Raw genomic sequence first — 71444 nt, 5'->3', positions numbered from 1 at the left:
CAAGTAGTTGCAGGGGCTGACAAACCCTAGACTGGCAGGTCAGACAGCAGGCTGTTCGCTCACAGGCCATGAAGCTGATGAAATCCAAGATCCACAGGCAATACAGCAGGCAACTGGCTGAAGTTCCAAGAACTGGAGGTCAGACGATGATGAGCCAGTTGTGGGATCCAGAGTGTCATGGATTGAATTGCATCCCCCAAAATTGTCTGTCAACTTTGCTAGGTCATGATTCCCAGTATTGTATGATTGCCTACCATTTGGTTATCTGATATGATTTCCCTGTGTGTTGTAAATCCTATCACTATGATGTAATGAGATGGATTAGTGGCACTTATATTGAGATCTACAAGATTAGGTAGTATCTTAAGCCGTTCTCTTTTGAGATATTAAAGAATCCAGCAGAGAGATGGGGGGGGAACTCATACCAGCAAGAAAGCAGCATCAGGAGCAAAGCGCATTCTTTGGACCTGAGGTTTCTATGCTAAGATGCTCCCAGACCAAGGGAAGACATGACAAAGACCTTCCTCCAGAGTCGACAGAGGGAGAAAGCCTTCCCTTGGAGCCTGAATTCAGACTCCTAGCTTGCTGGACTGCGAGAAAATAAACTTCTCTTTGTTAAAGCCATCCACTTCTGGTATTTCTGTTACAGCAGCACTACATGACTAAGACAGAATCTGGTACCGAGAGAGTAGGGTGCCGCTCTACAGATACCTAAAATGTGGAAGCAGTTTTGAAACTGTGAATGGATAGAGGACTTAGAAGGAAAGGAGGAAGAACTGGTACACTGCAGACAAAACATATGGCGAGAAGCAGCAGCAGAGGACCAGCAGCAGCAGAACCAGGAAACCAGCGCAAGACAGCGCTGGAGCCGACCCATGGAGCGAGAGAGGTGAGTGCCTGTGTACAGGAAGGAGGCTTCCTGGCAGAGTGGGGTGCCTCCAGGCACTTATCAGTGAAGCTACAGAGCTTTGGAACACTTGCATGAGTTGGGCAGGAACGGGTGGTGAGGCCCGAGGAGATGAGAGAGAAGGAGCATAGGAAGCCGAGCTGCCTCAGTCTCAAAAGGTATGGCCATGACCTCTGGTGTTTCTAATGGTGGAGTCACCACTCAGATGGACTAGGAGAATGGTGCACCTAAAGAAGAGGGTGCAGAGTTGCTGCCCCATTGGGCCTGGAAGGTAGAGCTGAAGCCCAGGGCCAAGGGGGCTCCACTCAGAATTCTGAGAATGTGGCCAATATCTAGAGTCTGGAAGGCAAGACTATTGTGTGAATGGTCTCAGAGAACAGATGACTATTTTCAAGCCTTGAGGGCTAATGTAATGTGTTCTGCTGAGTTGCTTGGTGCCTGTTACTCTTTCCTCACCAGTTTCTCCCTTTTGTAACAGAAATGTCTAGTTTGTGCCTGTTCCACCACTGTACTTTGGAAGCAGATGACTTGTATTCTAGATTTCACAGATGAAGAGGAATTTTTGGATTTTGGACTTGGAATTGATTTAATACTTTTGCTATGATATGATGGAGTGGGTGTGTCTTACATGTAGTAAGGACCTGAATTTGGGGGGGCCAAAGGTGGCATGTCATGGATTGAATTGTGTCCCCCCAAAATATCCATCTGTTTTGCTAGGTCGTGATTCCCAATATTGTATGATTGTCTACCATTTGGTTATCTGATGTGATTTCCCTGTGTGTGGTAAATCCTATCACCATGATGTAATGAGATGGACTAGTGGCAATTATTTTTATGAGATCTACAAGATAGATAGTGTCTTAAGCCAGTCTCTTTTGAGATATAAAAGAGAGAATCAAGCAGAGACACAGAGAGACCTCATACCACCAAGAAAGCAGTGCTGGGGGCAGAGTTCATCGTTTAGACCTGAGGTTCCTCTGCTGAGATGCTTCCAGACAAAGGGAAGACAAGACAAAGACCTTCCTCCAGAGCCAACAGAGAGAGAAAACCTTCCCCTGGAGCCAGCACCCTGAATTTGGACTTCTAGCTTACTGGACTGTGAGAGGATAAACTTTGTTAAAGGCATCCACTTGTGGTATTTCTATTCTAGCTGCACCAGATGACTAAGGCACAGAGCAAGCAAGTGAGCTTTGCCAGAACGTCCATATATATATTGGATGAAGGCCATGCAACTGAGGAAACTCTCCTTACAACTGATTGGCTGATCACATCAGATCACATCATGGAAGTGATTACATTATATCACAAAATGGAGGATAACTACATCGTTACTTAACTGCCAAACCAGTGAGAATCATGGTCCAGCCAAGTCGACATAACTTTAACCATCACAAAGAATTTTCACACAAATAAGTAGATGTTATAGCAATGTTGATAGGTCACTCAGTGGTGCAAACAGTTTGTGCTCAACTACTAGCCTAAATTTGACAGTTTAAACCTACCCAGTGGTGCCATGGGAGACAGGCTTGGCAATCTACTTCCATAAGGATTATAGCCAAGAAAACCCTAGGAGCAGTTCTACTCTCTAACATGCGGGGTTGCCATGAGTCCAAATCAACAGCAACAAGTTTGCTTTTTGGCTTTATAACAACATCACTCAGTTCTCTGAACTTCTGAGATGTATGCCAAAATTCGCACAGTGATCAGTCTTCAAATGATTTATCTGCTGGTCACTCAATTAAGTCTTGTTTAATTTTGGCTGAAAAAATGAATTTTGAAAACCATCAGATTTACAAAAGATTTTGCTACTGTGGTCCTTAGCTCATTCCCTTCCTTGCCACCTGGGTATTAGACTGTGCTGTGTTCGGCCAGGAGGATTTGAGTGCTGGGCAGTGCACCAGATAAGGTTGGGTTCAAGCCACACTTTTCTTCTGTCAAGTGGGAGGGGGTTGAGGCGCCCGGGCTTTGTGCTTTCTCAGGAGACAGAACTTGAGTGCATCTTGGAAAGTCTTCCTGTGCACCCAGAGCCATGATGGCCATGTCCATTAGCATCATCTAGGGGTTCTTGTACAGCAAGGAGCTGCAAATGGCTTGGTCCCAAGAGGCCACTTGGAGAGCCGCGCTCTCCAGGAGAGAGAGACTGCGTGCTCATCAGCACAGATATGCAGAACTCGGCCTCTCAAATCCCCTTGCCAGTCCTCGCCCCCATCATCACAGCTCCTCGTCTGCAGTCCTCAGCTCATTATCTCTCCACTCAGCTCCCTGGAGGGGCCAAGGGCCTATGCTCCCTGCTCAGAGGCCATGGCCGCCCAAAGTGCGCGAAGTGCTGCCAAAATGGCTAACCTTGTTCAGCAGGCAGAGTGGGGCCTGCTCTCTCTCCAATTCAGAGGAGGCAAGACTGATCTCCCCCACTTGAGACTCCTCATTGGTCTCACCCTGACCCTGTGACTCCTCATTACTCAGCCTCCTAGTTATGGCCCCTGCTGAGCTCCAGCCTTGAAATGCCACCAGAACTATTAGGCTATTTTCCTCAAATCCCCACTCGTTAACCTCCTTGGGCACCTATTCCTCAAAGCCAAGTCAGTCCTCATTAACCTCTGCTCCAGCGTTGGCAGACCCAAGCTGAGCTGGCCTCCCTGGAAAATAGCCTCATTAGCCGACTCTCCTCTTTAGCAGATAAAATCCCAGTACCAAACCTGGAAAGCCCTTAGGCTCTCCCTTTTAACCTTTTCACCCACCCTGATAAAGCTGGGGAGACTCAAGCCCATGAGGGCATTCCTCACACTAGCCTCCTGGCCCCACTCCTAGTGATAGGTCTCAGACACTCCTGACCCAGCACTGGTCTGAGCTCCTGGCCCATCATCCAAATGCCTGCCAGAGAGGGAGATGGCAAGTGACGTGGGAAGGGGTGGCATGGTGGCAGAAGTGGCAGAGGATGGAACACCTGGGGGTGGGAAGTGAACATGAGGATGGATGCCACTCTCCTCCCAGGGGCCCCTGTTGGGAGGCCCTATGGGGGAGGTGCTACCTGAAGGACTGAAGCCTCAAGACCCCTCTTTTCCTACAGCAGAAAAGAAGATGAACATAGGTGGACTTAGGACACAGAAACTGACCTCCAACACAGACTTCCGTGGAGGTGGAGAGGTTCACAGACACTCTTAGGTCACAGAGGTAGGCCCAGATGGACACAGACACATGTGCGAGAACATGGGTGGAGAGGCCCCTAGGAACACACAAAGGCCAACCCAGAGATGCAGACACACACATAGCCACCCTTCATTCATTCTGCACTTATTGAGCACCACTGAGTGCCAGGTACGGAGATAACAACAGGAAGAAGACAAGGTTCCTGTTTTAAGAAACTCCAAATCTAGTTGAGAAGCAGCAACTCCCCAAACAGTGTAATACCAGGTATGGGCAGAAACAAGGATATGGGCCTCCACGTGTCTCCCTGGGCGAGTCTCTGGGTATTCACATCTGTGTGTAATGGTAGGGAGAAGACTGCAGCTGGCATGTGTCCTCAGCCTCCCTGCTTTCTCCACATCTCCTAGCTCATGCCCATGCCCAAGCCTGGCTGTGTATTAGAATCAACTGGGAATTCTAAGTAGCACAGATTTCTGAGTCCTACCTCAGACCTCCTGAAACAATCTCTGGAGGTGGAAACTCGTACACTGAACAGGCTCCAGGAGTGGTGCTCATGCAGGAGGGCCCTTGGGAAACTCTGGGGTACCAGATCCTTTGGGCTGCATCCCTTACCACCATACCCGATGCCCCCTGCACTGGGCAACTTCACCTTTCCAGGCAGGGCCACGTGCTCCTCAGGATCACACTCACCTGCTATACATGAGATGAGGTCTGTCCTTCATCAGGCTGTGAGAGGTTGAGGGCAGGACTCAGAACTGCCAGCACCAGGACCTGGGAAATCAATTCCTTTCAGGGTCCCTCACCCAGACAAGGCTTATGGGACACAAGAACCTCAGCCGCCCTTCCCCACTTCTTTCCTGCTGCCCAACGCCCAGGCTGGAGCCTCCTGGATGGCTGCAGAGACAAACAGACCTGGGAAGACAGCAGGCTGTGGCTGCTCTGACCTTCCTGCACATCTCAGTGACCCATGGATAGACGGGAAGATGGGCAGTGAGGCAGCTGGGATGCGAAGGGGCCTGTCATAGGAGAAACAGGTAAAGAGACTGGGGCAGAGCAAACTGGAAAAGGGCAAACTCAAGGACAACTCATCCCCTTCACATGGCTAAGGCTGTCATGCTGTCATGGGCACAGACACATGGTGAGGGGGGCAGTCTATGAGGCCAGGCGAGTCCTTTTCTAGAGGGACTATCAGTTCAGAGGCAGAGAGCATAGAGGAGGTGTTTGAAGAAGCTGGACACTTCCAGCCAGAAGTACTGGCTGAGGACACGCTGTTCCCTGAGAACACATCTGAGTTTCTCATCAGAACCAACTGGGTCGCTTGTTGAAAGCTGACTTCCGAAGTCAGTATTTCCAGATTTGGGTGGGACCCAGGAATCTGCACTTTTAACCAGCTCCCCAGGTGATTCTGCCTGCAGTCAGGTGTGAAAGCCACATCTCTTGCCTTGCTCTCCACCATACACACACACACACACACACGCATGCACAAGTAATGTAGAAAGTGAGTGACCTGTCTTTCTGGAAATCTTTAAGGGAAGCAGCTGCAGCAGTAGAGGAGGCAGGTTTAAGATATGTAAATTTATTCATCAATATGCTCAGTATGGTTTCCTGCTCCACCCCTAAGCTGCCTCAAATTCTCCAGAGGAGGCTGCGCCATTTAGAGATGTTAATTAGCAGGAGAAATGGGCAGAGGGTGGGCTGAGATCACTGCCCTCTGTTGAAGAGTTTCATCTCCCGATTTTCGTTTTCTTGTTAGGGGATTCTTTGCTGAGGGCTGAAGCTCCCCCCAACCCCACCCCACTCCCCGCACAGAGCTGTGCCATGCCTTGCCCATGACAGAACCTCACAGTGGCTTAGCCTCCATCTAGCAATCTTGTCCATCCTGCAGGGCCGAGTTCAACCAGCCCCTCAGCCAGGAAGCCCTCCTGCCAGAGTCAGTCTGACGGGTCCCTTGCAGGAAGAAGGGGGTCTTAGGTAGTCTCCCCTAGGCTCTGCCAGACCACCAGTGCTGGGCTCCACACTCCACAGGCAAGTGCTATACTTAGCCCCGTGCAAAAGGCTGCATCCAGGAGGACCTCTAGAAACACTTATGAATAAACTGGCCTTTCCTGAGCTGACTAACCCACAGGCTAGAGTTCAGTGCTAGGAAGACAGACCAAAGGCCCAAAGAGAAATGCCAGTCATCTATTAGCTTTGTGAGAATAAATTCACTCTCTGTACCCACCACCAAGGGTGTCCAGATGCCAGTCCTGACTGAAGGCATTCCCTCTCCACCTCACAGGCATGGCAGAAAACAGGGGTAGGAGCGCCTGCCCCACATCCTTCCAGACCCTTCTGCAGGTGTCCACAGTTGAATCCCACCCAGAGGTGCCCGTGCCTCCAGGGACCCTTACTTCTCACTGGGTGGAGGATGCAGCACGTTCTTCACCAGTTCCTTAAAGCAGGGTGGCAGACATGGTTTGCCCTGGATAGTCTACGTTTGTACCTGCTGTCCTGGTGCCATTAACAGCATCCCTGTTTGGATGATAAATTATGTGATCAACCGACTTAAACGCCACATGGGTCTGAGCCCACAGTAGGGGCCACTAACGCTGCTTGAATAAATGATAAAAACCAGATCCACAGAAAATTCTGAGTTAGCTCCTGCAGCTTGGAAAGAGAACCTGAGAAGGGACGCCCTGAGGGAGGCTAAGCTGGAGTTCCGTCTCAATATCTGCTCGGTGGACAAATGAGTGAGCAGTGGCAGGTAGGAGCTAATCATTCTAACTCCAGAAGAAAACTGTACCTCAGGCTCTGCTGTGAATATTACGAAGTCATTAATTGTGCTTCTTAATTAGCTCTGTAGGGCACCAAGTGAGGCCCTCTCTGGCTACCTGACGCCCAACCGTGGTAAACAATCCAGCATCATGGATCCCCACGGAGGCCCCTCTGCCCAGAAAGGGGGAGAAATGCAAGGACTCCTCATTTTTTCCTTCCTCCCCAGTTCCATCTCCATGGCCTCTGGGGAAGGACTGTGAGGGCCCATGAGCAACCCCGCAGGTGCCTCCTTTCCTTCTTATTCTTCCTGCCCACAGCCACTGACCTCCAAGAAAAATCCATAGTCCCACTTGCCCATTCAGAGATTTCCAAGTTGTACGCTGTGGAGTCAGTGCCTCCTGTTCCTAAGCTCAGGAACACCGCCAGGCCCTCTGCTTGCAAGTCCATCTCATTCCTTGGTGAAAACACATTCTGGGCAACCCTCCAGATCGAATGTTAAGATCTTTACATATAAATGAACAAGGAGCCAATGTTGGGGGGATCCTCCATAAAGAATCTCCTTCTGGAGAAAGCTCTGGCTCTGTGACCTGCAACCAGAGATGTTAACTTTATCTGGGTAGCTGACCCCTTGGAAAATGTGATAGATCCTTCCCCCTAGAAGACAGATTTATATAAAATAGTGCATGTAATTTCTTCAGGAATCCTTGAAGACTCAATTTCAAGAGCCACAGACCTCCAAATAAAATTAAAATGCTCTAATTTAGCTAATAAGTACTTCCTAACTTGGTGGTGGAGCCCTGGTGGTGCAGTGGTTAAGCACTGGGCTGCTAACCAAAAGGTCGGCAGTTAGAATCCACCAGCCACCCCTTGAAACACTATGGGACAGTTCTACTCTGTCCTATAGGGTCGCTGAGTTGGAACCACCTCAACAGCAACAGGTTTGGTTGGTTTTTAACTTGGTGGTCCTCAAGCCTGACTAGGTATTAGAATCAACTGGAAATTCTAAGCAGCACAGATTTCTGAGTTCCAGCTCAGATCTCCTGAAACAATCTCTGGAGGTAGGAACTCGTACACTGAATACGCTCCAGGAGTGGTGATCATGCAGAAGAGCTCTTGGGAAGCTGTGGGGTACCCGACCCTTTGGGATGCATCCCTTACCACCATACCCGATGCCCCCTGCACTGGGCAACTCCACCTTTCCAGGCAGGGCCATGTGCTCCTCAGGATCACACCCACCTGCTACGTGTAAGGCTGAGGTGCCTCCTTCACCAGGCTGTGTGGGGTTGATGGCAGGGCCCTTGTCTGGTTCAGCTTAGAACTGCTAGGACCAGGACCCGGGCTATCAGTTCCTTTCAGGGTGCCTCATCCAGCCCTGGGAGCTCTTGTCCCTAAAAGGTCTTGAAGTCTTAGAGTAGCGTTTCTCTGCCTGGAAACTCTCCTCAGAATCCACAAGTTTTATAAGAGTTTTTAAATTTACTGCTTTCATTTTAGTGATAATCTTAAAAAATATTTTACCAGTCATATAATATCTTTTTCATAGTCTCAATTCAAAGACAGTTTTATAATATAAAACATTAGGTGAAATTTCTCAAACTGGGGAGTCCTGATGTATTCCAGAAGTTTCTGAGAATATAAAAAGGGCACTACAATACTAAGTTTGAGAACCTGCCTTGGTACCTAATCACCCAGTGGCGGCCAGGATCCTGCAGAGTAGAGGCAGTGTGGCTTGAGGCAAGAGTTGGGTTACGTAGGCATATAAGGAGGTAGTCATTTTGAGGTAAGCCAGTTTTTTAATAGCAAAATACAAAATGTGGGAGCTACCCTGGAGCAGAAGATTCATTCATTAAGTCATGCAAATATTTCCTGAGTACTTACTAAGTGCTAGGCACTCCACTGGCAACGAAGATATAAAAAAAAAAAAAAAAACTCCACTGGCAACGAAGATATAGGTGTGAACAAAACAGTCCCAAATCTCTGTCCTTGTGATCTTACATTCTAGTGGGGAGATTGAAAATAAACAAATAAGTAAAACATGCTAGAGCGTTTAAGTGCTAAGGCGGAAAAAGAAAGCCGAGAAGGGAATATGAAGTGCGTGCACGCACGTACGCGCGCGAGTGGAGCTGGGGTGCAACGTCGAAACTGGATAAAACATCTGGGGAAGGCCCCACTGAGGCAACTGCTGAATAATGTGGTGAAGGGACTGAGGGAGCAGAGGTGAGCACACTTGTGGGGAGCATTCCAGGTGGATGGGATAGCAAGTGCCAAGGTCCTACCTCTGAGCAGGCTAGAGCAACAGAAGAGGACAGTGTGTGCTGAGGGAGGCAGGCTGGGGCAGATCGTGCAGTGTTATTCTTGAGAAGTCACTGAGTTTTGAGGACAAATGGGACTACTTTGGTGATAAATTGACTGTAAGGGCACAAGCTGGGACCTAAGAGGCTCTTACAATTAACCAGGTGGGAGACCGTGGTGGCCTGGCCAGGGTAGTGGCCATGAAGGTGGTGAGAAGTGGTCCAATTCTGCATATCTAGTGAAGGTGAGCTGATGGCCTGAAGGTGGCTTGTGAGAGAAAGCAGAGCCAAGATTGGCATCGAAGAGTTGTCACCAAGAGGCCTGCAAGCCTGCTTCAGAATTCCTTTCAAAAAAACTGAAAATCTGGTCTCGATATTTTCCAAAAATGTTAAAAGATTTTGTTAAGCTTGTCAGTGGGTTTTTTCTTTCCCACAATTTCACTGTTTTTTTTTAAAATCTCAGTGAAATTAACTCACACTCAGATGCAGAACAGTGGGTACTGATGAGCTAAAAAAGGTTTTAATTAGCCTAAATTGTTTTAGTTAGCATAACTGCTTTTGTACTAATTGTTGGTGATTGAGCTTTAAGACCTATCAAAGGCAGATGCTGGCTGGAAAATTCTACGGATCACTTCAGCACTAAGTCCTGAACATTAAAGAGGAGCGCAAGGTACTTCTCCCAAAGAGAGAAGAGCTTTCTCTTCCCTGCCTCAAGCTTATGAAACTCCCGTTGGGATCGGGATCATGCTGTGGCTTGGGATGAAGTCTTGGAAGGTTAGAGAGGGCTGACAGAGGTAGTTTCTAGAAGACAGGACTAGAATCCAGCGTAGCCTATTTCCAGCTCAGAGGTCATCGCACCCCTCTGCTCTTCAGCAGCAAGACTGTAGCACCAGATATGATTACTCAGGGAGGCTGAAATTCCCGCCACTCACTTCCCTCACCCCACATCTGCTTTTCTAATTGTTTCACCGGGTACGTGGACAAGTCACAGGTTCTTACAAATTCATATTCTTAAAGGGAAACCCTTTTCGAGAGAGCAATGGGTTCAGCATTTCACATTGCGAGAAAGTCCACAATGGTAGGGGAAACATGAAAAGGAACAACTATCCCTCTGAAGGCCCTCCTACAGCTCAGCCTGACTGCATCATCCCCACCCACAACATGCACACCGGGCTCCTGTGGACTAGGTATCCAGTAAATATTTGCTAATTCACACGTCCCCCTTTCCCTTTGAAATCCAGTTGTACATGACCCAGGAGAGGCCTCTCCATCAAGTGTCCAGGGCTGTGGTTTTTCACTCTCCCCTCTGGCCAGTTCAGCATAAGCTTTACTTAACACAATAGCTCACTGGGCCCCAGCACAAAACTCTACTGATGGAGAGCACCTCTCCCTCAACCCCACTCCCTCCCTCCCTTCCTCCGCCCCTCTCTTTCTTTAAATGAGGAGATAAAGTCCCTTTAATGGGAAAGGACTGTCAGTTTTAGGTTAAACAAACTGCTTGTGGTGATACTGCCCGAGTCACATTTGGACACTGCCTCCAAAGTCTGTCCTTTAGTTAATGCTTCACACAGGCAGGAAATGGCATTGGACAGGAAAACAAAAATGTTTATAGACTGTGAACTCGACCATCAACAAGTACAGCAAGGTCAGAGGCCAGGCCAAGGACAGGAGCTTCCTTCTCAACTAGATCTGATGGCAGATCCAAGGGATAAGAGGAAAAGACCTTATGCAGCTGATTCATGGATGGATACCCTGGAATCATTCAGCTCAACTACCTTTCAGAAAAGGAAACATACCCTTGAGGAAAGCAGCATAAAGATTGAGTGACTCAAGTGACAACTCAGCTCTCTGTTCTTCAGGCAGCGGCCCTACCTTACAGCCTTCTTTATGATTCCCTTAGTATTCACCACAGCACTAGATAGAGCTATCATGGGTTTATGTCCAACTGCCTGGACTCAATTCTGTCACACTTTAGAAGGGCCATGCCTTCAATTCACAATCTGGGTGTGATCAATTCTGACACATTTTAGAAGAACTATGCCTTCAATTCATAATCTGGTCAAAAGAATATTGAATGGTTTCACAAATGTTGCATAAGTAGTTTGGTAAGTCTAGGTAGCAAAGCAAACAAGACATTAAGCCAAATTAGTGGTTGAGGACAGAAACAAGAATGCATGGAGATAGAGCTATCTTTCATGTTCTCCTACTGTTCTCTCCAGTGTTAGCAACACCTTCTGAAGGAGGAGTCTCCAAACGCAGCTTCTCTTGAAGTAAATCATGGCTGACAAATTAAAAAAAAACTAACAGTGGCTGCAACAATGGGCTCAAACATAGCAATGATTTTGAGGATGGTGCACGACTGGGCAGGACTTCTTTCTGTTATACATAAGGTTGCTATGGGTCTGAGACGATTTGATGGCATCTACCAACAGCAGACTTCCTAACCTGGTTGAGAATCTGCTTTACCAACTCCAAAGTGTGAAACACGAAGGAAAGGGCTTGAGTTATAGGACAAGGGATTTAAGTTATACGTAAGTAAGCATTTCCCAATAGCGACAATTTTTAAAAATCTTTTAATAAGTGAATGGATATGGCTGAGGTGCAGTTCTGATACTGCCAAAGACAGGGGGAGCAAGTCAGTAGGCTTCTCCATCCCCTACAGACTTAGGGGCCTGTCCAGTTAGCCACAAAGTCAACTCCAACATAGGGATGAAGCTGGCCCTCAGTTGAAAATAGCCAATTTGATTTCAAGAACTCAAGCTTCTCCTACATTTCGTAAGGGAGTTATCACTGCTCCCAGAGAACATGTGAATTTCCTCATTCAAGAGGGTTGAGTACTCGGGAGCACTTCTCTTTCTGAAGGAAAGACTTTCTTAGATCCTTCAAGATACTTCTTCCTGTAGTCATTTTCATTCCTATTCACAAAAAGTAGAAACTAGCAAAACACAGATGACTGCTGTAATGATCAATCAAATCGATCTCAAATCAATGTAACCTATTCCACTTTTCTGACACCAACTTAGTAAATCAGCACTATCTTATGCTGGGTTCTCTAGAGAAGCAAAACCAGTGAAGTGTATACATACACACATATACGTAGAGAAAGAGATTTATCTCAAGGAAATGGCTCACACAGTTGTAGAGGCTGGCAAGTCCCAAGTCCATGGGTCAGATATCAGCCCGGAGACATCTGACTTATGTAGCCACAGGGGCTGGTGAACCCAAGACTGGCAGGCAATATGGCAGGCAGCTGGCTCAAGTCTCAAGAACCAGAGGTCAGATGATGACAAGCCAGATATAAGATCCAGAACAAGCAAGTGAGCTTTGCCAGAGCATCCATATACACATTGGATATAGGCCACACCCCTGAGGAAACTTCCCTTACAACTGATTGGCTGATCAAATCAGACTACATCATTGAGAATGACTACATCATTGCATAACTGCCAAACTACATCTTTACACCACTAACAAGCCACTGAGAATCATGGGCTAGCCGAGCAATTCTTCCTCGGACCCAGACCACCTGGAGCTAGGTAAGACCTCACAAGTTAAAGGGCAGTCTTTCAGATTGCTGAGTGCTCAAGACCTCAGATGCCAGCCATAAGCTCAGGAGTCCCCATGGCACCTTCACTTCTGACCTGCACTACAAATTCAGGTTTTCCCACTATCCCCTCAGAATGCAGCTGTAAGCTCAGGAGTCCCCAGGCCCCTCTCACTTCTGACCTACTGGCTCCCACTACTTCCTCACGGAACTTACAGACAGTGCTATACTTGAAATTAGTTTTATTAAAGCAAAAAGGATACAAATGAAGAGATGCATATGGTGAGGTCTGGGAGGATTCCTTACCTGGAGCTTCCATGTCCCAAAAAGTGATATGCTACCCTCTCATGTGCATTGATGTCTTTCATCAACCAGGAAGCCCTGGGAGCTTCCATGCCCAGGCCCTTTACTGCAGCCTCATTATGTATGCATGGTGGTTGATTGGATCATTGCCTCAGCCCCCCTAAGGTCAGCTGATATCATGGCTATCATGTGTCTTTCTGGCCTACCTAGGTCCCAACTGAGGCATCATTAACATAACCTGTTAGGTACGTTTGGACTGGAGCCCTCATCAAAAACACATATGAAAACACGGGAAATTCCAAGGTTTAATGGTTATCTCTCAGGAACCAAGCAAGGACAAAGGCCAATTTTTTGGGTAAGTTAAATCCCACAGCTACACAGTAGGATATGATCTGATATGATCATGTAGTCTGAACTTGGTTCAAAACTGGTTATGCCCTTACTGGCTGAGTGAACTTGAAAAGGCTCAGCTTACTTTTCCTTTTATGTAAAAGGACAATGATACTTGCATTATTGTTTAAAGGTTAAAATGAACCCAGACTGGCACATGGTAGGCACTCAACAAATGTGCCTTTCTCCCTATAAATACTGTGCTAGAGCCTCCATTGAAGTCTCTGGGGAAACGGAGCAGGTTGGGGTTATGGGGCAGAGGAGAGGAATCCACTCCCAAATACCATGCAAGGGAGGAAGGACACAGGCTGTAGAGATGCTTGAGGCTTGAGAGCACATTTATAGTCATCTCCTTGGAGCAGCACAAAAGCAATGCCAGACAAATTCGCCTTTCCTGGACACTTTGGTGCATTGACTAGGCACCTATCATCAGAAGAAACACCTCTCCATCTAGCAGATCCTACCCCACCTCCTGAGGGGTCAAGGCTCTCCACGGCTTGAGCTGAGAGGCATCTCTTATAGCAGTGGTTCTCCAAAGGGACTTTCCAAAACATACTGACACTCAGGCTCCACCCAGGGCCCTGGTGGTACAGTGGTTAAGAGCTCAGGCTGCTAACCGTAAGGTCGGCAGTTCGAATCTACCAGCTGCTCCTTGGAAACCCTACAGGGCAGTTCTACTCTGTGCCTATAGGGTTGCTATGAGTCAGAAGTGACTTGATGACAACAGGTAGGCTCCACCCTAGAGGAATTCATTAAATTGGTTTGAGGTGGTGGGCCCAAACATGAGTATTTTTTAAAGCTCAAATGATTCTAATGTGCACCCAGGGTTGAGAATGCAGTCCTAGCACTTTTACTGCTGCAGAGGTTAAAGGTAACCTGCAAGGAAGACACTTGATAAGCTGAGAGAAGAGTATATCCATCCTGGCATAAAGGAAAAAGCTCTTAGGCAGCAGGGCGGGCCCCAAGCTGCTCCTCTCAGGCAATCCTGGGTGATGCTCCCAAATGACACTCATTTCCGGAGAAAACGTTAATTCCACCCACATGGTCTTAACACAATTACTGCCCAGAGGCAGCCCAATAACTAAGAATTATTGAAGAGGCAACTAGAGGTGAATTTTGAGGCGCAGCAAAATTACTCATCCATTCACTTACTGAATCTTCAACTAAATTTCATTCTGGTGGAGAAGCCTGTCTGCTGGCCAAATGCCAAAAAGTCTTCCTTAAACACAGTGCTGGTGCAAGGCTCTGGAATATGAGCTATGTTATCAAAGCCTCTCCATCCTACCCCTGACCAAGAGGCAGAGACAAAAAAAAGTTCTTCTGACAATCCAGACCCAGTGCCATCGATTCCGACTCATAACGACCCTATAGGACAGAGTAGAACCGCCCCATAGTTTTCAAGGAGTGCCTGGCGGATTCAAACTGCCGACCCTTTGGTTAGCAGCCATAGCACTTAACCACTACGCCACCAGGGTTTCCTTGGGACAAGTTAACTCAAATGCAGTTATACCTAGAGGTAATTTGCATTCATTTCCAGGGTATCTGATATTCTCATGAATAGATTCCACTGGCTAAGACACTGCCATTACACTGACTTTATGCTAGTTAAGGGAACAGTAATGGTCGAGAATGAATCTATTTCAAGCGATTTACTAAACAAAATAATTCTGCAAGTTCTTATCACTAAGAACTTTGGATATCTGACATTCTAATACCACTCCATGCAATTAGATTTCTGTATTTATATAATTACTTGGCAAAATTCCTTTTCTATATTCAGTATTTTGCTATTATATTTGGCAATATTAAGATTCTGGACTTGTGCAGAAGCTGGGCACAGACCAGGTCTTTAGACATCATAAACCCCACCTTATATTTGACTGGTTTTCACTGGCTAATTCTTTTCAGAAGTAGACTCCCGGTCCTTCTTCCTCATCTGTCTTAGTCTGGAAGTTCAGTAGAAACCTGTCCGCCATGGGTGACCCTGCTGGTATCTGAATACTGGTGGCATAGCTTCCAGCATCACAGCAAGACAAAAGCCCCCACAGTACGACAAACTTAGTTGTACTCATGAGGAACCTGTACACAGATCAAGAGGCAGTTGTTGTGGCAAAACAAGGGGATACTACATAGTTTAAAGTCATGAAAGGTGTGCATCAGGGTTGTATCCTTTCACCATACCTATTCAATCTGTATGCTGAGCAAATAGTTCGAGAAGCTGGACTATATGAAGAGCAGGGCATCAGGATTGGTGGAAAACTCATTAACAACCTGCGTTATACCTTGCTTGCTGAAAGTGAAGAGGACTTGAAACACTTACTGATGAAGATCAAAGGCCACAGCCTTCAGTACGGATTGCACCTCAACATGAACAAAAATCCTCACAACTGGACCAACAAGCAACATCATGATAAATGGAGAAAAGACTGAAGTTGTCAAAGATTTCATTTTACTTGGATCCACAATCAACACCCATGGAAGCAGCAGTCAAGAAATCAAAAGATGCAGTGCATTGGGCAAATCTGCCGCAAAGGACCTCTTTAAAGTGTTGAAAAGCAAAGACATCACCTTGAATACCAAGCCCTGATATTTTCAATTGCATTGTATGCATGCGAAAGCTGGACAATGAATAAGGGAGACAGAAGAATTGATGCCTTTGAATTGTGATGTTGGCAAAGAATATTGACCTCCATGAACTGGCAAAAGAACAAACAAATCTGTCTCAGAAGTACAACCAGGGTGCTCCTTAGAAGGATGGTGAGGCTATGTCTTACATACTTTGGACATGTTGTCAGGAGAGATCAGTCCCTGGGAAAGGACATCATGCTTGGTAAAACACAGGGTCAACGAAAAAGAGGAAGACCCTCAACAAGATGGACTGACACAGTGGCTGCCACAATGGGCTCAAGCATAACAACCACCGTGGGCATGGAACAAGACCGGGCGGTGTTTCATTCTGTTGTACACAGGGTCTCTATGAGTTGGAACCAACTCAAGGGCACCTAACAACAACATATTTGAATGACTGCCCAGAATTCCAAACTACGGTAAGTTTTAAAGAACATACCTGCCGTGTTCTATGTACATTCTGGGGAAACCCATTAGAATCTGACCCTCCCTGACCACTATTTTTGAAAAGTGATGAGTAGGAATAATTTCCCTAAGAGGCAATGCATTTCTCTAGCTCAATGTTTGAGGCAGGGCTTCCAGCTGATTTGGTTGGTTTGAGCCCCTGCTGAGAATTTGAATTTCTCTAAGTTCCTTGCTGAGAATCTGCATTTCTACCCCAGATGGACTGCATCAGAATCTATAGTTTAACAAGATCCCCAGTTGATTCTTAGGTATAACTTCCTGGGAACTTGTTAGAAATGCAAATTCTCAGCAGGTAACTTGTTAGAAATGGAAATTCTCAGCAGGAGTTCCTTTGGAGGAAGGAACTGATTTTTTTTTTTTTTTTAAAAACCTATGGAGGCATTAACAGTAAAAGGAAATAAATAAACAGGAAGAAGTAAAGACGCCCCTCAGTGTGAGAATACTAGAATACACTCCCAGTTAAGAGCTATATGATAAGGATTTTGAGGTGAGAGGAATTCCTAGAAAATGAAAACCTGGTTTATTTAAAATCTAGTTCTTCTAATTGAATGTTTTCAAAAGCACTAGGCAGAAAAGCTCCACTATAACTTTCTACCCCAAGAGGTTTGTTCAAACATTCAAGACTATTATCCAAAGACTATTCATTGAATACTATGCACAGCACTGTGGTAGGCGTCATAGGAAATGAGATAAAAATTAGACCATCCCTGGGGGATTTTTAATTCTGCAGTCTAGAAATCACAACTTTAATGGCTCTTGATTCCAAAAACAAAGGAAAACATTGTGGAGACCACACCTCCTCAACTCCACTTTGTTTGGGAAGAAGCTGGAATAGATACTAGACCAGGTCCGAACTCTACAAATAATAGGTGCTCGAATTTGCACATCCCTGAATTTCATTCTTAGAAATAAACACACATGTTCTCAGTATTCTATACACAAATACAATTGAAGTTCCTCAAACGCTGAGCCAAAAATTACTGACACTGTAACAGTTGAGAAGAACTGCAAAGTCCAAAAAGGCAGATGGGGTTCCTCTCACATCGTGATTTCCAGAGCTAGCTGTCTGTGAAGCCAAGTATAAACTGTAAAGCATATCCTACCACAGAGGGCTTCTTTCTGTCAGAGCACCACCTCTTGGAGGCTATAAAGAGCAAAGACATCCAGGAGGCAGACATCAGGATTAGCAGCCCTAAATCCCCACCCCCACCTTTCCCAGAAGCCATCCACCTGCTCAGAGGGGCTGTCTCTTAAGCACAATGTATCTTTTTCTCAGAGAGTCGGAACAGTTGATTTTTTCTGAAAAAAAAAACAAAAAAACCATTTTTCTGAGAGGAGGGCGTGTACAGATGGAGAGACTGCACCTGTGCCATCAGTTACAGGTCTAGAAACACACTGGCTGCTATAGTATTCACAGGTCTTGCCGGAGAGACACAATTTTTCTAGAATTTTTATTAAAATGTATTAAATGAGAAAAAGAGAAATGCTCTCACATTGTGTTAAAAACAAACATATTAACTATGTTTACATATTGTATGATTTCACATAGGAGCCCCGGCGGCACAGTGGTTAAAGAGCTCAGCTACTAACTGAAAGCTCGGCGGTTCCACCCACAGCTGCTGTACACGAAAAAGATGTAGCAGTCTGCTTCCATAAAGATTACAGCCTTGGAAATCCTATGGGGCAGTTCTACTCTGTCCTATAGGGTCACTATGAGTCAGAATCAACTCAACGGCAGAGGGTTTATGATTCCATTTATACGAAATGCCCAGAAAAGGAAAAACTATACTGACAGAAAGTAGGTTAATAGTTGTTTGGGGCTGGTGTGGGAATGGGGAATTATGGTAGATAGGCATGAGATTTCTTCTTGGGAAGATGGCAATGTTCTAACATTAGACATTGAAGATGGTTGCACAACTCTAAATATACTAAACATCAATGAATGGTACACTTAAAATTGGTGAATTTTATGGTATATAAATTATATCTCAGTAAAGCTGTTAATAAAGCATATATATATGTGTGTGTATGTGTGTGCGTGTATATATATGTATATATATATAAACAGTGTTTAACATTAAGTGCTGAGCATGTCTACCCAAACATCAGAGAAAAAGCTTTGCTGAAAATGCAGAAACACAAGCAGATGGATTACAAGTTTTGTTCAGAATTTCTTCAATTTTAATGGTGGGTTTTACATCAGACGGTACGATCAGGCAGCCACCGAGGATAAAATACAGTCCCTGGGTGCAGTCACAATGCTGTTTTTTTGTAAAGTAGGCATGGTAAGAGTTATTTTTTTTTTATTAGCACAAGTGGTCAGATGTCCCGAAACCTGTCCTCATTCCTCCATTGTCTCTCTTTTACCAGTCTCTTGCCCTTCAAACAGAGGATACCTGGCCTCCACATCGGCCCACGTGATGCTGCCATTGGCCAGATTGCAGATGACCCTGGGCAGTTCAGAGACCTGGGGTAAAAGGAAAGAGAAGTCCAAGAATCAACCAACTTATTTAGGTTTAAAAGGGTATTTACCCTAAGCTCAAGAAACCTTACATGGAATCAAAATAACATTTAAATAATGACAGGTGTCCTGCACAGACTGGTCCCCACATAAGGATCCAACCTTGTTCCTCATCATTCCCACTGAAGCCTCCTTCCTTAGTTATACTCAACCCCCTCCCAGGTCTTTGCTCAAGCTCTTCTTCCTCCCCAGAACGCCTTCCAGCTCCACTGGATAACTCCATTCTTCTACAAAGCATTTCCCAACTATTCTAAATCTTCCTGTCATTGTCACTGGAAGTGATTTCATGTGTGCCAAATTTAACTCTTACAACAGGGGCCAGTCAACAAAATATGAGTGAAGGGGGCCAGCAGTTTCTCAGCCATAGCCAAATGCTGGTTGCCACACAGGAGCGGTTCTTAAACTTGAATGGGCATCACAATCATGTGGAGGCCTCACTGAAATACACTGGTACCCCCACCTCCACTTGGCTCCCCCCAGTTTCTGATTCAGAGGTCCAAGGTGGAGCCCAAGCTTTTGTTCATCTAACCAGTTCCCAGGGGATGCTGACCCCGCCGGTGTGGGGGCTGCAGTTTGAGAACTACAGCCAGATGGGCACGCAGGTCCAGAGTAGCCAGATCTGATTTTGTAAAAAAAAAAAAAAAAAAAAAGCCAGAAACCTGTGACTTCTTAATTAGACCATGAACTCCTTTTACTTGTGTTTTCCCTATTATTTACTCTCTGTATCAAGCTGAGCACTTAATAGGCACTCTAAATAACTACTTGCTCAAAGTTAATAAATTAGGCAGTTGCCAATTAGTGGCTATTACCACCCTGTCTTCCCCATCTGTACTTATCTCCATTATTGGCTTCCCATGGATTAACACGGAAAAGTTTATACATACACATGTATGAACTTACATAGAAATATAAATAGACAAATGTCTAAGCCCTCAGAAGCCTGCCAATAAAATTATGGCAACGACCTCTTGGGATTATATTTCTCTTGCCCAAATAAACAAATAACTACAAAAGCAAACTGCTGGAGGATGAGCCCACAGCTATCCAAATGGCTCTACAATATTAGAGAAGACATAATAGATATTTTCAAAATTAAACCAAGGGGATTTGAAGATCAGGCTGTGCTGATACAAGCCTATCACAAAAATTAAAAAATAAAAATAAAAAGAAGGTAGGAAGCAGGGCATAAAAACATCAAAATCCAACTCCAGTCAGTAAGGAACCATTACACATTTCCAAGATTTAAAAAATGTCACCAAGAAGGCAGAGACCTCTGCTCTGATCTGCCGCATGGAGTCTCGGTCTCTCAGAGTTGCCGTGTGAGGGGTCTTGTTCACTGTATCAAAGTCAATGGTGATGCCGAAAGCCACACCAATCTCATCAGTCCTGGCATAACGTCTTCCGATAGACCCAGAGGAATCGTCTACTTTGTGAGAGACACCGTTCCTGGTCAGGGCTTCCGCTATGCAAAATAAATTAATTAATTAAAAATAAAATAATGGAGAAAGTCCTAATGTCATCTAACAAGCTCCGGAAACTTATAAAAGGAACTAAGACAGCAATACGCTATTGCTACAGGAGAGAAGAATCCCGAAAGTTTAATTAAGTTCCTCGCTAGAGCCCAAATCCTCGTTCACAGCTACATCTGACACAGCTGTCCCAAGTACTGATGAAGAGCCAACGCCAGGAGACCTATTCTGACTCTGCCACCTCGAGACTCATGACCCTGAGCAGCTCCATGAGCTCTTCCCATTTCCCGACTCTGAAATAAGTGGGCTGCACCAGATGACCACTAGGATCCCTTTTCAGTGCTGTGGAGTCAGTGGTTGTAGATCTACTACAGAGCTACAGTTGTCCGATTCCACGAGGGTTGCTCTGATGAGGTGGGCAGGAGGGGCAACATGAGAAGTAAGTAAGTTTTAAATCTGATACTTGGGTCCTACTTTGACTCATCCAAATACATAATGCATCCTGGTCAAATATACTCTTTCTTAGAAATAGGAGCAGAGACTAAAATAAATTATTTATTAAATATGTATTATTTTTATCAAAATAAACAATACCCAAAAACCCACTGCTGTTGAGTTGATTCCAACTCATAGTGACCCTATAGGACAGAGTAGAGCTGCCCCATCAGGTTTTCAAGGCTGCAAATCTTTACGGAAGCGGATTGCCATATCTTTCTCCCGAGGAGTGGCTGGTGGGTTCAAACCGCTGACCTTCTGGTTCGCAGCCAAGCACTTTAACCACTGCGCCACCAGGGCTCCTTGAAATAAACATTTCCTAAAATTCCATGTACTTGAGGGTGTTCACATAGAGGTTACCCAATTGGATTTGCTTACATAATTCCTTGACAAACGGCATGAACTCCTGGTTTTGGCTCAACGGAAGGACGGAACATTTGAATGGAGCTACTATAGCAGGGAAACTGAAGAACTAGATGGTTTAAAGAGAAAAAAGTCCAAATATGTTAGTTTATAAATATCTAAATTGTGACTTGTTCTGGTAATGTTCAAAACGAAAAGAGGTTAACATTCAATGGGCATCCAACCATAACTCCATAAACTTGTATCTCTCTGAACTTTAGTTCCTGCATCTATATAAGGTTGGTCTCCACCACCTGCTCTGCTTACTTCACAGGTCTGTTGATAAACGCGAATGATGTGAAAGCGTTCTGAAAGCTAATATATATACGATGGTAATTTCTTGGTATCACAAAAAGCCTTACTTCTTTCTGTAAAGACCACATGAAGAACCTCCCTACAAATCTCAAATAAAAAGTGGTACAGTCAGAAAGCAAATCCCACTCAATCTTTTAGGATATTCAACATAGAATAAAAATCTATGACCTGCAGTGACTAAGTAAAATGGACAAATTTAATTAGCTCTCAAATGTATGTCCAAAAGAAATAGCGCAGAGCAAAAAAAAAGTTCTATATACCTATACTGAAAAGTATAACCTTCTAGAACTGCTCTTCAAATAGGTTTTGGTGTTACTCATAAATAAAAGGCAAAAGATGTTCTGTGAAAGATCAGAAACCTTCTAACATCTGGGATTAGAGGTGAGAGCTGGAAGCAGTTTTTAAATAATATTTGTACAAAAAGTTTACCTGGAGGCATGAATATGGAACTCAGAATGAATTTTTCCTATAAAAATAATGAGTGACACAGGTACCAGTTTATCCTTCCAAAAGCTTAGTAAACCTTTAATGCCAAGTGATAGTGAATATTCCACAGTAAGTAAACCCCGGACTAATATAGCTACCTGCATCTCAGAAAGTTCAAAATTCTATGCCTCACCAACATCCTGAAATAATTCTATTTAATGTGAGAGAGAAGTGGAGACCTGCCTTTACAGAAAAATTAATTTATTCATTTCACCTGCAATGTTCATATACCAAATTTATAGGAAAATGGATTGAAAGACTATGCGCTAATAATTTTAAAACATTTTTGGCTTTCCACAGCCTAATCAAATTTTTCTTCATGATGGCAATCTCACGCAATTCATAAAAACACTGTCACTAATTTATTCTTGCTTATTGTTGTTGTCAGGTGCTGTCGAGTCAGTTCCGACTCATAGTGACTCCATGCACAACAGAACAAAACACTGCCCAGGCCTGCACCATCCTTAAAATCGTTGTTACGCTTGAGCTCATTGTTGCAGCCACTGTGTCAGTCCACTTTGTTGAAGGTCTTCCTCTTTTCCGCTGACCCTGTACTTTGCCAAGCATGATGTCCTCCAGGGACTGATCCCTCCTGACAACATGTCCAAAGTATGTAACACACAGTCTCGCCATCCTTGCTTCCAAGGAGCATTCTGGTTGTACTTCTTCCAAGACAGATTTGTTCGTCTTTTGGCAGTCCATGGTATATTCAATATCCTTTGCCAACACCACAATTCAAAAGGGTCAATTCTGCTTCGGTCTTCCTTATTCACTGTCCGGCTTTCATATGCATACGATGCAATTGAAAATACCATGGCTTGGGTCAGATGCATCTTAGTCTTCAAGGTGACAGCTTTGCTTTTCAACACTTTAAAGAGGTCGTTTCCAGCAGATTTACCCAATGCAACGCGCCGTTTGATTTCTTGACTGCTGCTTGCTTCCATGGCTGTTGATTGTGGATCCAAGTAAAATGAAATCCTTGACAACTTCAATCTTTTCTCTGCTTATCGTGATGTTGCTCATTGGTCCGGCTATGAGGATTTTTGTTTTCTTTATGTTGAGATGCAATCCATACTGAAGGTTGTGGTCTTTGATCTTCATTAGTAAGTGCTTCAAGTGCTTTTCACTTTCAGCAAGCAAGGTTGTATCATCTGCATAATGGAGGTTGTTAATGAGTCTTCCTCCAATCCTGATGCCCTGTTCTTCTTCATATAGTCCAGCTTCTCAGATTATTTGCTCTGCATACAGATTGAATAGGTATGATGAAAGGATACAACCCTGACGCACACCTTGCCTGACTTTAAACCAATCAGTATCCCCTTGTTCTGTTCGAACAACTGCCTCCTGATCTATGTAAAGGTTCCTCATGAGCACAATTAGGTGTTCTGGAATTCCCATTCTTTGCAATGTTATCCATAATTTGTTATGATCCACACAGTCGAATGCCTTTGCATAGTCAATAAAACATTCTTCTGGTATCTTCTGCCTTTAGCCAGGATCCATCTGACATCAGCAATGATATCCCCAGTTCCATGTCTTCTTCTGAAACCAGCCTGAATTTCTGGAAGTTCCCTGTCGATATACTGCTGCAGCCGTTTCTGAATAATCTTCAGCAAAATTTTGCTTGAGGGTGATGTTAATGATATTGTTCTGTAAATTCCACATTCGGTTGGATCACCTTCCTTAGCCCTTATGAAATTTCTATTAAAACTCTAGTTACAGCAATATTGTTAGATTCAAAGAAACAGCTGGAAAGGTTTTTTTTTTTTTTTTTTAAAAACTTCCTATGAGAAAAATAAGGAGGAAAAGCTTAAAGCAAGCTTGACATCTAACAAGAATACATTCAACTATATAATATCACTCCCCAAGGAGAACCACGCCTTATGTTTGTAAACCTGGTACCAAGCCCAGGTTCTTCCTATCTGCTGAATGAATGAAGAGCTGCCCCTTAAATGCCAGAAAATGACGAAGCAACTTTAGTGCCGAGATTAAAATAACAGCTTTATTAAGGTACATATTACCAACAGTGTGTCAGACTTTATAAATAGTAGTGTCAAGAACTCATCAGTCTATTCTTTAAGGTTAGAGATCCTAAAAAGAACTACAGAACTCATGGCCAACACAATGAACACACTCATGCTTTAGAATGGCCATGCAGACGTGACTATTTCTTTCAATTACTCTTACATATACAACCTCTCCTTCCTGGCCATTCTTCTTCTGATTGGTTTTCCTGGAAATCTGTGCCTAGGCGTTAAATGAGTACAATTTCTGCAGGCAGAGGAGAAGTAAGTCAGAATGAGGAGATAAAGTGGAAGCCAGGGAGGAGTGAGTCAGAAGTATCACAGCCAAACGAAAAACTGTGGGAGTTGATGAAGACGTCTATCTTCAGCAATGCTTAAATGCTAGAAAAGGCTGTACCCCAAACACTATTGATCAGTATATCATTTGTCAATCTCTCACATCAGAACCACCCGGGTTCTTATTTGAAAATGCAGCTCCCTGGGTCTCAGGCATAATGAATCAGTATTTCTAGGCTAGAACCTAGGAATTTACATCTTTAACAAGCACTTCGAGTCCCTGGGTGGTGCAAATGGTTGGAAGCTGAGTCCACCCAGAGGTGCCTTGGAAGAAAGGCCTGGCAATTTACCTCCAAAAACTCAGGCAAGGAAAACCCTGTGGAACACAGTTCTACTGACACACACGAGGTTGCCATGAATCAGTCAACTTGATAGCAACTTTTTTTTTATTGGTTAACAAATAATTCAGGTACTGTTATGCGTTTGGGAAGATTCCTTTTAATTCTTTACCAATACATACATACAGTTTTTTGTTTGACCAAATTCTATGAGTTATCTCATCTTTCCCAACTTTCTGAAGACACAAGTACATCCAGAAAGTACCATTTCTCTCCCACTGATGCAATACAGATAGACAGATCCCTAAAGCAATATGTTTTATCTCAGAATAAAAAGCATCAGGCAACAATGATTTTACCTTAAAAATAATGGCTTCTAGAATAACATACACATCATAAGCTCAAACGAGTAATGTCAGAGAGTGCTTTACTTTTGTAAACAGTTAAGCAAAGATAAGGAACGCAAATATCATTAGTGAATTATAATAAATAACACCTAATTGATCATTCCAGAGCCTTGTAAATGTACTTCAGTGAATTTTATCCTCCGACACTGTAAGAGAACAAATAACACACTGTACAGGAGAGCTCACCGTTCTCTGCTCATCTCCCTCGCGTACTTGGAATGTATGTTCAAATACCGTATACATGATCCTACCCAGGCCAAAGGAGGGCTCAATTACACTCGGAACAACTTCTTCCACTGCAAAAGAGAGAGAAATTCAGTAACCTTCTCTCAAAGCCCATATAATGCACCTCAGATCCTCTCTAAACAATTGTTAGTGCTAAAAATATTTCCATTCTAGAAGGATTTTGATCTCTGTACATCAGGACAAAGAAATCAGAACTAAGCTATTTGCTGATAAGAAACATGATCCCACTGAAGAGAAAGTTGGAGTGGAAACAATTTTTCATTGAGTTAGATAATTCTTTGTTTATACAGAGTGGAAATAAACACTTGAAGTACCAGAGATCCCTCCCCCAGTCAGTAAGCTACGAATAACAGCAATACTCTTATCTGTTTTGCATCATATCCTCTAGAGTTTTTATAAGATTTTGTTAGAATTAAAAATCTACTACCATAGTTGGTAAGACACAAAAACAATTCCTACATGCAACTAGCATCACATAATTTGTATTTGTTTTACTTTTTTTTTTTGCCATCTTGATAAGAACTCTTTGAGTCAAGTTATGCCACCGTATGTCAAAGGCTCTGGGGTCAAGAGGCCCTTATAGAAGTTTGTTCAGGAGTCAGCACTCAAAGACATTTCTACTGTGGCTCAGAGCTCTTTCTACAGGTAAGACTGTACCTGTGGTATACACAGAAAATGTATTAATAACTATACTTACTATTCAGAAAGGAGCTAAACACTGTCTAGGTCTAAGAACTGACTTTGACCTTGGGGAGTTTATGTTCTTTGAGAAATGAGACAATTGAAACCAAAAATCACAAACAGGGGCGTGGGGAGAGAAAACTGTTTCTTTTTTCTGTAATAAAGAGTAACATTCTAGAAATATGATCAAGGTGCTTTCTGTCCATACTTCTGTGGCAATCCGAGTAATGGTGAAGCACAGCTCTTAACTAGCTGCCACTATAGCTAAAAAGCCCCCAACACAGGGAGCGTTCCCTTCTGGCTCGCATCACTGCTCAGACTGTTGATGGCTCAGCGAAGCCTGGCCACAACACAGCAGGCCAAAGACAAAGGCAGGCCACCCTCTCCACAACTGCCACTTCACACACATGCGTTATTCTGCTTCCAGGACTTCAAGTCAGCCACAGTTAACCATCAGCAGCCTTCATGTATGCTCCAAAACACTCATTTCCCAATTCATAGAATTTCTTCTACAAAAATAATCCCTGGCTTTTCAAAGAGCAAGAAAGATCACTGATCTAAATGACATTCCAATAAAAATTTGCCAAAAATGACAGGGGGTGACTTCCCTCTTTTGTTTAGGAAGTAAAAGGATTTTCCTAAAAATTTTTTGAAAGTTTCTAATCACATATATTTTTCACAGTACCTCAGGCCATAGGAAATACAAAGTTGGTAGTACAATTTATTCACCAGTATGGGTACAATTAAGCCCTGGTGGCACAACAGTAAAACACTCGGCTGCTACCTGAAGGGCTGGCAATTCTCCCTGCAGGAGAGAAGACCTGGCGATCTGCTCCTATAAAGATAGGGTCTAGAAACCCTCCAGGGCAGTTCTACCCTGTCATATACGGTTGCTATGAGTTGGAATTGACTAGAAGGCACTTAGCAACAGTAATAACGAGTACGATTATGTTACAAAAAAAAAAAAAAAAAGCCCAAGAAAATGTCTTGAACATATTCTCCAAATTCAGTATTATGACCGTAAGAATTTTTTTTTCTTTTCTCTTTATATTTTCTGCAAAAGAAAAGAAACGAAAAGAAAAACTTCAAGGAGTAAAAATTTTCTTTTTTACTTCTAGAAAATTACCATGTAGTGTTTTCTGGAATCTCTTCACACTGATCATGTCTTTTGTTAACTGAAATGTTTTCCCTTCAGTTTCAACAGTAAACTCCCTAGAAAGAAACAAGACACATTAGTCAAAACATGCATCTCTATACCTTAAAGGAATTTTACTGATTGCTAAATTGTTTTTAATTTTAAAGTATAATATAACTTGGCCAACTCTCCAGATATAATAACTGAAGTCATATATAAATTATTTAAAAAGAAATATCAAATTAAGTATGGTAAAACCTGTGAGAGTTGGAACCTGTATAAGGAAGAAACCTATCGGAGAAGGAAAACTCCAATATTTTCCATTAAAATGAGCAAAAGAAAAGTGGTAAGACAGAACCCTGTCAAAGGCAGAAAACTTTCGAGACCTGGAAAAACAAGCCAGTCCCATCAAGTTCTGGCTCTCACAGGTTTCACTGTATTATTCCAACAATGGCAGATAACAGTATTCTGGCTAGTTTTATAAAATTCAGCAAATGACTCAATGACATTAACTCTTCTGGTTTTGAGATCAAAAGATAAGAACATCCAAAATTTGTTTAATTCCTGCTGGTAAAAAGATTTCTATTTTCATTACTGTCCCAACAAACGTAAAAATGAATCAGTTATCTTATTTCAAAATAAACTTTGACACGTATGTTGATTAAGTATCAATGAAATAGAAAGTTTACTGATTCTGTTTGATATGTGAATATTGTTCCCAAAAAGTCATATCCTGTGATATGTCACACCCAGTTTCAGGTTATAAGAATTCACTTCTCTAAGTGCTTCATCTAATACCCACACTTCAGCTTAAAAGTTATTTCCTCACATCGTGAATATCAACCTGGATTTTTCTTGCCTCATGAGCAGCTCAGCGCTGGGAAGAGAGAGCCCTCATGTGGTTGTCACTGAAGCTGCAGAGGTGGCACTAGTTTCTAGCAGTGATAATCTCATGCATCATCTGGATGGTTCCACTGATTTCTTCTGTCTGAAGTGTGTGTGTGTGTGTGTGTGTGTGTGTGTGTGTGTGTTTAGGATTCCATTACGTAAACAGTGAGTGTCCTATGTATGCTCTCTGTGAGCTGTCTAAGCATACAGTTACAAAAGAGCTGAAATTAGCAAGAGCACCACCATTATTATAGGATACATAAAAGAAAACTGTCTTGTTTGTTGTATGATCTCTAACTAGTGAATGTGTCCAATTTAACAGGATTTCATTTTTTTTTTAGCATAGATGTTACTTCTTAGAAATTAGAAATGTTTTAAAAATTTTCCTACTAAAATGGATAATTGTATCCTCAGCTTATAAGAGCTCATGATAGGTTTTTTGACAAACGTATATACACATACAACCACCACTGCCCCAAAGGTTCCCTTGCGTCCCTTCCCTTTCAGTCCTCCCCACCTCAGGCGACCGCTGATTTGCTTCAGTCACGACAGACTACATCTGTCTTTCTTACAGTGTTTTATGTATTTACTTTGTTGTTATTGATGTCTTCCCTAAAGTTTCATATAGTATGCAATCTTTTGGTTAAAGCTTCTTTCATGCAGTTTAATGTCTATGATAAACCCACTACCCGTGGGTTGATTCCAGCTCATAGGGGCCCTATGGGACAGAGTAGAAAGCCCCATAGGGTTTCCTAGGCTGTAATCTTTACGGAAGCTGACCACCAGACCTTTCTCTTGGTGAGTGGATGGTGGACTTGAACCACTGACCTTTTGGTCAGCAGCCAAATGCTTAAGCACTGTACCACCAGGGCTCCTTAATGTATATAGTAGGGTCAGCAAACTTTTTCTGTAAAAGGCTAGATATTAGGTTGTGCATTCTCTATGCACAATTAGGTTGAGTTGGTTAACAGTGCTGTTTTATGTCTTCTAGATTCCTACTGGTTTTTTTTTTTTTGTCTAGTTGCTTTACCAATTACCAAGGGAGAGACATAGAAATCTCCAACTATAACTGTAGACTTGTCTACAGTTCTCCTTTCAGTTCTGTCAGTTTTGTTTCATACATTTTGAAGTTACACTTTTAGCTGCGTACACATTTAGGGATGATATCTTCTTAATGAACTCACCCCTTTATTCTTATGAAATACTCCTCTTTGTCCCTGGTAGTCTTCCTTGTTCTGAAGTTTACTTTGACTGATGTTATTTTCATTAGTGTTTGTATGGTAAATTCTTTTTGATCCTCTTACTTTTAAACCTATTTGTGTCATCACAATTACATCTAAATTTGATGAAGATTAAACCCACAGATTAAAGAAGCTCAACCACAAGCTGGTTAAACATGAGCACACTGAAGCACATTAGAGTCAAATCGCTGAAAATCAGTGATAAAGAGAAAAATCTTAAAAGTAGCCAGAGGGATAGAAGACTTCTTACATAAAAAAGAACAAGGTAATGATTAGAGAGTTCTCATCAGAAACTATACAGGCTACAGTACAATGGAATGAAATCTTTAAAGTGCTGAAAGACCAAAAAAAAAAAAAAGAGTCAACCTAGAATCCTATCCCCAGCAAAAATGTGTTTCAAATATGAAGGGGAATAACATTCAGTCAAACAAAAGCTCAGAGAAGGCAATACCAGGAAACCTGCACTGCAAGAAATGTTAAGGGAAGTTCTTCAGGGAGAAATATAGAAATTGAGATCTACCCAAAGACCTCTGGAAGTGATAAATTTGTGGGTGAATATAAACTTTTTTCCCCCTCTTAATTTCTTTAAGAGATAATGGACCGTTTTAAGCAAAAGCAGTAACGAAGCATTATGGAATTTATAAAGAGGAAGTAAAATGTGTACCATCAATGACACAAAAAATAAGAGGAAAGGATTGGGAATATATTGTTGTAAGGTGCATATATTTATATATGAAATGGTACCAGTGTGTCATTTGAAGGTAGACTATGATCAATAAAAAATACATAGCGTAAACCCTGGAGCAATCACCTGGGAAAAAAACACACAAAGGGGCATATAATTAATAAACCAATAGTGGAGATAAAACAGAAGTACTAAATACTGAATTTAGAAGAAGGCAGGCACAGAAGCAAAACGAACAAAGAACAGATGGGACAAATAGAAAATAGTGAGATGGTAGATTGAAGTTCAACATATGGATAATTACATTAAATATAATGATCTAAACACTCAAAGTAATAGGCATTGATTGTCAAACTGGTTTAAAAATTCAGGACCCAATTAATTGCTGTTTCTAGGTAACATTTTTTTTTTTTTTTTTGTCTTTCAGCACTTTAAAGATTTCATTCCATTGTACTGTAGCCTGCATAGTTTCTGATGAGAACTCTCTAACCATTACCTTGTTCCTTTTTATGTAAGGAGTCTTCTATCTCCCTGTCTACTTTTAAGATTTTTCTCTTTATCACTGATTTTCAGCGATTTGACTCTAGTGTGCTTCAGTGTGCTCATGTTTAACCAGCTTGTGGTTGAGCTTCTTTAATCTGTGGGTTTCATCTTCATCAAATTTAGAAAACTTTTAGCCACTGTATCTTCAGATACACCCCCAATCTCTGGGACTTCCAATTACGTACATGCTAGATTGCCTGATATTGTCCCACATGCCAAGGCAGATCTGTTTATTTTTCCTGTGCTTCATTTTGGACCGTTTCTGTTGCATGTCTTTGAGTCTAACGGTCTTTCTTCTGCAATGTTTACATCTGCTGTTTATCCTATACAGTGAAATTTCATTTGATAGTACCTCTAAAAATATTCCATTTGGCTTTTCTTTTATATATTTACATTTGTTATTTTATATGTTCATGTTTTTCTGTATCTCTTTGAGCATATGAAGCTTACTTAAAATAACTGTTTTAACATCCTTATCTGTGTATTCTATCATGTCTGTCATTTCCGAGTCTGCAACTTCTAACTTTTCTCCTCATTATGGGTCACATTCTCTTGCTTTTTCATGTGTCTAGTGGTTTTTTCTTGTTTGCCAGATACTGCGAATTTCATATTGTTTAGTGATGGATTTGCTGTATTCTTTTAAAGAACTCCTCCATTGTTTTTGTATTAAAAAACTGCAGAGTCCACAAAAATGAACAATGGCTTAAGAGACAGGAGCTATGGTTCCTGCTCCTTCTTTGGCCACTATCTTGGACAAGTCTCTTCCTCTAAGAAAGTTTTTAGAAAAAAATTGTTCTTTAGAGTCTACTTCAAATCTATTTCCAGGCTATAGAATGAGCAGCTACCCAAAATCCCAGCAGAGACAGTACTCTAAATGTAGTCAAGAGGCAGTACTTACCCACGAAAAATTTTTACAGAAGTGCATCTCCCCTAACTTTCAGAACCTGGCAGACATATCTGACTAAAGCCCATGTAATAAAAGTACACATCTTAAATCTTACCCTTTCTCATTCAGTAGCTTCTCCATTTCTGTAATGTAGCACTCATCACAAATGGCAAGGTACTCTATCACCAGCTTTGCATCCTTCTTATATGCCTTACCAATTGCTCCCTTATTGGGTTCAAACTGGACAACACTGACTGTTCTGTATGAAGTAGTCAAGGAATAAAACAAAACAAAACAGCACTGCTTGAGTATTTGGGGAAATGATCTTGAAAACAATCAACCAACTTAATACAGCTACCAGTTCTCTATTAGAACCCCAGATCCTGTCTACGCTGACTTCAAGCACAAGGGAAAACAAATATCTAAAAAGAAAATATAATCTAATTAGCCACATAAACAAATCCACTGAATAATAACCTCAAATAACAATTTATTCATTTCTAAAATGCCCCAACAGAACAGGATCTATTTCCTATCACTGGCTTTGCTCCAAGAAATCAGCTCACAAGCTCAGTGCCTGGTAAAAAGAGGGAACTTCTGCTTTGCTGATTTACAAATCAAGGGAGCTAAGTTTTTATTTCATCTACCATAAAATGCCACTCATTTTTCAACAGAAAAAGTATTCATCAGGTACCCTTTACTGAAGGAGCATGTAGGCAGGTGAAGTATAGAGAAATGCATTTTGGAAACACCTGAGGAAAACCGGCCAATATCCTGAAATACCTCAGAACATTTTTCTGAATGCTTCTTTTGAGAACCAGCCGCTGACTTGGTACACATCAAATTACAAGTAAAGAGAACAGGAAAGAAGCAATGAGATGTGCAAAATTAGAAGTTTAAATGTCACCACAATATGCAAAACATCTCAGTTTATCCATAGAACAATGTGTAGACTCGGACTTACACATAACCAGTGTTTAAACTTTAATTCTGAGTAACAGGACCTGAGTTTTAAGAATAATTAAGAAAGGATATGGGTTCTTTTAGAGGTTTCTCTGCTACAAGTGGAACTTTGGTGGCTCTTGCATGACAGGAAAGGTCGTAACAGGAACGATCAGCACATCCAACAATCTCAATCCAGCCCTAAAAGGACACAACCGATAAAAGCATTTATACCTGACATTTGGTTCGTTAACAAACGCATGCAGGCTGTAACCAAGCCTTTCACATATTCAAGGAAATCCAGTCACAGAATCTCCACTTCAATTTTGTTTGAAACAGGAATAGTTTTGTATGTCAGGCAGCTAAGACGTCTATAAAAGGATAAATTTACACATGTACACAAAGCAGTCTTCTTACTTTCTAGACATTTATTTTATCATATTGTGGATGCTGGGTAAACTAATACATTCTAGGATTTAATTATAGAAATAAAATATGAACCTAGATAAAACCTGTAGATTTGGTTCAAACTTGAATGTGGCAGAAGCCAGCCCTCTGGATGAAATACCTACCATTCTCATAACCCGGCATCAGACAGCTGTCCTAAACACAAATCTCAGTTGCTCATGAACGTAGGCATCTGTGCTCAATTCAGCTTCATTACCGAACAAAGAAAAATTCAGTAAAGAGCAGGTAAGGTGTAGGTCACAGAATAAAACTAAACAACAGGGTTACGATTTTAGTGGTGCCAGGTTCCATCTCTTGTAAAATCTAAGATACGTTTCAAAAGCAAAATCTAAATTGTTTTTTAAAAACCCTTAAGAACCTCTTATTTGAATAAGAACAAAAGAGGTAAAAGGCTTAATTTAGTAATATCTAGTTAGACTTTCTCATTAATATTTATTTTTTGCCCTTGATCCACAAGTTTGGGAAAATCCAATCATCACAATTACTAAGGTTCCCAGAAGCATGGTGCCACGTGGGCCACTTGGAATAAATGGGCAAATATAAAACTCATATGATCTCAGAAATCCAAATGCATAACAACAACAAAAGGAATTAAAGAACAAAGCTTGAAAACACATAACCTGATAATCTGGCATTCACTAAAGACACCAACTAGTTTATACACTGAAACATATCACCAGTAGTTATTAAAGACATCAGCTAACATATTTGTGTACTAAAAAGTAAAATTACAAAAACATGCCTGAGAACGATAAGCTGTAACTCTGGGATAATGGTTACCTCTCAGGAGGGAGTGGGAAAGGGTGTGGCCTTATCTCTATCAGTAATTTTTCTAAATTAAAAAAATAAAATATAAAGCACACAAAAAGGAAGTATTCAAGTCTTTAAAAGAATTTCTCCCCTCTCCTTAAAAAGTTTCTGTTTTTTTGGAGCTGCTTTTTTTTTTTAGTCCTGTCTCCCAGTGGCCTTACAACTACACAAAACGTAGCCTAATTTCAATGCTAGACTCACATTTTCTGAACCCCAAGCCTTCAGGGTTCGGCCATAGCTTGGTGCCACTCAGATAAGGCTTGGCAGGCATGTGTAGTGGGGTTTATTAAAGCAGAATAGTATAATGGTTAAAATCATAAACCCTGGAGTCAGACAAGCTGGGCTCATCTCTCAGCTCTACCACTTACTAGCTGTGAGACTTGAACAAATTACTTAACTGCCCAGTGCCTCAGTTTCCTCATTTGTAAAAACAGGGATAACAGGACCTATAAAATAGAGTTATTGTGAGAATAACCTAAGATAATACATGTAAGGCATTCAGACTAGTACCTAGCCCTTAACAATTACAAATGCTGAATGAAGAAATAAGTGAAATGTGAAAGCTGATCTAGGCCAGATTTAGAATCTAAACTGAGAAAGCAAGAATCTGCACCTGATTTAACCTGGAAAAAAGGTCAGAGCAAACTAATAGAGGGGAACTGATGTGGAACAAAGAAAAAAGAAGTAATCTTTTCTCACACAAAATGAAAAGTGTTTTACCTGAGTATCAAAAAAAAAAAAAAAAAAAATACAGAAAATCTCAAAAGTGTAGCAAAATTAACAATCACCCATAATCCAAAAATAATTACTATTATCACTCTGGCATATGTCAAGCAAGCATGCTAATAAATAAAACAGTAAGAAAAGTCTAGCAGATTACTGCCATTCTTTCCTAATCCCACAAAGGAAAAAGGACACATTAAAAGCAACATTAATAACACAACACCACCACCACAATAACAACCTCTATAGACATATGCACAGTATCATGCATTTGTGTGTATGTTTAAAATGCATAGAAAAATCATCTAGAACAGGGTTTGGCAAATCAAGGCCCATGGGCCTGTTTCTCTACACTTGGTCAGCTGTGAATGGTTTTTACATTTTTTAATGGTTGTTTGAAAAAAGAGATGAGCAACAGAGAAGATATGTAGCCTGCAAAGCCTAAATTATACTAATTAGGCCCTTTACAGAAAATGTTTGCTGATCTCTGATCTAGAAGAAGAGACATGAAACACTTCCGGGAAGAGGCATTAGATTGAAAGTTTCACTTTCTACATAAACTTCAGCATTGTTTTTTTCTTTTTTAAAATGACTAACTTTTATTTTCAATATTTAAAAATTGAAGTCATTAAAAGTTAAAAGTCTCAGTGGTACCAAAGGCATATGGCAACCAGTGGTCTCTGGACTAGAATCTTTTAATATGGAAGAGGTGGCCTCTCTAGTACCCAAATGCCAGAAGGTTCTCCGCCTCCTTGTTTTGGATGCCCTCTTGTCCCCACTGCCACCCATGCAGAACCCAAACCAAACCAAATCCACTGTCATCAAGTCGATTCTGACTCACAGCAACCCTGTAGGACAGAGTAGAACCTCTGCCACAGGGTTTCCAAGGCTGTAAATCTTTACAGGAGCAGACTGTCACATCCTTCTCTCATGGAGCAGCTAGTGGGTTCAATCCATTGATCTTTTGGTTAGCAGCCATGTGCTTAACTACTGCACCACCAGGGCTCCTACCAATGCAGAAAACACCTCCTAAGTCAAAATGTCTTTCAATCCTAAGCGTCAGTACTGATGTTCATGTTTGGGGGGTGGGAGGGTGACCTGGGATTTATTAAATATATAGAATTTGAGAAAAGGTAATTCCTAGCCAAGATATAAGGAGCCCTGGTGGCACAGTGGTTAAGCGCTCCACTAACCATAAGGTCGATGGTTTAAACCTACTAGCTGCTCCACAGGAGAAAGATATGGCAATATGCTTCCATTAAGGTTTACAGCCTGCTTCCTACACATATCCAAACAATTCGTGGGATTGGTTTACTAGGTCAAAAGCCTTGGGACCATATACTGGGCAGACAATTTGGTTACCTGGCATAACATAGTTCTCAAAGATAATGTTCTACATCCAAGTTTGGTTTGAGTGGCATCTAGGGGTCTTAAAAGCTTGTGAGCAGACATCTAAGATACAACTATTGGTCTCTATTTACATGGAGCAAAAGAGAATGAAAGAAATCAAAGGCTCGGAGATGGGGGTAAGCGTTGCCTAGGCCCTCCTCATCTCTGCTTACAAGCCTCTTTAATAAAGCTTTGCTCATGTGGAAAAAAAAAAGGAAATCAAAGGCTCAAAGAAGAAACCAGTCCACAGGACTGAAAGTCCACAGAAACTACAACCTCTTCAAACCTGAGACCAGAAGAACTAGGTGGTACTCAGCTACCACTACCAACTGTTCTGATCAGGACACAATAGAAGGTCCCTGATAGAACGGAAAAAAAAAAAGGTAGAACAAAACTCAAATTCCTAAAAAAACGTCAGACCTACTGGACTAACAGAGACTAGAGGAACCCCCGAAACTATTGCCCTAAGATACCCTTTGAACTTGGAATCAAATCTATTTCTGCAAGTCACTTTTCAGCCAAAAATAGACTGGCTTATAAAATAAACAGTATCACCTGTGGGTAAGGTGCTCCCTTAAACAATTAACTGTATGAGACCAAATGGTCAACAGTTACCCAAAAGCAAAGATGAGACGGCAGAAGGGGAAGGGAAGCTAGATCAAAAGAAACAGAACAAACAGAATGGAAATAATGAGAAGGCTGACACATCGTAAAAGTTGTAACCAATGGCATGGAACAATCTGTATAAAAATTGTTAAAGGGAAACCTAACATGCTGTGTAAACTTTCACCTAAAATACAATAAAATATTATTTAAAATAATAAATAAATCAAGTAGGAAAAAAAAGATTTATAGTTTTAGAAACCCTGTGGGGCAGTTACACTCTGTCCTATAGGGTCACTATGAGTTGGAATCAATTTGACAGCAATGGGTTTGTGGTTTTTTTTTTTAAAACCAAGATGACAGAATTTACTAGAAGTTATCCCCCAAACCTATCAAACAGCTAAGAGTACTCTGACATTCTTTACTCAGCCACACCACTATTTTCAACATTTGCTGGGATCCTTGTCAGGAGGAGGCCACCCTGGCTAGCTCCATGCAGAGACAGTACCAACAATACTGCCCATCCCAGGAACCTACTTATAAGCACTGACCCATCATTTACCTTCTCTCTCTCTCTCTCTCTCTGAAAAAGCCACATAAGTCTACAAAAGGCTCCTGGGACACAAATAGCCCCCTCCTTATACAAAGGCAGGGGGCAACTGCTTTTTTTATTTTGCTCAGGCAAAGATCACTTTTTTCCTTGTTCCACTAATGTGAAGTGCACAAAAGGCAATTTTGGTATTCACACTTCTAAGTTAACACGTGAAAACCACACAGTAAAAACCATGCCACTCTACTTACGTAGGACGTTTTAGATTCGGCATCCCAGCAGTCACAGGCATAATGGGCCATCTCGTTCTCCATGTGCTGTCGGAAGCGGAGTTTATCTGGAGATACTCCAACCTTGGTGAGGTAGAGGTAGATACGGCCAATGAAATAGCCTAACACTGAGTTGTTAATCACACCCTGAATAAATAAACACGCACAGGGAAAGGAGAAAAAACACACATTAAGAGTTTTGAAGGCCAAAGCACCATTTTATGCAGTTACTCATAATCCGTTGAAAAATCACTGAACACAAGGTAAACTCACCTATCCACCCTTCAGGACAATTTCAAATACCCATAATGTGATCTTGGCTATTTTTAAAAGGGCCAATGCCAAGTTAACAAGCTGATGATAATGGAGCTATTAAAAATCTTTCTCCTGTACTTCACAGGGTCAGAAAAAATTCAGCCCAACACTTAACAACTAAATCTACAGTACTAAAAATGATATATTTTTTTCCAAATTGTGAACCACGTGCTACTACTTATTCTTCTAAAATGTGGAGCCAGTACTCACATTTCACAGGGCTATTGTGATTGCTAATTAAAAACAGGCAAAATTAAAAACACATACATACATATTTAGCCTAAATATAGTTTTTTAAAAAAAATAGTAATTACATTTTTGGGCAGCGTTTTCAAAGGTGGGTTGCGAACAAAAAAAATTTTTTTTAATGAAACAGAATAGAAACTATCATATGGAAACCCCAGTGGCACAGCGGTTAAGTGCTACGGCTGCTAACCAAGAGGTTGGCAGTTTGAATCCACAAGGAGTTCCTTGGAAACTCTATGGGGCAGTTCTACTCTGTCGGTCGCTATGAGTTGGAATCGACTTGATGGCAGTGGGTTTTTTTTTCTGCCATATGGAGTAAAGACATGTACAAGGTCACATTGTCAAATATATATAATGTGGGCGATGGTTAAAAAATAAGACAAACACTGCTGTGGGTAAGTAACACTACACTTAGAACCACAAAACCAAGGGCACATTCTACTGACAGCCTCGTGACTTGTTTTGAACTTGTCCTGAACCTTGGTTTCAGCTAGTGTAAGTGAAAGAAGCTATTATCATATACAGGTAATTCTCACCTGGGCAAAGTTCTTCTGAATTAACAAAAGTAACCAGACTGAAAATCTGTGAACCTCATACAGTATCAGTAATCATACAATCTAGTACTGGAAAAATCTTAGAACGCATTGAGCCCTATCTCCTACCCGCTGCAGGGGTCTTCTGTGCAACACGGCTGACAAGTTATCGCTCAGCCTCTCCCTAAAAATCCTTAGGAGCAGGGAGCTCACTGCTTCCCAGGGCAACCCTTTCTACTACTGGGCAGCAGCTAGTGCCAGAAAGTTTTCACTCACTCATTTCTCCAGGTAAAAATTGGGAGGAATTCTACCATATGCAAGGTCTTATTCCAATTGCTATGGAAAATACAGAAGAGAGCTTGCATTCTAAGAGTCAAATTCTATCTTCCCAAAAGTACTATGTATTGTTAAAATTTGGGTTAGTGAGGCGCAGTGCCAACTGAGATCTTTTTTCTTGGTGCTGTGCTAAACATTTTCTTCATGTTAGCCCCAATGGCCCACAAAGTGGGATGGCCAGGTATTTCCTCACTTGTTAATTGCCACCGAGTCAATTCCGACTGATGGCAACCCCACATATGCAAAATAAAACTGCTCCACAGGGCTTTCAAGGCTATGATCTTTTGGAAGCAGACTGCCAGGCACCTTTGGGTGTGTTCGAACTGCTAACCTCTAGGCTAGTAGCTGAGTGCTTGATTGTTTGTACCACCCAGGGACTCCTTTTCCTCCCACTAAAAAAAAAAAACAACTTTAAAAGGTAATAATAATGTATGTAAAATAAAAAGACTGCTAAAATAAAGGGTTTTATCATCCAGAACTCAGAATCTGCTAAGTACTGCAATCACCAAATTGGTAAATTGTAAATTAAATTACCTAAGGAACCTTACCTGTTCAACAGCATCTCCTAGGCGCATTTTACGAGCAGACTGTCCGCTGACCTGGGCTTTCGCTGAATACAAATAAAGGTGGAGATCTGCCACGCTTGGGAACTTGGGATGGTCTTTCTCACTGGGATCTACAAAGTGCTCAATTTCTGCCATTGTGAATTCTCTGGGAAAGCAAAAAAAAAGACATATGGGATAAAATTTGCATTCTTAACTATAAAAAAGAAGAAGCATAACTTTTTTCATCTGTAAGCTATACTACATTGATAAAGACCCCACACTACAGGAATCTTTTATCACTAAGCAGAATACTGGTTTCCTAAGGAAACAGCAAAAATTATTTGGATTAGGTTTGGACAGTTGTTCTTTTTAAACACATTAATGAAAATGTTATTACTCCTTATTTAAAATAAACAAACTTTTCTCAAATATTAATTCCTTATCTCTAGCAACACCCACAAAAGATTATTACTTTTGATGGAAAATAATTTTTAACATATTAGTACAGTTTTAGAAATCAAGAAAATGTAAGCAAATAAACATCACACACACAAAAGAAATGAGATACTGAAGAGTGACTTCCCAATAAAATGGTTTTCCTTAAAACATTAGCGAGTCTTTATAAATACACACAAAATGAACTTCCTAACATTTACTTTTCACAGAACAGGAAATTAAAAGGGAATTGTTCTTTAGCTTTTATAAGTTTGATTTTCTCTATTTTATTGCTCTGAACAATAAACGAGTAAATGGCTGATAATGGCACCACACAGCTGGTTTCTTTAGGATAAGAGCTTTTAAATAAAGTGTTATTCAAGACACAGGACATGAGGCATGAATTGAACAAGCTAACATCAAGCTAACTGCAGGATGATGAAATAAACATGCGCGCAATAATGGTTTCCAAAGAGATTTCTCTGAATGGCAATTTAGTACCCACTGGTGGGGAAAATGTTTTAAGTTAATTTTATGGGTCAAAATCAAATCTCTCTTCTTTAAAGGAAAAAAAAGCACACATTTACAGTGCACTTTTAAGATTATCTCAGATGTTCTATACATAATATAAAATTGCTTAAATGGACTCTAAAAATGCAGGAAATGTGTTGCAAAAGAGCTTTGATTTGTAAACTTTATTTTTTAATAGGATCTCTCATTTGGTCCCACAGCTCCTATGTTTTAATCATCATTCAGCAAAAATCACACATCTTCTAAGTGCACAGAAATTGTGACAGAGACAAATAAGCATGGTGTTTGCCCTCACATGAATGTCTACGATTCAGGGCTCAGATAAATAAAGGCCCTGCCCAGAATCTCAAAAGAAGCTGCTGCCAAAGTCTTTCTATCTGTTCTGTCAAGTAATCCCAGGCCACAGACAGGAACCAACACTAACACTGATCTGACCAGCTTCACCTCTTGTCTTTGAGTTCAGAGAACATATCAGGAACTGTGGAGAACTACAATAAAAAACAAGTAAAGACAACAGAGTCAGCCAATCAAAATAAAATAAAAATCTTCAAATGAATAATACTCCCAATCTAAACAAAGGAATTACAGCTATACGAAGACTATCTGATAATGCTGTCAACAAGAAGAAATTGTAGTCCTACCATGGAACAAAGACCATGGGGATGCTGGCTCATGCAGTAATGAGTAGACTTCTGGTCAGGAACCTGGAGAGGCATGTAACAAAACCAGCCAAAATCCAGAGGGGGACATTTTGAAGAGAAAATGACCAAGGAACGACACATCAGTAAGTACCAAAGGCCTCTTAGGCTGTTACCTGCTAGGCTCATTCCTCAGTTCTGAGCTGGCTTTCCCACTTACCACTTTTTCCCCCTTACCACCTTTTATTTCACAGGGCTCAGGCTTTGCCTTACATCTTGTTAAATCTACCAATAGCTACTTTACTTTGTGTAAATCTTCTCCCAAAACACTTGCTTTAGACTATGCCAATCTCATACAGCTCCCTCGGTATTTTGAAAGTCTGCTTGCTAGACACTATCAGAACATGGCGGAAGTCAAAAAAAAAAAAAAAAAAAAAAGGCGCAAATGGTGGGAAATAAAAGAGATTCAAATCTAATAACTTTTTCACTGTCATACTACCCAGTTAAAGTTTCTGATTACCTCTTCTTTCTACATGGAAGTCCAGGGAGGTCCTTCCTACCTCCTTGCTAAGCTGTCCAAGCTCTTTCCTCTATGAAGTCTCTCCCTTCTAGACCACAGGCCTGAAGATACAGTTTGGCTAGAACACAGAGGTAACTCCTAACAGAATACATCATGGGGACTTACAAGATTAGGCCAGTGCTTTGGGTGCTGATCCAGAGTCAGTGGCTGGGATAAGCTATGACTGAAGACTGTCATTACAGAAGCAAGGAAATAGGTAGGCGAAGGAGAGGCAGACTGGGGAAAACACTTCGGAGTCTAAGAAAGCTAAGTTTAGCTACACATTCTATTTCTTGTGTGGAATTTATTGCTCTAAGAGATGATATAGGAAGAAAATTCAAAGAATTCACAAAAAGCCTAAAGTCATAATAAGTTTCTTAAGAAAATAGAACCAAATAGTACCAGTACGCCTTTTACACATTCCTGAGTACATCTGACAAAGGCAGGTTATTAGAGTACGGGGAAGTGGGTGCCTGAGTTAGAGCAGACAGGGGTAAGCTTGCTAACTTGTCTGTCATATAACCCATTGCTGTCGATTCCAACTCATAGCAACCCTATAGGACAAAGCAGAACTGCCCCATAGGGTTTCCAAGGCAGTAATCTTTTCAGAAACAGACTGCTACATCTTCCTCCCGAGGAGCGGCTGGTGGGTTCAAACTGCCAACCTTTCGGTTAACAGCCAAGTGCTTAACCATTGTGCCACCTCAAATACCTGGAGCACTCCCTCCCACACACCAAATATTGGTACAGAGCACCAATCAATTACTAAAACACTCCTGCCCCAACCCCAGTGATGCTGTCTGCCCTGGAGACACCTAGTGATTCATCATAACCATTCCCTATCCCCACCCCACCTTACTCTTACACACATCACCACTGCCAGAAACTACTTTAATTTAGACAACCAACATCTCACCAGCCTCAAAATATATGATGAACAATGAAAAAAGAAAATTCGGGGCAGATGGTAAACTATTCTTAACCTTCCTTTCCCTTCAAATTCATTTTTATTGCTCAAAACTGCCTGTCATCCCAGAGATTACATTTACAAGACAAAAGCATGCTGTTTTGGAGAAGACAAATACAAATCCATAATCATGTTAGGATGAAGTAGAATTGTTTCAAATTAGTAAGCTTTTACTTTCAACTCAATGTCAAGGTCGTTCACTAATCTGACCAAGAGAATACTACAGGTGGTACCTGACTCTGATCAGTCCAGATCGAGGAGAGATTTCATTTCTAAACGAATTTCCAATCTGGGCAGCAGCAAAAGGCAACTTTCCTTGGTTGAACTCCAAAAGTCGTTTGAAATTCAGGAAAATCCCCTGTGCAGTTTCTGGTCTCAAATACCTATAAATTAAAGTAAACCAGCCTGTTACAAAGAAAGAAATCATGTTTCCTAATATATCTGAAATTCTAGATACAAGTTCTCAAAGTCCTGAATATGACCATTTTTACAACAAAGTTGCCTAGGCCCTAAAACAAACTTTTAGCAACACACAATTTACTCAGTAGCCAACGTTCTTATAACAATACATATATGTAAAAGTGGTAGAGTGTCTTAGGTAATTGGTGTGGCAATTCTACTGTTAGAAATGTCATCTTACCACTCCAGTGGGTCAAAACATCACCTCTTTCACTGCGTCCCTAAAACCTCTGACATCCTCCTACCTGATCATTGACATGGTGGTAGCCATTGAACACTGGAGTCAGTGTGTTAGTTCAGCACAAACAATCGTCCCAGCAAGGCAGGCAATTATCAAGGTATTTTCAGGTTATTTCCTTCTTTGTGGTATTTTACATTTTAGCCAAAGGATTCTTCTGCATGTCTCCATATTTGAAAGACATATTCAAGCAAACACACCATTACAGTCATTGTCCTTGCCTAAATTTATAATTACTCCTCAAATTACTGGACAAGCAGCCTAGTTCTACTTTTAACTTATATGTTTTACATAAATATAGCTTCCTTTCCTTTTGAATTATTTCCTTAGATAAACTCCAGAACAGGATGACTGGGTCAGATGGTATGGCTCTTTTTATGACTCTGTCTTAGTTATCTAGTGCTGCTATAACAGAAATACAACAAATGGGTGGCTTTAACAAACAGAAGTTTATTTTCTCACAGTTTAGGAGACTGGAAGTTCAAATTCAGGGTGAGACTCTAGGGGAAAGCTCTCCCTGTTCACTCTGGGGGAAACTCCATGTCTCAGCTTCTCTAGCATTCCACTCAGTGGTCCCGACCTTCACGTGGCATCTATCTTTTACCCGTTTGTCCTTGCTTCTCTGGGTCTAATATGTTCTTTTTACATCTCAAAAGTGATTGATTTAAGACACACCCTATATTCATATGGCCCTATTAACATAACAAAGAAAATCCTATTCCCAAATAGTATTCCAGCCACAGGTATAAAGTTTAGGATTTGTAAGACATATTTTAGGGGTACACAATTCAATCCATAACACTCTGTATGTGTTACCAAAATGAAAGGCTTACCTTTGGACTCCTTTCACAAAATAACCCAAATCAACCTGGTGTTTTAGAAAATAACTCCAGTAATGCATTCTGTCACAGTTTTTATTACTCCTTAGTTTCTACTTTAGGAAACACAATCAGGCATCATCTAGCAAAAGTGTACTCTTATCCTAAAACAAGACCGTAAGAAAAATATCCGAAGCTTCAGCTAAGTTTGTTAACAGTGGATAAGAAATCTGGAGATGTAGGTTACAGCTCTGGATCACCTTGTAAACTCTCCAGGTTTCTTCACTCCATCTATGAAAACTACATCTTTCAAATCGACAGGCTAGACCTACGCTGTATCGTATCACAGGCCACTAGCCACATGTCTATACAAATTTAAATTAATTAAAATTAATACATTTAAAATTCAGTTCCCAGAAGCACTAGCCCCATTTCAATCAAGCACTCAACAGCCACATGTGGTTCAGGCTGCCATATGGGCAGTGCAGATTATAGAACATTTTCATCACTGCAGACAAGTTCTATTTGACAGTGCTGTGCTAGACTAAATGGTTTCTAATACCTCCTTCAGCAGTAAGTTCAATGACTTCAAAATCATTCAATTACCCTTCCTGCCCTATGCAGCTATAACAGAAGATATAACGATCACACACTTTTATAATACATTTTATTATGGCAAAAACAATCATCATATACACTTTAAAAAAAAACACTCTATTTAGAAAGAATTAGAGGAAATAAAATTCAAGAAAATGCATTTTTATTTCTTCTTAATATATTTATCTGGACTTTCTATGTATTTTCTATGTATCAGAGCTCAATGTTTTTTCTTTATAGCATTGATATTTACCTTTTACTAGAAACAATTTTAACAACTTCATTACATAAATAGATTAATAACAAGTGACACCTACCCTGGCATGTTCCCTCCAGGCCCAATGAAGGTCTTGAACATTAAGTTAAAAGGTACTGGAGGGGATAGATCATTTCCAGTAAGAGGGGATTTTACATTGTAGTTCACAAAAAGGTCCCCAAGTTCTTCCTGTCCATAATTATCGAGCTAAAGGATACGTCAAGAAAATAATTAGTGTAAAAGATTGAGAGAAAACAAGGCATAAGATAAAGTATTATACATAACCCCATCCACCCATTATTGAAACTATCACAAAATAAGAACATCAGAATTAATCTAATCTTCAAAATATCCACATTAAAACCATAACCAACTTACATTCTTTCAACAGAGAAGTAGAGTGCTATTCTGGGATTGACTAAAAGCTCACACACATACCCTCCCACCATGAAAGATAAGGCAAAATTCCCATTGTTTAATTATATTTATTGGTTGGCAAGAATCTGAAATCATGTAAGTTTTCTAAGTTGAGGTTTACCTCCATGTGTAAACTGAAGAGTCAGGTGCCTTTCCTTGTCTAGTAATTAAATGTGCATGTAACTCTCCTTTCCCACTAGTCAGCTGATGGCCAGTGACTAGGAATCGAGAATTTGGGGTCAGAAGACTTGGGTGTATGTCCCAACCCTACCATTTATGGGTTGTGTAACTTGAGATTAAGTTGTTGCCAAACTCTGAGACTCAGTCTGCCTGTCTGTAAAAAATGAGGGAGAATAGGCTCTACCTCGCCAGGCTAAGATGAAAACTAAATGAGATAATACATGTAAAACACTAAGCACAGCACCTACTCAATAAGGATGACTATTACAATTTATAGGTAACCGTGCCCTGGTGGCACAGTGGTTAAATGCTACAGCTACTAACCAAAAGGTCAGCAGTTCGAATCTACCAAGCACTCCTTGGAAACTATGGGGCAGTTCTACTCTGTCCTGTAGGGTCGCTGTGAGTAAGAATTGACTCAATGGCAGCAAGGTTTTTTTTCAGTTATTACAATTTTACCCTACAAAGAGATAACCCATGCACGCTAACTACATGTTCCAAATATGAATGAAAAATTTTTAAAAATTAAGACTTCTGGGCTCCAGCTCAATTCACAAAATTCAACAAAACAAATATATGCTAGTTCCTAGCTATTTTGCTATAGCAATTTCTACAGAGTTTCTAGGGAGAATTTAACAAGTGCTGTACTTCATACCAGTACCCAAGATGTTAGATCAAAAAGGAAACTGTTGTAGTGACTTCTAAGATATAAATACCACAAATATAAAACAGCCTCCCTTCTTGAGAAGAAAGTCAAAGAGCCTGATGAATATCTGTTTTCCAGGTAACTGAAGTATAGTGTTTTCATGATGAAAAACGAAATCAGGAAGAAAAAGATTTAGAGGATGCAGAGAGAAATAAAAAACTCTACAGCGAGGAATTAGGCAATATCTAGCAAAATGGCATCTGTGTTTACCTTTTGACTCAGCAATCACACTTCTAGGAATCTACCCAAAGATACAAGAGCAAAAATATGAAAAGAACACAATACTGGGGAAATCAGCACAACTTGAACAAGACCAAGTCACAGAAGCTTCACAGACACATCAAAACTCCCTGAGGGACCAAATTACTGGGCTGAGGGCTGGGGACCACTGTCTTGGGGGACCATCTAGCTCAAATGGCATAACAGTTTATTAAGAAAAGGTTTGCATTCCACTGTGGTGAGTGTGTCTGGGGTCTTAAAAGCCTGCGAGCTGTCATCTGAGATACTCTACTGGTCCCATGCAAGCTGGCGCAAAGGAGAACAAAGAATACCAAAGACACAAGGGAAAGATTACTCCAAAAGACTAATGGACCACAACTAGCACAGCCTCCACCAGGCTGAGTCCAGCACAGTTAGACGGTGCCTGACTACCACCACCGACTGCTCTGACAGAGGGATAACAGCAGAGGGTCCTGGACAGACTGGGAGAAAAATGTGGAACAAAATTCAAATACACACACACATACAAAAGACCAGACTTGCTGGTCTGACAGAGTGGAGAAACCCCAAGAGTATGGCCCCTGGACACCCTTTTAACTCAGTACTGAAGTCACTCTTGAGGTTCACCCTTCAGCCAAAGATTACAAAGGTCTAAAGTGCAAACAATAACACAATTAGGAATGTACTTCATAGCTCAACCATGTATATGAAACTAAATGGGCAAACCAGCCCAAAAGCAAAGATGAGAAGGCAGGAAAACTGGATGAATGGAGACAGGGAACCCGGGGCGGAGAAGGGGGGAGCGCTGACACATCGCAGGGTTGGCAACCAATGTCACAGAACAATTTGTGTATTAATTGTTTAATGAGAAACTAATTTGCTCTGTAAACTTTCCCCTAAAGCACAACTAAAAAAAAAAAAAAAGTATGAGGCGACGCCAAGCACAGGCTAATCGCAGCAGCACTACACTAATGGCAAAGACGGAAAATAAGCCTACTGTCCATCAATAGGGGACTGTTATATAAACTGGTACATCCCACAATGGAGAATTATGCAGCTATAAATGGAATGAAGTTATCTCTATATAATTGTATGGAGCAATCTCTAGGATATTCTGATATGTGAAAAAAGCACAGTTGAAAAAGAAGTGTGCATATCAATAATTACGACGGTGTTGCTGAGAACTGGGGTTTTTGGTCTAGAAAAAGGATACAAATTTAAGATTAATAAAGTAACAACCCCACACAGTAAAAGCATCAATACGAACTCATGATGATCTCCTAGCTCTGTACACTGAAAGCAGGAGAAAGATATGGCAGTCTGCTTCCGTAGATTTACAACCTTGGAAACCCTATAGGGTCACTATGAGTGAGAACTGACTCGACGACAGTGGGTCTGGGGATACACTAAAAAGGCCCAGAACTGACGATCAATACCATTCCCACTGAAAGGCAACAAAACTCCTTGGAAAAATGGCTGATTCCAGGTCTGAGGAAATATATAAGCTGAGCCTGAAATATTTTGTCTTATCAAAAGCAAGGAAGTTATCAAGGACTACTAAGGTTGTGTCAAAATGACTCAATAGCCAATTCCTGGTAGCCAAAGAGTGGAGAATATGACCATCAAAAAGGATAATAACTGCAATTCACTATAAAGTATCAAATATTTCAACCCATGAGTTCATAATGGTAGAAGGAGAGCAGGGAAGAAAAGGCAGCCAGAATTTACTGCACACTTCTGAAGGATACCAGAAACCCAGAGACCCAGCTGATTGAACACATGTTTAAAAGGGGGGGGGAGGGGGAGCCAAGGATTTAGCCTCAGTTTTCTTTACAAACAATGCCTCATAGAAATCAAATAGTTGATAAAGAGAGCTTTTTCTTTATAGAAATACTCTAGCTAATAAACAAAGAAAACAGAAGGAGAAAACCACTAATCAATTAATGGACCTAGAAAACGATCATCAACGGCTCTCACTCACACGAGGTAAGCAGGCATTCTGTACCGCCCGACAGTACACAACACCACTTAAGGAATGTCTTGCCAGGGATCACAATTAGGGGGTCCTGGACAGAGCTGGAAAAAAATGTAGAACAAAATTCTAACTCAAAAAGACCAGACTTGCTGGCCTGAAGGAGACTGAAAAAACCCTCAGAATAGGGCCCCCTGACACCCCTTCAGCTCGGCAATGAAGTCACTCCTGAGGTTCACCCTTCAGTCAAGAACTGGACAGGCCCATGGAACAAAACACGACTGAAGGGGCATACCAGCCCCAGGGGCAGGGACTGGAAGCCAGGAGGGAATAGGAAAGCTGGTAACAGGGAACCAAAGGTCAAGAAGGGAGAATGGTCACATGTCGTGGGGTTGGTAACCAACGTCATAAAACAACACTGTGTACTGTTTAATGACAAACTAGTTTGTTCTATAAACCTTCATCTAAAGTACAATAAAAATATAAAAAAAAAAAGTGTCTTGCCAAAAACATCTGATCAAGTTTTTAGGAATTTTGCAGGAAATACAGAAACAGAGGAAAGTGTTAAACATAACTACTTCCCAATTGTGATAATTTAGTTGAAAATGAATGAGACTGTCAGATCAAAGACACTCAAAGAAACACACACATAAAATCTTAGAATGTGTCTCTAGTAAATCTGAAATCCTGAATGGGAAACAGAAAAATTAAGGAGTAACTAGAGGCATTTTTCATTTCTCCTTTCTAGTAAAGGTCATGCCTTTGGAAAAGGAAAGAAGTGCGAAACAAATGTGTGGCTGTAACAGTGTCAAAATACAAAGGTAACAATGCTAAAACAATGAGCTTTAGGCAAGGGATAAAATACATACTTCATAAGGACCGAAATAAATTGGCAGATGATGCAGCAGCCAGATCAAGGTTTTCAATTTAAATGAGGAAAGAGAAAAATTAACATTTAAAAAAAATTAGGACAATAGTGGAAAACCAAAAACCAAAACCAAACCCAGTGCCGTCGAGTCGATTCCGACTCATAGTGACCCTACAGGACAGAGTAGAGCTGCCCCAGAGTTTCCGAGGAGCGCCTGGTGGATTTGAGCTACCGACCCTCTGGTTAGCAGCTGTAGCGCTTAAGCACTACGCCACCAGGGTTTCCACAGTGGAAAAGTATCTAGTTATTCTCATGAGGAAGAAGCCCTGGTGGCACCGTGGTTAAAGCATTCAACTGCTACCCAAAAGGTCAGTGGTTTTGTGGCAGTCTGCTTCTGTAAAGATTTACAGGCTTGGGAACCCTACGGGGTGTTCTACCCTGTCCTGTGGGGTCACAGAGGCTAGCCCTCTTCTGCTCCTAAGTCTCCATGACATTTTGTTGTTGTTGTTGAAAATATACAAAGCAAAACATAAACCAATTTAACCATTTCTACATGTACAAAAAGGAGCTCTGGTGGTGCAGTGGTTAAAGCACTCAGCTGTTAACCAAAAGGTCAATAGTTCAAAACCACCAATGGGTTATTCTCATGAGAATAAAAGCAGAGTTAGGGAGTCCTATATTAGCCTCGGATATTTACATATCAGTGTAAAGAAAAAAGGTTATAAACACAGTACTGGGGATTTTTACCCAAGGATGCAAATAAAATTTAAGAAGTAACCCTTGCTGGATCTCATAAGTAAACATGGTGCTGCAGAATGTAACAGCTGATGTGTTTAATGACACAGCTGAGAGGTAAGGTGAGAAGTCAGCAACATTCATACATGAATGTACATATTTTTCTATGTGTATTTTCATCAGATTTTCAAAGTGGTCTGTAACCAAAAAAAAGGATAAGAACTACTTCTGAGATAGAAAACATTCCTGTACTTGGAAAAAACTCAGAATAGGTTACCTCTACGGTCTCTTTTGGAGCCCTGGTGGTACAGTGGTTAGGAACTTGGCTGCTAACCAGAAGTCAACAGTTTGAATCCACCAGTCACTCCTTGGAAACTCTTTGGGACAGATCTACTCTTCCTATAGGGTTGCTATGAGTCAGAATTGACTCTATGCAACAGGGTTGTTTTTTTTTTTTTAATGGTCTCTTTTGTCTTCCCTAAAATTTGTCAACTTAAGTAAATTTTAACACTTTAGGTCTGTGGACAAACCGGGAACGAAGGGTTTAGAAAAGCAAAGACCTACTTGCTCATCAGGTTCTAAGAATAATAGCATGTGGTCAGGGACAGCTCAACCACAGGTAGATCAGGTGGCTGCCGAGACAGTGTTCATAAAGCTATCTGCCCCCAAATCTCTACACCGACACTGAACACTACTCATCATTCTCCTTGTGGTTTTAGCTGTTAAATCCAGAACACTGAAGTTTCCATGCAGAGAACAATTTAATGCCTCCTTACACTGACTTGTTAGTTTTAGCTGAAATAAAGGGTTAGCTACAAAAGGTAGAGAGAAGAAAATAAAAATGCAAAAAGAGATGCAATGAGAAACAGAAAATAGGCTTTGCTTCGTTACAATTGCGGGCAGGGATGGCACAATCTAAAAGTCAACAGTTATCAAACACTGAAAACAAAAGAGAGCACACAACTAAGTTACTGTGGTAGCAACTGTAAAGCACTCACTTGGGCCAAGACACCTTCCATCTCCGACTTCTTCTCAGCAGAACACTTCTTATCAGACATTAATTTCTGCAGATGAGCTAAAAGAACAGGGTCGGTACACAGCAATTTCAGTCAACGGGAAAAAGAACAATGCGCTTTTGAGGTTTAATGCTGGACAGTTAAAAAAAAAAGTCCAATAAAATGTTCTTATATGAATCCCACGGCTGATTTTACTGGAACAGTCATGATATTATCTCTTGCTGGCTTAGAATTTCTAATCATCGGTAAATAACTTTTTTTTTTTTTTTTTAATGGGAAGTCATCTGTACACTTAAGATCCATGGGCTTAAGATCTGCGGACTTTACTTTTTATATGTTATGCTTTATGCCTCATTAAAAAAAAAAAAAGTAATTGAAAAAATTAAGGAGAAAACTTTCATCTAACCCCTTTGTTTTGCTCAATCCTACCTGAATGACATTTATCTGAAACGAAAAACCGTACCTTTTAGTAGATGGTCAGCACGAAAGCACTCTCCGTTTTTTACATCTTTCACCATGAAGTCAGCAAATTTGTCTACATGCCCAGAGGTCCTAAGTTAACAAACACCAAGGCAATTTATCATTCTCATACAAGTTAATATATAGATTTTACCTTCTGAGACTATCCCCTTTCTATATGCTTATCCATAGTTTGTATCTGTGCATCTGAAAGACGAAAGCTCCCATCTCTACAGTTGTGATGTCTCCATGGTGGATAACATTGTATGCCAGAGAAAACGCTCCCTCAAATCTATCCCTAACCTCTCCCCACAGGAAGAAAAGACATTAACTGGCTTGTACTTTTTCACAGGTTGTCACAGAGTTTGTACTACTTTACGGGATCAATTAATCCATGCCTATGCCATTATCACTAGTGATCAATGCAAAGGCCAAGCCCAGCGGGGATTTGACTTGCTAAGAGTACAGGATAGCACAATGTTAATGATGAACCTTAAGGGAAGAGTTTTCTGCCACTGAAATGTATGGACATTGGTATCATTGCTACACAGCTCCCATTGGTGGAGGAAATAGCTAAAGATAGGTAGTCGATTTTTTTTAGATCTGACATCAGGAATTCCTTTTGTCTTAATTGCTTGAAACTATTAAGAAAGAACCTAAAGGATCCAAATAGTAAAAATTAGCTCTTTATCAGGTAGTACTAAATGAGTGAAGTGATGAAATACAAGATGGTAAATTTTCTCTTTCATAATTTTATATTCATTTAAAAAATCTTTTGTTCCTTTCAACAACGTCGGTAAGAATAATCTAAGTTTCGGCACTGAAACTTCAAAACAAATAGTAGTGTTTGATTGAAAATGTGCACACACCTTTGCCCAGAACTTCTAAAAATTTATATTAAGGAAATAATCAGGGTTATACACACAAATTGACCTACAGGGATGTTCAGTGCAGTCAGAAATCAGAGGCAACGTAAATGCCCGCAGTATGGCATTAGCTAAATAAATTGTGGCACATTCATGGAACAGAATACTATGCTGTCGTTACAGACGCCTGAGAACAGTTAGGAACACAAATAACCTTTCACCTACATTCAAGGGAAAAAAGCAGCGTGCTGCTAATATGAAAATATATAGGGACTTACAAAAAAAAAAAAGACTGGAAGGTTAAGCACCACAATTTTAACATAACTATCAGAGGGGCAGAAGGTATTTTCTCTGTTTTCTGTATCTTCCAAATTTTTTACAAGGCACATGGGTAGTTTTTTGTAATCAGAAGAAAAGTTACTTAAATATGCCTACTACACAATTTCAGCCCTCAGAGGAGGAATCTTACTTTAAAACTGGCTCAGGGGTGAGCATAGTACAATCAATCTCCAGGATCTGTTCCTCTTGGATAAAGTGCTGCCTCCAGGTCTGAATAATATTGTTCTTCAAAGCACATCCAACTGGCCCAAAATCATACAGACCACTAACGCCTGTAAAACACAGGAGAGAAAACATGCACTTTACCTTGTTACTCTGAACAAAGGAAAGGAGACACGAAAAACAAATTCCGGTAAGACTTCACGTAATTCTGAAAATGCATTAAGGTCAACAATTCAAATCCCTTAACACTCAAGAGCCTCACTTCCCATCAGATGGCAGAAGAAAGTAAAATAAAAAAGCTCTTACTCCGCTTACTATTTCCATATTGTAATTTTAAGTGGGATTAGCACAAAATTCAAAAGAAACAAAGTTCTCCCACAGAGGAGAAACAGAAAGAGTAACAGTTTTCTGCCACAGAAATTAGAAAATACTTGTCACATCAGGTGATTAACAAATGATATAAAATTTAAGCACCCAATTCTGTAATGTGTTTTGGGCATTTAAGCCACTATTTAAACCCCAAGTAGCTGAATATTTAGAGATCTGCTTAGTCAAACTCTAATCAAGTTTCAACGGGAAAATACCACAAGTCTAATATTGTTATAATAATCTCTTAATCTCTTTTGACTACAAAAATAAAGTTCAACAGATCATATTCACCAATACAGCATTCAGAAAGATGTAGAGATTTATCTACATACCTATGAAGAACGTTTTCTCCAGGAGTTGCCCTTTAATAATAATCTAGGGACACTCTGTTATACCACTGTATGGAAGGGTGCAAATCTGTTAGCCAGTACTAGGCTGGCCCTCTACTGTTCCAAAGTCTCCATGGCATTTTTTGTTGTTGTTCTTGTTGTTGCTGTTGATGAGACTATACACAGCAAAACATAAACCAACCATTTCTACATGTACAAAGCAGAACTCGGTGGTGCAAAGGTTAAAGCACTCGGCTACGAACCGAAAGGTCAGTGGTTCAAACCCACCAGCCACTCCACAGGAGAAAAGACCTGGCAATCTGCTCCCATAAAGATTATAGTCTAGGAAGCCCTATGGGGCAGCTCTACTCTGTCCTATAGGGTCACTGTGAGTTGAAACTGGCTCGACAGCACACAACAACTACTACATGTACAGTTCGATGGCAATGATTACATTCTTTGAGTTGTGCAACCATTTTCGCCCTCCATTTCTGAGTTATTCGTTGTCATTAACATAACCTCACTGCTTCCTAAGATTCCCATCTAATCTTTTGAGCTGCTGTTGTCAATTTGATCCCATACATATAGTTCTTAAAAGAGCATAATGCTCAAGGCGGACATTTTTAAATAGCTAAGCTAAACTATAGTTTGGTTCCATGGCATTTTAAGAGGAGTCTACAAGTATATGGACACATCAAATGCATAATACGTAGGCCAACAATTCCCTTATATCCTAATGGAAAAAAGCATTCTTCAAGAATAAGTAGGTGGAGGAAAGTAAGAACTGGTATTATACCATATGGCTCCTCTAAACAAACAAATCCAAAATACTTATCCTCTGCTTCATGCGACTTGATACAAATCAAACCAAACCTATTGCCATCAAGTCAACTCCGATTCCTAGCAACCCTATAGGACAGAGTAGAACTGCCCCATAGTGTTTCCAAGGAGCAGCTGGTAGATCTGAACTGCCGACCTTATGGTTAGCAGTTGAGCTCTTAACCACTGTGCCACCAGGCCTCTGACTTGATACAGTTAGACATCAATTAGCAAGCTATGTTCTTGATTTAAGAACAATATTTAAAGCCACTCAAATGACAACAGGTTTTTTTGTTTTTGTTTCTGTTTTTAATCAAGACAATTGGAGCCCTGGTGGCACAGTGGTTAAGAGCTCAGCTGCTAACCATAAGGTCAGCAGTTCAAATCCACCAGCTGCTCCTTCGAAACCCTATGGGGCAGTTCTACTCTGTCCTACAGGATCTCTCTGAGTCAGAATCGACTTGATAGCAACAGGTCTGGTTTCTGGTTTATCAACGTGATTGCATTTTCTTTCATTAATTCCCTACCTCCATAAATAGCAAAAGCTTGATCGTAGAAAAATCTCCTCTTCAGGGTATCTTCCATTTTGGCTCTGTCTATAATATCATCTTTGGGCTGTAATGCCAACTCCTGTGTGGAATTTTTAAATAAAAAGTGTGTGATTAGGGGAGTGGGTGAGAATTTGAACTTATACATGCGAATTTAGTTTATTCCTTAAAAGAACTCAATATGAATTTATCAAATAGGCAAGGTTTTGATACCTTTTAAGAAATAGAAACCTTAGGTTTTTTTCCCCCTTTGAGTCACTGAAAAGGTACCTTTGCTTAATTATTTAGAAAAATACATGATCATTTCCAAGATTACAAGACTAAGCTTACTTAGATACACATACTGAAAAGCAATATCCTGATTTTTAGTGGATCCCTATAACAGACTGGTGACTTATAAACCCAAAGTATTTCCGTTTGGTGATGGGAGGAGCTTATTGTTTGAAAGGTCTGGAAGCAGGTACCAGATGGATACTTTTTCCTTAAAAGAGAAAAAATTATAAATACAAGCATTCTCTGGATTATGAATGAGCTCTGTTCCTAAGTCTGTCTTTGAGTCAAACTTATACGTAAAGTTGGAACAGTTAAGTACAGTTCATACCTAACATCTGTTAGTCAAATATTTGTCTTAGTACAGTTTCTGGTATACCTTACATGGCGTACCTAAAAAACATTAAACACAGATAGGTACGCTAAAACGTCTTTAACATGGTAATACAATAATAATAATACAAACCTCTCCTCACTTACCAACATGGTTAGGTTCCAAAAACCAAGTCATTATACAAAATTGGCATTTTGTGAAAATGGTGGATGACCACATCAGGTCACAAAATGGAAGACAGCTATATCAACACATAACTGCCAAATCACATCATTACTAACTGCCAAACCACTGAGAATCACAGCCCAGCCAAGCCGACATATAATCTTAACCATCACAGCCAAGGTTCTCTCACCTCCCACCTTGGCATTCATTACTGCCAGATGTACGTCATTAATGCACAAAATAGTCAGACAGTAGATTTTTTACTATTGTTGTAAATGTGAAATGTCAGATAAGGAGACAGTGGATAAGTGAGGAGAGGGTGTAATAACGTTTTGATGCCATCACAAAGTAGCGCCCATTTGTTATTACAAGCCATTGTACGTACCTGAAATTTTTAATATTATAGGCTTTATGGGGGTTAGTTTGTAACTACGGGTTGTACCTAAGTAGGACATTCGTAATCCAGGGACTGCCTGTACAACGAAACCATTATTGCCAGACATAGGGAAACAGAATGCCTTCCGGGGAAATTAACAGAGCACATTAAGTCTGTGATTTGGGGCAGGAAGGAGGCCAGGAAGGCTTCATGGAAAAGGTGACCTTCTGAGTGCACTTTGAAAGGATAAAGAAGCCCCAGTAGCACAGTGGTTAAAGCGCTTGGCTGCTAACCAAAAGGTCAGCAGTTTGAACCCACTAGCAGCTGCATGGGAGAAAGAGATGGCAGTCTGCTCCATAAAGATTTACAGCCTTGGAAATCCTATGGGGTAGTTCCTATAGGGTTGCTATGAGTCAAAATCGACTCGATGGCAGTGGGTTTGGGTTTTTATTTTTCTTTTTGGTTGAAAGGGCGAAGACTCTGCCAGGTAGAGGAGAAGGAAGACGCACTCTGAATAGACAGAGATAATCAAATGATGCTTGCTCAGATACTTTCCTAGGTCTCTTCCACCCAAGAAAAAACTAAAGATGAAGAATCCTACACTTTCTTATATTTCTATTTTAGAATTCCAAGACTCACCTTTGCTTCTAGAACCCGCTTCCGGGCTTTGAGTTCAGCTACTGCTTTGTCTACATCTACTTGCGGTGCTTTATCTTCTTTCAGTTTTCGTACAAGATCTCCCTAGCCAAAAAAAAAGAATACGTGTTTAGGATTTGTTTCAGAAATCAAGAAAGGAATCTGTTTTTAAACATGTCTTTTTTTTTTTATTAACTTTTATTGAGCTTCAAGTGAACGTTTACAAATCAAGTCAGTCTGTCACATATAAGTTTATATACATCTTACTCCTTACTCCCACTTGCTCTCCCCCTAATGAGTCAGCCCTTCCAGTCTCTCCTTTCGTGACAATTTTGCCAGCTTCCAACTCTCTCTATCCTAGCATCCCCCCTCCAGACAGGAGATGCCAACACAGTCTCAAGTGTCCACCTGATATAATTAGCTCACTCTTCTTCAGCATCTCTCTCCTACCCACTGTCCAGTCCCTTTCACGTCTGATGAGTTGTCTTCGGGAATGGTTCCTGTCCTGTGCCAACAGAAGGTTTGGGGACCATGCCCACCGGGATTCCTCTAGTCACAGTCAGACCATTAAGTCTGGTCTTTTTATGAGAATTTGGGGTCTGCATCCCACTGATGTCCTGCTCCCTCAGGGGTTCTCTACTGTGCTCCCTGTCAGGGCAGTCATCGATTGTGGCCGGGCACCAACTAGTTCTTCTGGTCTCAGGATAATGTAGGTCTCTGGTTCATGTGGCCCTTTCTGTCTCTTGGGCTCTTAGTTGTCGTGTGACCTTGGTGTTCTTCATTCTCCTTTGCTCCAGGTGGGTTGAGACCAACTGATGCATCTTAGATGGCCGCTTGTTAGCATTTAAGACCCCAGACGCCACATTTCAAAGTGGGGTGCAGAATGTTTTCATAATAGAATTATTTTGCCAATTGACTTAGAAGTCCCCTTAGAGCATGGTTACCAAACCCCCGCCCTTGCTCCGCTGACCTTTGAAGCATTCATTTTATCCCGGAAACTTCTTTGCTTTTGGTCCAGTCCAATTGGGCTGACCTTCCATAAACATGTCTTTTAAAAATGTATCTGTGTAACACTGATGCAATTCAAATGTTTATTATGTGAGAGGTCATTATAAATAAAGGTCTCTGTCCTTAGCATTTATAATCCAGTAAAATATACAGAGAGGTAAACAAGTTAACTGCGTTCACAAGGTGAAAATATTCCTGATTGTTTCCTATTGGGATGGGGGAAGGGAGGAGAGAAAAGCACTGATGAAAATTAGGGAAGAGTAAGATTTGTACTGGGAACAGAAAAGAACAAATGAATACACCACCTTCTCCTTGAATGTCTCTCCTCTCTTGCTTATAAAAAATGACTCTTGGTTTTCTACCTATTTCTCTGATCATTTCTTATCAGTCTCTGCTGGTTCATCTTTCTCTGCCTTTTCTTAATTGCTAGAATTTTTTTCTTTGCTTGTTTTCCCCTAGATTATTTTATTCCCTTCCAACTACCTTCCACATGTACACTGATTCCTGGACTTCCAGGAATGTAATGGAATAATCTGGGGAAACAAGCAAACAAAACACTAAGTATATGGTCTGGGAAACCTCAAACTGACAAACCTGTCTGTTGACAGAGACCTTAGGCACCTGACAGAAGCAACTGCTCTCTGGAGGAACAAACCTTACATGTAGGCCCCTGATAATATTCATAGGTTAAAGTTATCAAAATAATAAGCACTCAACTCAAAATTTAAAAACGCACAAGAAAATGAGCCACCATGAGTAAGACTGAGCAGAAATTGACAAGTAACAGAGTTAGACCTAAAAAGTACTAAAATTACCAAATATGGAATAAAAAAATGTGTTTAAGATATTTAAAAAATAAAAGGAGGAATCAAAAACATGAGCAAAAAACAAGAGACATCAAAAACAAGCAGGTGGTTTGAAAAAGAACTATATAGACCATCTGAAAATTAATCATTAAAATTAAAAACTTAGGGAACAGATTAAATAACAAATCAGACACAGTTGAGGAAGAAATTAATAATCTAGAAGACAGGCCTAAAGAAAGTATCCAGAATGAGGCCAAAAGGCAGTTAAAAAAATAATAAAAGCAAGATAAAAAGACATAAAGCTGAGAATGTCAGAGTCTAACATTCATCCAACCACAATTCCAGAAGGAAAGAACGAAGAAAATTTGTAAGAGGTAATATTTGAAAAGAAAATGGCTAAGAATTTTTTTACTCAAGAATTTCTCAAAGGTGTGAATTCCAAGGAAATCCAAACAACATACAAAATACAAAAATCTATACCTAAACAAGTTGTAACAACACTTGTTGTTGTTACCTGCCATCAAGATGGTCCCTCAACTCATGGCCACCCCATGTGTTACAGAGTAGAAATGCTCCACAGAGTTTTCTTGGCTGCAATCTTTCCAGAAACCCCTGTTGACACAATGGTTAAGCACTTGAAGCCATTGCCGTCAAGTTGGTCCCGACTCATAGCAATCCTATTCCTAGGACACAGCAGAACTGCCCCATAGGGTTTTCAAGGCTGTAATCTTTATGATGAAGTAAAAGAGCTGAAAAGAAGATTTCAAAGGGTGGCTCAAGAAGACTAAGTATTATAATGAAATGTGCCAAGACCTTGAGTTAGAAAACCAAAACAGAAGAACACGCTCAGCATTTCTCAAGCTAACTGGAGAAAAAATTCAAGCCTCCAGTTGCAATACTGAAGGATTCTACGGGCAAAATATCGAACAATGCGGGAAGCATCAAAAGAAGATGGAAGGAATACACAGAGTCACTGTACCGAAAGAACTGGTTGACGTTCAACCATCTCAGGAGGCAGCAAAGGATCAAAAACCGATGATAATGAAGGAAGAAGTCCAAGCTGCACTGGCAAAAAGCAAGGTTCCAGAAATTGCCGGAATACCAACTAAGATGTTTCAACAAACCAATGCAGCACTGGAGATGCTCAGTTGTCTACACCAAGAAATTTGGAAGACAGCTACCTGGCCAACAGACTATAAGAGATCCATATTGTGCCCATTCCAAAGAAGGGCCATCCAACAGAATGCAAAAGTCATCAAACAATATCATTAATATCACATGCAAGTAAAATTTTGCTGGGGAAAAAAAACAAAACAGAACAAACCTGTTGCTGTCAAGCCGATTCCAACTCATAGCGACCCTACAGGACAGAGGAGAACTGCCCCATATGATTTCCAAGAAGCGCCTGGTGCATTCGAACTGCTGACCCTTTTTGGTTGGCAGCAGTAGCTCTTAACCACTACGCCACCAGGGTTTTTGAAAAAATGTTGCTAAAGATAATTCAAAAATGGTTGCAGCAGTATGTTGACAGGGAACTGCCAGAAATTCAGGCCGGATTCAGGAGAGGACTTGGAATGAGGGCTATCATTGCTGATGTCACATGGATCCTGGCCCAAAGCAAATACTACGAGAAAGATGTTTACCTGTGTTTTATTGACTATGCAAAGGCATTAGACTGTGTGGATCATAACAAATTATGGATAACACTAGAAGGAATGGGAATTGCAGAACACTTCATTGTGCTCACGAGGAAACTGTGCCTAGAACAAGAGGCAGTTGTTCAAAGAGAACAAGGAGGTACCGCATGGCTTAAAACCAGGAAAGATGTGTGTCATGACTGTATCCTTTCACCATACTTATTCAATCCGTATGCTGAGCAAATAATCTGAGAAGCTGGACTATATGAAGAACATGGCATCAGGATTGGAGGAAGACTAATTAATAACCTGCCATATGCAGATGACACAACCTTGTTTATTGAAGATGACTTGAAGCACTTACTTACTGATGAAGATCAAAGACTACAGCCTTCAGTATGGATTACACTTCAACATAAAACAAAATTCTGCACAACTGCACCAATAAGAAACGTTATGATAAATGGAGAAAAGAATGATGTTGTCAAGGATTTCATTTTACTTGGATCCACAATTAATGTCCATGGAAGCAGCTGTCAAGAAATCAAATGACGTATTGCATTGGGCAAATCTGCTACAAAAGACCTCTTTAAAGTATTGAAAAGCAAAGATGTCACTTTGAGGATTAAGGTGCACCTGACGCAAGCCGCGGTATTTTCAATTGTGTCATATGCATGTGAAAGCTGGAAAATGAATACGGAAGACCGCAGGAGAACTGATGCGTTTAAATTATGGTGTGGACTGCCAGAAGAGCAAACAAACCTGTCTTGGAAGAAGTGCAGCAAGAATGCTCCTCAGAAGCAAATATGGCGCTTTTGGATTAACATTATTAAAGGCATGGGGGTAAGTACAGTCACGGATTAGGGACGGCACTTTGTCTCATGTACACCGGACATGTTATCAGCAGGGACCAGTCCCTGGAGAATGACATCATGCTTGGTAAGGTAGAAGGTCAGGGAAAAAGAGGAAGACCCTCAACAAGATGGATTGACATGGCAGCTACAACAGGTTCGAACACAGCAACGATTGTGAGGATGGCACAAGACAAGGCAGTGTTTTGTTCTGTTGTGCACGGGGTAGCTATGAGTAGGAACCCACTCAACAGCACCTAATGAAAACAACCTTTAGGGAAGCAGACTGCCACATTTTTCTCCCTTGGGGTGGCTGGTGGCTTCAAACCTCCAACCTTTTGGTTAGCAGTAGAGCACTTAACCGCTGCATCACCAAGGTCCTAAAGATCACAGCCCTGGAAACTCTATGGGGTAGTTATACTCTGTCATATGGGGTCACTATGAGTCAGAATCGACTCAATGGCTCACGATAATAACAATCTTTATGTGCACAGTTCGCCAGACCTGTCTTCCGTGGAACCTCTGGGTGGTTTTGAACCACGAACCTCTGGATTAGCAAGCAAACTATGTGCACCACCCAAGCTCCTGTAATAAAACTACACTGACTATATTTAATAACCTCCAGATTCTGACATCTAGGATCAAAGAAATTGTATAGCATAATGCTTAAGAATGGTTAGTGTTAAAGACCTGAATTCGAATCCCTGATTAATTGTGAAACCTGCAGCAAACTGAAATCTCTCTGAACTTCAGTTTCCTCAGCTCTAAAATGGGGATGACAATTCCTCACTGGATTGTTATAAAGAGTAAACAGAAGAATTTAAGTGTTTTCAACAGTACCTAACATGCAATAGATATACAATAAATGACAGCTGTTGTGAGACTATAAACCAAAAAACCAAACCCGTTGCCTTCGAGTCAATTCCAAATCACGGCTAACCCACATGACAGAGTACAATTGCCCCACAGGATTTCCAAGGAGCAGATGGTAGATTTGAAGTGCCAACCTTCTGGTCAGTGGCCAAGCTCTTAACCACTGTACAACCAGGGCTTCTTATTATGCTATAAAACGCCTTAATTTGGATGTGGCCACAGATGCTTGAAACCCACTTTGTTCAGAACTGAGTTATTTTTCTCTGCCCCAAACTAGTTCCTTATCCTGTGTATATCCTCAATCTGTTAATGGAAACAGAATCTACCATTTACCAAGTAAGAAACATCACCTTTCTTTATCTTCAACATCTGGGTAGTTTTACTTCCCAATTTCAAATCTAATCTCTCCCTCCTCTCTTCACAGACTAGATTAGTGCAACAGATTACCGGTTTGTCTCCCATTGAGAAGTACCTATACTAAGACTACAACCGGGCCCCAAATTACTCTAGTGTGTCATTTCTGCCCCACCTTTGAAGGCCTTCTTTTCACAAACATACGACATCCCTAATCTGGTGACTATGCTTACCCCACGCTTTAATAATGTTTACCCTCATATCCAAAATATACTTCCCTTCACTTAATGGAATTCTACATCCTTTATGAAGCATGTCCTGAATATTTCAACATGATGGTGCCCTTTGAGGACACTTCTTCCCTTTAAGCTGTCTCAAGTAGAGGCTGGTTTTTCTCTCAGGGACTGGAGATGGGCTAGATTTCTTCCTTACCACCCTCTGTACTTTCAAACTGACTACTCCAAAGCCAAAAAAATAAACTCACTGTCATCGAATTGATTCTAACTTTTAACAGCCCCATCGGGTTTCCAAGGCTGTAAGTCTCTACAGAAGCAGACTGCCACATCTTTCTCCCACCGAGCCACTGGTGGCTTCGAACCACCATCCTGTCAGTTAGCAGTTGATAGCTTTAACCACTGTGCCACCAGGGCTCCTTCTGACTACTCCTTCCTCCTATTAAAATCCCAGCTCTTTTGAAAGGTGTCATCATCCTTTCCCCTCGTTACTTTCCAAACTCCCACTCTCTCACCCTCCGTCTGTGAGTCTCCGTCTCCTGCAACTCATAATACCTCCCAATGTCCCAGTAAAGAGGTTAAAAACTTGAATTATGTGAACCTAGAATCTAACTTTGCTTACATATAATCAGAAGTATTTCTCCATGGTTTTAACATACACTAAAATTTGCAAGCAAGTCACCAAAGGTGACGCTGTCTGTGGTATCCGAACAGCCAATACAACATACCTTTATCAACCTGCATTTGTGGCGACTGCATTCACGGTGAATCTACATATGGGTATAAGCATCTGCTTACTTCCTCCTAACTTCCAGTTGTCATAACCAAGAATTTATATATAAAAATATATATTAAGTGTATTATAAATTACTTTTCATGTAACATTTAGGGCATCATACGTACTTTTTTTTTTTTTTAATTTCGGTAGATTATATCGTATTATATTTCATTCATTCATTTAGATTTTATATCATCCCAGGATAGCAAAGGAGAATTCTAAAATATTTGTTATAGAAAGGGGACACTGGGTCAAATATAGTTGAGAACCATGGAATTAAAGTTATTCCTCTCATTCCTCTCATTCTCCTGGTCTGTTACTATACTAGCACTTTTTATTCTAGTACCCTAGCTAAAGAACACTCCCAGTTACTGGCTAACCTTATTTTACCATCTTCATTACACTTAGAATACTTGAAGTCACCCTACCAATGAATGCACTGGCTGATTTATTTACATGCATTTTAGCTGTCCCTGTAGGCTCTTTGGAGTCCTGGTGGCGCACTGGTTAAGAGCTCGGCCACTAACCAAAAGGTCGGCAGTATGAATCTACCAGCCACTCCTCGGAAATCCTATGGAACAGTTCTACTCTGTCTTGTAGGGTCACTATGAGTCAGAATTGACTCGACGGCAATAGGTTTTGTCTTGTTTTGGTCTTGTAGGCTCTTTTAGGACAGGAATTCTGACATGTTCACTGGTGTACCCACAGAACCAAGAACAAAATCTGGTATAGAGGAGGCACTCACGTATTTGTTCACTGATATCACTACCTAAACTCAGTATAGTGCAAAGCACATAGTATTCAGCTAGTAACTATTGACTTATTTTTTACTCATTCAAGGAGGTGCAGTGGTTCTTTTCCCGGCCTCTGCCTGTCAGAATATCCATCTCATAAATTCTCCCTAACTGTGTTTTCTGATGGCAGTAAGGACCCCGGGAGAGCTTTTGCTTTCAAGAGGGGGTGGCAAGTAGTGGTTCTTTTTGGATGTCTGAGAGACAGAGGCAAGTAGTTCTTTTGAATGTCTCCGCTGTGTTTTAAGTATTGGTGCTTCCGCATATTGTATCTACTTTTTCTCTTGAAGCTTCTTAAAGGCCACTGGCCAGCAAAGCCTCAAGTAAAAAAGGAGGAAAAAAATTACAATTAGTTTCCTTAAATCATTTTTTTTTTTTCTTTTAGAGTTCAAGGTTAGAATTGTTGCTGTTGTGTGCTGTCAGGTCAATTCAGACTCATAGCAATCCTACAGGAGAGAGCAGAACTGCCCCATAGGGCTTCCTGGGCTGTGATCTTTATGGGAGCAGATTACCAGGTCTTTTTCTCCAGCGGAGGCTCTGGTGGTGTGAATGGCTGACCTTTCGGTTAGCAGGCGAGTAGTCAACCACTGCGCAACTAGGGTTGCTTAGAATTAGGGAGCACGTATTCAAGCAAAGGCTAGCTATCACATGGAAGTAGTGTGGATTCCTACCTTGACTTAATCAACTCTAAAGTCTTAGTGAAGCAAGAAAAATAGCCATGCTTATTCTGAATAATGGGACAATTAAAATTATACTTTATAATGACCCAATCCTAAAGACAAAGGAAACTGAAGGTGATCTGGACATAGAATAGAAATACTTAAGAATTCCTGATTTCTGATTTTCTTCTTCTTCCTTCACAACCCAAATACAATGTGCACGTGTGTACGTGTGAATGAAACTGATGAAAAACATTACCAACATCTCTAAATCACCCTCAAGAATCATCAACTATAAGCTTAGTACTTGCATAAATCCTTACCATAATGAAGTATATTAGAACTAAGAGTCTGTAATTATAAAAATTATAAAGCAGAGTAGTCGTTAGATGACAAAATCATTTCAAGAGATATTCTTCATATGTATCATGGCATGTATTCAGATGACCAAAGGGGGAGAAAAAAAAAATCAAGAAAATATTTTCTCACCTTTGCAAGATGTCTGGCTTTAAACTGTACATATGTGAGGCTAGAGGGGTCTTACGTAGGATTAATGAGTTCATCTCAGATTTCTAAGTATCCTATAACTATTAACAAAAAGATGATAAATATTTCATTTGCCCTTTGTAGATAAAGCAAGAGTTTTAACTGGCACTCGCAGTTCAGAAAATCAAAGCAAGGAAAAATCCAGGGCTCTTCACGATAAGCCTTCTAGCTACTACTTAGATTTGAGTTTTATTTGTGTCCTCCTTACCCCAATAAAACAAAACTTGTAAGTGCTGAAACAGAAATTGTATTAGTCATGCATCTTAACCTAAAGGCTGGCTAAAGGCTGGCCGTTCAGACCCACCCAGTGGTGCCACAGAAGAAAGGCCTGGCAGTCTGCGTCAGTAAAAAGATTACAGCTGAGAACACCCCATAGGGCAGTTCTACTCTGCAACACGTAAGGTGGCCAAGAATCAACATCGACTCCACAGCAATGGGTTAACAAGCATCATCTTATATTTCAAAATTCATAAGACATCAATTCTCTTGTAAATGTTCAAAAATGTTAGCAAGCCAACAATCCCAAGAAAACATGTGTGTTCCGTGCCTGCAATGGGTTGATAAAACCAGCATTCCAATAAGCCACAATCATTTCAGAACACTACCAAGGGAAGAATTCTCAGAGTCCCTGTGCGGTGCAAACAGTTAACGAACTTGGCTACTAACCAAAAGGTTGGAAGTCTACCCAGAGGCACCCTGGAAGAAAGGCCTGGTGATCTACTTCTGAAAAATTAGCCACTGAAAACACTGTGAAGCACAGTTCTACTCTGACACACGTGGAGTCTCCATTAGCCGGAATTGATCTGACAGCAACAGGTAAGGAGGGTAAGCATACTCGGCACTTTGCGTGAATTATCTTATTTTAATATTTATAATTCCAATTCCATATTATAGATAAAGAAACTTGGCCACACAAAAGTTAAATAATTTGCCCAAGCCTACGAGCTAACAGAGAGCTGAGCCAGAATCTATCCAGCTCTGGAAATACAACTTCAGAGCCTATACACTAGGCTATACTGCCTCTGTTATTTAATCCTCATCAACACAAAAGCAGGCAGGGGTACAAAAACACCCCATCTAGCAATTCTTCAAATCCTCTCCTATTGACAACTATTAAGTTCCACAAGAGATTAAAAAAAAAAAATCCTCCTTTGTTATTTTTCTCCATACTAGTTACTTTGTTAAAGCATCAAGCTATATTCGCCAAAATCATTTCAGAAAAAAAAAAGACGACACTTGATTCTTCCTGGCTCATGTCAACCTCATCTGCGTCAGAGTAGAACTGTGCTCCATAACGTTTTCAACGGCTGATTTTTTGGAAGTGTAGCACCAGGCTCTTCTGCCGTGGCACCTGTGGGTAAACTTGAACCTCCAATCTTTTTGTCAGCAGACAAGCCCTTTAACCGTTTGCACCACCAAGGGATTCTCCTTTAAGCCCAGACAGTGACACTAAAAATAACTCACCAAATCTGTATACCAGTCCCTCCCTAAACCTCCAGATAGATAAAATTCATCGAAACAGTTACTGCTGGCAGGAATAAAGATCTTGAGGCATATATTTCTTAAACTACTTGAATCCTACCTAATGTTTAGACAAAGCCAAGGGAAAAAAAAATAAACCAATTGTTGAAATGAGAAAGTGATTAACATAGTCAAATGCCAAATGTGATGACCACAGAAAAGTAACATTTAGGGCACTAGGCAAAAGTAGTGTTGGAGGTCAAAGGCAGGTTGTAGTGGGAAGAGTGAGTGGAAAATGAATGAGTGGAAGGTGAAACCCTTGGCTGTAAAGGAAAAAATGAGCTGAGGTTCTGGGGGGCTGCATTCGAGAGAGAAACCTAAACCTGTCTTAATCGTAAATCAGGTACTTTCGTTCCCCTAAAGCAGTGCTTCTTAAACTTTTGGTCTCAGGATGCCAAAATACTCTTAAAAATTGAGAACCCTAAAAAGCTTTTGTTTATGTAAGTTATTTCTATCAATATTTACTGTCTTAGAAATTAATCCTGGAAGTGACAGGCTCTCTCCATTCATTCAAAAAAAAAAAAAAATCAAATGCCCAACACTCAAGTTCGAATAACAACAGTTCGTCAGACATTTTACAAATAGTGTTCCATGAAAAAAGGGTGGATGGTTCAGCTCGCCATGCAAACAATCACATGGGTGCTTTTCCTGAGACAATCCACACTGCAGTATGCTCTACGCACACTTCCCACTTCATCACACAGGACATTAAAAATATGTGTGCTCATGGGTCTGGATTTAATAAAATTAATAATTTCTATGGCTTCATCAAGGACATTCTTAAGCAAAACTGACTTTAACTGTGAGAGTGTGACAGAGAATACAATGACCACTAGTGTGATTTGGTGCTCCTGATTTGATTCACACTAAGGGGCCAGCAGTTTGACTCCCTACCACCTCTGCACCATCAGTGCAGGTGTCAACACAGTGAAGACGTAATTAACATCTTAGTTTTATTATGAAAACGGTTTTGACCTTGGGGACCTTCAATGTGCAGAACACACTTTGAGAACCACTGACCTAGAGCAACATGGCCCAAACAAGACTCTCCAGTACAAATTTTCATCAAAAAAGGATAAAATAAGGACAATATATTAGACTTTTTTTCCAAAGCTAGGCCTCCTAAATATAAAAGACTGTTCTATAAGTTTATGATCTGCCTTTTTGTTTTGCATGTATTAAAATATCCTGCCTTTTTTGAAATGAGGGAAATTAGATGGTAGTACTGGTTTTTTTGATGTTCTGTTTTGGCAAAATAAAGGCTGGCCAGCCTATGTTAGCTCCTAATTTAAAAAAAAAAAAAAAAGAATTGAATTGCCCTTCCCTGGGCAGCACAAAGGGTTAAGTGCTAGGCTACTAACCAAAAGGTTGGCTGTTGGAATCCACCCAGAGGTGCCTTGGAAGAAAGACCTGGCCATCTTCTTCCAAATGGTCACAGCCATGAAAACACTATGGAAGGCAGTTCTACTATGAAACACAAGGGATTGCCATGAGTTGGAATCGACTTGACGGCAACTGGTTGGCCCTTATTCAAACAACCAATGCAGTTTTCTAGATGCTCTGAACCTGACCTACAAGCTCCATAACTAATTCTCCAGAAAATAACTAAGAATATGCTGTGGGAAAATACTACATTTCAGTCAATCAACAAACCAAACTTTTAAAGAGCAATGGCATCCACATAGGATAGTTTAGCAGATCAGTCCCCACTGCCATCGAGTTGATTCCAATTCATAGTAACCCCATAAAACAGAGTAGAAATGCCCCCATAGGGTTTCCAAAGCTGTAAATCTTTAAAGAAGCAGACTGCCAGATCGTTCTCCCACTGAGCTGCTGGTGAGTTCAAACTACTGACCTTTCGGTTAGCAGACAAGTGCTTAATCACTGTACCACCAAGGCTCCTCAGTGGATCAGTAAACTTATACAAAACACATACCAATAACAAGACCGGTCATTAAGCATCTTAAAAGTCACACTCAAGGGGTATCTTCAATTGTACAAACTTTACAATGGAAATATATAAAACGGATCGAGGTGACAGGGTGTCTCATTTCCCCGCAAGTGAAATAAAGGGGTCAACTCCACCACCCACTGCCATCGAGTCGAAAAGGGGTCAACCAGATGTTCTTTAAATTCTCTTCCAGCTGACATTAAGCATGATTCAAGGAATCGTGTAGTTAATTGATATTTGTGCAGCCCTATAAAAGGATTCAAACTAGCTTACGTAAACTAACGTACATACTTGAAAAATATAAGTACAAAAAAAAATTAACTATTAAGCCAACATAGACAATACACAAGATAATAATAGCATCAGAAGTCTGTTCCATGATCAAACTTGATTTAACTAGTTCCAGTCTTACAGAGGGGTAATTTGCATTGCAGTTCCAGGCTAACGTGGCAGAGGGAGGGGTTTGGGTGTGTGTTTTTCTCCAAATTAGATGTATTCTCCTTTATAAAGGGAAGGAGATAGAAAAAATTGAGTTACAGAAAAGACAAAGGAACCACACCTTCGGGGAGGCTGGAGAGTGGAGGAGATAACAAATAACCACACTCAGTGTCCTTGATACTAATAATAAAGAAGAAAAATTTAAGTCCACTGTGAAATTTCAAAATAAAACACTACTAAAGCAGGCAGGCTCAAATTAGAGAGAAGCGGAGATTGCAACGTGGCAGAATTTGCAGCAGCTCTGCCCCAATGAATTACTTAGGAGAGCCGGTTTCACCCTCTTTAGCTGAGACAAGTTATTGCATCAGGCGCTGGTGCAGGAGGAACCCGCTTGGCGTTTACTACTAGGTCACGGATCCCTGGGGTCCTACTGCAAGCTTGGCTCTACCAGATTGCATGTGAGAATCCCTTTAAAATAATCTTTTCTTTGCCCTCTCTAAATTCTGATCTCTATGCAGTGCCCTAGGAAAAGAAAAGGCCTGTATTAAATCATCAAGCCCTCCAGCCCAGGAAACCTCCCTCCTTCCACAAAATTAAATTTCAAAGCGGTCCATATGGAGGATGGCTGATTCACCGAGTAACTCAGCAACATTTACAATTTCCCAGGTTTACGTTCTCACTCATTCCAAACGACCCTTACCCTCCAGTCAGTTCAGAAATCAGAAAAGGAGACGGAAGAGAAAGACTATGGATTTACATCATTATGAGAAAAGAAGGTTCCACACCGCCCCACATTCACGTTTCAACTATTTATATTTTCTCAGCCGATCCTTCGGATAATTAAGCACTCAATGAAGGAAGATGAAGATTAAAGAGATAGAGAACTGTAGCTTCGGCTCACAACTGACCAGAGAATGAGGAACCTCGACAGCCAGGATGCACAAAAAATGAAGCAAAGACTGGAAAATGAAGTTAAGGAGGTTCCACTAGGACACGAAGAGAACCAAAGGGTCACAGATCCCAGGGCAAAGCCCATCGCAGAGAAAAAAGGCGCGGACAGTAACAAGGACTGGGAACAGAGAACAGATCGGGAGGGGAGGGACGCGGAATGTCAAAAGGGATCCGAGTGAATCACCCAAGGAAAGGGGAAGGAAGGGGGCCCGCAGGGGTGGGGGGCAAGGGGACGTGGTGGCCTACAAGCGCGGAGATGGGTCCAAAGCTGGGGAAACGAGGAAGACCCCAAGGAACGACGGGCTTCCAGAGAATGAAAGAAGAGTAACCAGCGGGGATGGAGGGGTGCCGGGGAAGAGAGAAATGACCACGTGGGTCCGGGGACAGGAGAGTCCGGGGCCGAGAAGGGGACACCCAATGCCGGTACCTGCTGGCGCACGGCTAGCCTGAGAGGTGCCAGCACCTCTTCAGCCCCGGGGCCGTCCATGCTGCTCCGGGAGGCGGCCGCAGAGAATGAGGTCCGGGGGCGGGAGGGCGTGCTGAGGGGCTGACGGGACGCGAGCGGAGGCCGGGGCACGAGCGGGGAAGTCAGCGACAGCAACAGAGCGTAGCGGCCGACTCTGAGCAGCGCCGAACGCGGAGAAGGCATGAGCCGGCAGCCCGGGGACGTCCAGAGGGGGCGGCAGCGGAAGCGGCGCGCGCGGCCCTGCCCGGAGCATGATGAAATCGCCGCGTAAACGCCGTGGCGCGCACGCAGTCGCACATTCCCCACCCCGCGACGCGGCGTCGGGTCGCCGCCAGCAGATTCAACACAAAATCCCGGAGGAAGGACCCGGAATTCTTCGGCCCTTTTTTTAATGCTACGAGCTCTCTCCACTTTGTGGGCCTGGTAGTGCTGCGAGGTTGCAAGTAGCCCCATGCGAACAGATTTGCACAAAATGCGTCAGCCCACTCCAAGAGGGTGGACGTTGATGGAGACAAGCCCCATAGTAGACATGCAAACTGAGACGCACAAGGACTTTTGTTGCATAAACTTATACTTGGACACTGAGACTCTAGGAGACCTGCTTGAATACACATTCTGTTTCTGTTCTTTCGCCCTGAGCCTTAAAGGTTCATAAAACATGAAATCAGATAGGGAACTAGACTTAATGTTGCCCAAGCTCCTCAGATGAGGAAATAGACTCAGAGAGGTTAGTGATTTGCCCAAGGTCACACAGTCATTCCCTGCCAGGGTCAAGGCAAAAGCCCAGGAAAGGAGGAGGAGGAGTATGGGGTAACTAGAGACTTTTTGCACAAGGTAAATTCTGATTATCCTTTGCTGGACTTGCAGAGACGAGGAAAGGCAAGAGGCATCAACGGAAAAAATGAGAAAAAGAAATGATAACCCAGGTGTGTGGAGATGAGAATCTAGGTGCCCAGTAAATCTCTCCGTGTGGCCTTGACTCAGCAGACCTGCCTCTTGTGGTTAGACCCCAGTTAACCGGCCATCCCTGCTAGAAGGGTGAGTTGGTTGGAGAGTCCCAAAAAAGATGGGGTGGAAAAACTGGATCACCACTTAAGGGAGGAAGTAG

At 41.2% G+C, this 71444-nt stretch overlaps 1 protein-coding gene across 1 annotated transcript; it reads right to left on the bottom strand.

Moving 5' to 3' along the window:
• Positions 1-18552: 18552 nt before the first annotated feature.
• GARS1 (glycyl-tRNA synthetase 1) lies at positions 18553-70582 on the bottom strand. Its single transcript, XM_049893606.1, has 17 exons — positions 70298-70582; positions 56477-56578; positions 54672-54774; positions 52596-52737; positions 51265-51353; positions 50784-50860; positions 44750-44895; positions 42554-42703; positions 39194-39356; positions 37198-37362; positions 32492-32604; positions 31577-31717; positions 27210-27295; positions 25343-25452; positions 21287-21380; positions 20216-20406; positions 18553-18890 (listed from the first exon to the last, which is right to left on the bottom strand). The coding sequence occupies exons 1-17, from the start codon at positions 70517-70519 to the stop codon at positions 18765-18767; spliced, it is 2220 nt and encodes a 739-aa protein (XP_049749563.1). The 5' UTR covers positions 70520-70582; the 3' UTR covers positions 18553-18764.
• Positions 70583-71444: the final 862 nt, after the last annotated feature.

The sequence above is a fragment of the Elephas maximus genome, chromosome 8 (assembly GCF_024166365.1).
Source record: "Elephas maximus indicus isolate mEleMax1 chromosome 8, mEleMax1 primary haplotype, whole genome shotgun sequence".
NCBI lineage: Eukaryota > Metazoa > Chordata > Mammalia > Proboscidea > Elephantidae > Elephas > Elephas maximus.
This window is presented reverse-complemented; position numbering and strand designations above follow the sequence as displayed.

Bases quoted from the DNA above. Each gene is read 5' to 3' on its own strand.
- GARS1 (XM_049893606.1), bottom strand. From the start codon at position 70,519: ATGCCTTCTCCGCGTTCGGCGCTGCTCAGAGTCGGCCGCTACGCTCTG. The intron at 42,704-44,749 runs GTAGGTGTCACT...TTTAATTTATAG, and splicing joins CCTGGAGGGAACATGCCAGG to GTATTTGAGACCAGAAACTG. The intron at 27,296-31,576 runs GTAAGATTTAAG...GTTTCTTTCTAG, and splicing joins AAGCTACTGAATGAGAAAGG to GGAGTTTACTGTTGAAACTG.